Source organism: Mustela erminea, chromosome 1 (assembly GCF_009829155.1).
Source record: "Mustela erminea isolate mMusErm1 chromosome 1, mMusErm1.Pri, whole genome shotgun sequence".
Lineage (NCBI taxonomy): Eukaryota > Metazoa > Chordata > Mammalia > Carnivora > Mustelidae > Mustela > Mustela erminea.
In genome coordinates, this window is record NC_045614.1 from 159794700 (window position 1) to 159866788 (window position 72089).

General features: G+C 42.6%; 1 protein-coding gene across 1 annotated transcript; it reads left to right on the forward strand.

Annotated features, from left to right (window-relative positions):
- The first annotated feature begins 7587 nt into the window (after positions 1-7587).
- On the forward strand, positions 7588-46318 carry DRD3 (dopamine receptor D3). Its single transcript, XM_032348228.1, has 8 exons — positions 7588-7953; positions 14654-14958; positions 24334-24446; positions 33626-33768; positions 40707-40903; positions 41968-42045; positions 44341-44686; positions 45849-46318. The coding sequence occupies exons 2-8, from the start codon at positions 14689-14691 to the stop codon at positions 46043-46045; spliced, it is 1344 nt and encodes a 447-aa protein (XP_032204119.1). The 5' UTR covers positions 7588-7953; positions 14654-14688; the 3' UTR covers positions 46046-46318.
- The last annotated feature ends 25771 nt before the right edge of the window (positions 46319-72089 follow it).

Here is a 72089-nt window from a genome sequence, read left to right on the forward strand (position 1 = left end):
CATAAAAATGAGCTGGCTAAACCCAAGTTTTCTGCAGGCATAATGTGGCCACTAGTGTTCAATCTTGATGCCTCTACTAAGTCAGTATTCTAGCCTGAGGCCCAAGCACTCAGGCTTTTCAGAGAATCTTAGAATTCATAAAATTATGGACAATAGGAGCTGAAAATGATCTTAGATGTTACTTACTCCAAATTCATGTTTTCCAAGAAAGGAAACTGAGGTCACAAAATTAATAAGCCAGTCAAAAGGTACACAGTCAACAAGTAGCAGGGTTAAGACAAAACTCTCATCTCAGACTCCAGGTCTGATGATCTCTCAGCTACTGGCCCTTGCTCTTCCTAATATGCTGATAACAACCTCACGCTTCATGTTCCTTTAATACAAATATCCCCTTTAAAGGTTTCTGAAAGTTGTATTAACGACAGTAAAAGTTTCAAAAGATAGAGACTGGATTAAAATCAACTCAAAAAAAGAATTTGGTCATTAAAGGTGATAACAATAATGTAAAATGTGTACAAATATTATTCACAATAATTTGCCTGATAAACATGGACTATAAAATTAAGGTTTCAACTATGTAAAAGTATACAACATGTGGACAAAGACTAGAATGAAATTTGCATAATGAAATTAGTTGGAGTGGCATGATTGTTGTACTTTTTAAAATCATTTTAATGCGACTATAATAGTCTTTATAGCATTTTAGGTGATTCTCTTTAACAACGGTGCTGGGGGTCCATTTTAATTTCCAAGGTAGCCATTCACCACAACCTATTCTTTTGTTCACTAGCAAACTTCATATTTTGTTCAGGTACCTAGTCTTTTCCCCTGTAACTCAGGAATGTCCTGATAAATCTGTTAATACCAGTGTTCTTATCTCTTTGCTAGTAATTGGTTCAAGAATGGGCATGTGATATAAATCTGACAAATGAAACATAAAGAGAATTTGCTGAGGGACTTCTGGGGCAGGGCCTCTTCAGTCTTTTTTAAATATTTATTTATTTACTTACTTACTTAGATATTTTAGAGAGAGAATGAGTGCAGTGCAGGGGAGGGACAGAGGGAGAGAGAAAATCTTAAGCAGGCACTATGCCCCCCACAGAGCCAGATGTGGATTCCATCTCACAACACTGAGATCATGACCTGTGGCAAAATCAAGAGTCGGATGCTTAACTAACTGAGCCACTCAGGTGTCTCAAGGCTTCTTCAATCTTACAGGCAGGTCTCTTTCTCCACCTCTGGATGTTGTGTGAGAATATGAAGACCTAGAGCAACCATGCGGCAAGCCTGAGGACACCTATATGCTAAGATTGGCAGAACAGAAGGAAAGAAAGGATTCCTGATGAATTAGTGTGAAGTCACCTACCTCTGAGCTTCTTCTGTGAGATAACCAACTTCTTATCATTTAGTTCAGTTGAGAAGGGGGATTTTCTGTTATTTGCCAAAGCTCCAGCCAAAATAATAAACTTGATTCTTCCCTTTGTGTATTGGAAAGCACACTTGGATACCTCTATGAGTAGGGGAATATACTCACATATTTTCCTCTCCTTTTCTATTCCTAAGGCATAGGCAGCATGACTACATTGAAACTGTCTAGTGTCTCATTTCAGAGGTGTGGTCAGGATGGATATAAACACAATCTGCTTCCCTAAGCTACAAGTTATGGTTCTATTAAGTATCCTCATATAATCAGAGCCTGATGACCATCAGCCCTTTTATATGGCATATTTAAAACAAAAAGAGTTGAAACCTGTTTGAGAAAGAAAAATCTTTTCTTAAGAGAAAACAAGAGGAAAGAGCCATTTCCAGAAATAAGGACACCATCCTAATAAATCTGAGTTTTTAACTCCCTTAAGAGCTCTAACGACACCAAATACTTTTGTTTTGATGGTTGTATTTGTCCTTTTTCTAACCAGACAATTTTTAATTGTCTTTTTTTTTCTGGAAGTGACCATATTTCCATCATAGCAGTACAGTAAGTATCTGGACATCAATGACGTGTTTACTAAGGGGCTGTGGAGGGAACAAAAGCTACCACTGAATGCAAGATTATTGTCATTAACATACAAAGTTCTACAAGTCTTGTCTGCTGGTGAGAACTAAACTTTTGAGAATTAGAAAATGTAACCCATAGAGAATGGACTATAGATATACTTTATACATGCAGAGTATCTTGAAAAATCAGATATGAAGATAAATGGGCTCCTTTGTACTCTAGGGCAGGGATCAAACCATTTATAAAGTCACTTACCTAAGAGAGGCATGGTGTGCGAACACTCAAACCCCAACTTATGGCAACAATAATAATAGTGTATTTCTAATCTCAGAGAACATTTCCTCCTGGGAATTCCTAAAGGGCTTAAAACTATTTTTACAAAATAAACATATATATTATTTTCAAGAAAAGCACAGTCTACTCTATAATATAATGTTGTCAATTATGAAAAAAAATAAAATACCTCTACTATCCCTCCATCTTATTCCTTATAATATCCCAAACCCCCAAGAGAGAAACTATTGAAACAGGCCTCACACAATCTAGCATCTCAAGGCCCCTTCTCAGCTCCCAGGTCCTCACCTTCCCACCCATTTCTACTTCTGTTTTAACACTTGTCCTCCATTTCCTTCATTCCCCACCTCCCATACATACAGACTCCTGACTTCTAGGGTGGCAATAAAAGCAAATAATAAACTGTCTAGTGTCTATATCTGCAACCTGCAAGCTTGTTCTTTATACCAGTGTTTCTCAAACTTCAGTGAATATCCTGAGCATCTTGTTAAGAATGTAGATTCTGGATTCAGTAAGTCTGGTGTGGGGTCTAAAATTCTCCATTTCTAGCAGCTTCCAAAGTGAAGCTGATGCTGGTCCATGGCCTACACTTTGAGTAATAGGGTTTTATAAAACTTCTAAGACAAACAGCATCTGAGATTCAAACAAAACACACTAAATAACAAATCAGTAATTGTTTCAAAATATGATGGGATTTGATGGAATTTGAGTTGTGCTTTTCTGACTACTAAATACAACAAATTCAAGAAAAACTGAGTCTTGGTGTACCTATTATCTATTGCTACACAATAAAATTATTAACTTAAAACAGTATCAAACATTTATTTTGTTCATGAATCTGAAATTAAGGCAGAGCTTTGCCATGAAAGCTTCTCTCTGCTCCACAAGCTCTCAACTGGTACACTTCAGTTGGAGATTGGAGGAGGCCCTTTCAAAATGACTCACTCTTATGGGTGGCAGGTTGAAGCTGGCATTCAGCTGGAAACACAGCCAGGTCTGTGGGATGACCATCTTTGTTCCTCTCCATGTAGACTCCTCCATGGCCTGGTTGGGCTTTCTCACAGCATGATGACTGAGTTTCAAAAGCAAGTGTCTCAGGAAAACAAAATGGAAGTGCATGGCATTTTCATGGCCTGGTCTCAGAGATAACATAGTCCCTTTTGCCATTATACATTAGTTAAGGCAGTTACAAAGGCCTGTCAGGCTCAAGAAGAGAGACATGAGACTCTACCTCTTGATGGTAAAGTGACAAAATTCCCAAACAACGTGAGGGATGGGAAATACAATTGTGGTCATTTTTGGGAAATATAACTTACCATACTCATCAACCCAAAATCCTTTCGAACAAATGATAAGTTAATCATGATAGAAATTTTCTAATTCTAGCCCAACCCCATTCCCATTTATATATATTTTGGAGAAGAAGAAAAAAATATAGACTACATTGAAGAAATTGAGGAAATCCAGAATAATAAAAGATTATCTGATAAAGGGGAGAAAAAAACAGGAAGAAAATAGTCGGAAAAGTGAAATAGGGTTTACATTAAAAAAGGAAGTAAGATACAAGCACATAGAACAGTAGATATGAATATAAAGACAACTATCGCTTTCTTCTTTACCTTCACTGTGCTACCTGTAAAAGAGCGATCTGATTGGTTGGGAAGCCTAACATGTTATTTACTGCCATTCTCTAGTAGAAAGGAATCAAGATTGAAGCTTAGTACTGACCAATAATAAATCACTTGAGCTTTTTTTCTCTTTCAAATAATTTTTGACAGTAGCAGAATGAATCCAAATATTAGATCCAAGGCTTTCTCAGACAGTTCTCATCTATGATGAGACCACAGTGTCATTGGAGAAGAATAGAGGCTGGGATCGGGAGGAAACAACCATCCTGTCTGGACCACTTACTGCATTTGCCAACTTACATTTGAACTCTACAACAATGAGGCCTGATTCTAGTGAAAAACACGCCAGGTGGCTAGATCAGTACTCATGCAATTGAAGATCAACATAATCAAATCTTCCTTCTCACAGTGAGAAATGCTACTTGTGGTGAAACATGGAAACAAAATGTTCTTCTGTTCATGCAAGGCCTTCTAAATTGGCTCCCCACACCTCCACGTTGGGTCTCCATACTGTCTTGCTGAGTGTAAGCTCTGTGCAAGTTTAAAGTAGGGCCAAAAAAGCCATGTTGCACTTGATCTTTGGTGCTGAAAGTAAGACACCAATGATGAAACCAGCAATTGCTACCCTGGAACAGCACTGCAAAACTGAGAGGGAAATACTTCTACCACAAGTTTTACACCAATTCTCCTTGAAACAAAACCACTGAGCATGCCTATGTATCATAAACCCACTGCCTCTTAACTCTTACTCTAAACCTCCCATTGCAAGTTCAAGAGATAAAAACTTCCTCATGAAGCACTGTTGGCTGGTACGTGAGAAAGTTCCAGTCATGCTACTGAGATGGGTTCCTGGAAGGAAGATGAGGAAAATGATCTGCATTTTTCTTGATTTTTGCCCAAGGATGTCTGTTCTGTAGGCGTCCTGGAGTTCTTCCCAGAAGGCAGATCTCAAAATCTTCAATGCCAATCATGAATAAGACTTCCATTTACTTAAAATAATTAAACTTGTTCAGTGTTGTATGAATGAAAAGTGCCAGATTAAAAGGAGCAATTGCTGATCTTCACCTACAGGGATGTCCTGAAAGAAAGGACTGCCTCACTCACCACCTCCTTTCATTTCCTACACCAATCCTATTCACCAAGGCAGTCAGGGAGTCTACCAGCGAGCCACCTGATCCAGCTTGAGGACTGCCAAGATCTATGACTTTGGGCAAGGCAGTTAATTCCTCCACCCACTGGTCCTATATAGAATTAGAATAAGAATGTTCATCACTCATTATCTTCCTTTGAACTTTGCCCCAAAAAGGCATAGCAAAAATGGTGAGGAAAGATTTGCAAGCAACATTTATGGTTGCCCTGTGAGGATACACCATGGGATCCTAACACAGAAAGTTTAGCCTTCCCTGCTACATTCCCTACCCTTCTACATTCATGTATTATCAGACAACATTATTATAAGACACAGTATATTCAAATGTTTAAGAAAATAAACATAGGATACTCAAAGGTGGAACCATGGTATTGAAAATGAGCAGTTAAGACCTTTTTTTAAAAAAAAAAAATATTTTATTTATTTATTTAAGAGAGAGAGATTGAGCATGAGCACGAGCATGAGTGGAGGGAGGGGCAGAGGGACAAGCAGATTCCGTACTGAGCAGGGAGCCCAACACAAGATTTATCCCAGGACCCCAAGATCATGACCTGAGTAGGAGTCAGATGCCTAAATAACTGAGCCACCCAGGTGCCCAAGACCTTGAACTTTAACTACCCTGCTGCTTCAATCTACTCACACACTCTCTCCAATTTTACAAATCGGACATACCAACCCTGGACAGTACCTATTCTCTTGATCCCCTGACCCACAGAAGAAGAGACTAAGGGTTCACATTCAAGCTGGGAGTTCTAGCTTTAGGGCACATTCATTATCGTTATGTCACATAACAATGTATGTATGCCCTATGAATCATGAGCAACCTTGATATCGGTTCTACTCTTTCTAAGTCTCTGTATTAGTTTCCCAGGAATGACATAATAAAATACCACGGACTGGGTAGCTTAAACAACATATATTTATTTTTTCACAGTTCTGGAGGCTAGGAATTCTAGTTCAACACATCAGCAGGTTTGGTTTCTTCTGAGGCCTCTTTCCTTGGCTTATAGAGGCTGCCTTCTCATGTGACTTTTTCTCTGTGTGTGACTCCCTGATATCTCTTTGACTTCTTATAAAGACACCAGTCAGATTGGATTAAGGACACCATTTTAACTTCGTTACTTCTTTTAAGATTTTATCTCTAAATATAGTCATATTTGGAAGTTAAGGATTTTAGTATATGAATTTGGGGGGAATAGAGGGTGAGGGATACAATTCAATCCATAGCAGCCTCTGTAAAAGCAGGTTTCATGAGGATTTATGTAAGATGCAGACAAGAACATGAATGAGAAAATGCTTTATAAATTATTAGTCACCATACAAATATTGTATGATTGATATCATCATCTTTGTCATTATAATTATTATTCTCTATGACATATTGTCAGTCTCCTGGGAAATCTAAAATTTTCACCTTTTGAAGAATTATAGCACAGTGGTTAAGAGAACATGCTCCGGAATTAAGATGTCTGGATCCAAATCCAGGCTCCACTATTTGTTAGCTGTGTGACCTTCAGAAATTATTTTAACCTCTCTAAGCCTCAATTTTCCTATCTGTAAATTAGGGACATAAAAATAATACCTACATTTTAGGGTTGTTGAAAAGATTAAAAGAGAGAGTGAATCAAAATGACTGATTAATAGTATATGCTCAATTAATGTGGTTGTTAGGAATAGCCATATTTAAACCTTGTTGCTACTGCTGCTTCTTTCTCAACCAGCAGAGGTCTCCATCATAGTCAGACTCGGACCAGACTCCCCATGACTGTCTGCACTGCAGCTGCCAAGCACATCCACTGTTGGCAGAGAAAGGAGCGAAAGACTTGCCACCCTGTCTGAAGGAAGAAGAGCTCAAAAACAAGAGAACAAGGAATAGTTAAGATTCCATGGTAAGATGTTATATGAATAGGTGACCATGGTAAGATTAAGTTCTAGTGCTGCTTCAGAGACTTACTGGCATTGCCCTTAATTGCATCCCACTTTAGCTAGTTCTAAAGTTGAGTTAAGAAAGCTTACTCACATATATCTCAGAAGAGCAGTGAGAACGAATCGATAAATGTTTTTGTAGAGTTCTCTGAATGCAAGGAGTGCTGTTAAACAAATATTTAACATTTCTCACCATATTAAGCTTATCTCATCTTTTTATCACCAGTTATATTCCACGCCTCAGTTTTGCTTCCACTGTAATATATTTTCTTTAACCTTCTTTTCCCAGACAGGCTTACACCTCCAAGTTCAATTATTCTGTCAATTGTGTTTTAAATTTTACAGATTTTTATTAACCACTTGTGGTATCAATTTGTTGATCTGTTGCTTCTTCTGTAGCGATCATCTTTACACCCACCAAAAGCTGCCCAAGCAATTAAGCTGAGGAAGGTTAGAGTTATTCAAGAGAAATTAAAGCATAGAAGGAAAGACAGTAGAATAACGGATAAAAAGAGCACTGAGGGGGAAACACACATGTACTAAAAAAACATAGCACGCAGCAGATAGAGGCTCAGAGGGAAAAGAGAGACAGATAGAAAACAGATCCTGCTTCTGCCTGCTACACCTCGCTTTCAGCACCAAGGACAGAGCCTCTAAAGGGCTAACCCCAGCACAGATCAGTTCAGGATCCCTCCCAAATCCTCTAGAGGAAACGCATGGATTTGAAAGCAGCTATGAAGCATGCAGTAAGGTCTAATAGGAAAGCTGTAAGAGCAGCCCACAAGTGATTTCACCTTAGAGGCAAAAATGGGTGATTTTCTTTCTGTTCATTTCCACAGTTTCGGTGTCCTTGGAAAGGCAAAGTTTGCTTTGTTTGGGCATGTCTGCTGTCAGTAAGTGAAGGCAGCCACTGAGGTGCTAAACTCCACAGTCTCCAGAAATCAGAAGAAATTTTCAGGGTAAGTAATTTTTCTTTTTGTTTCTAATTTAATGCACAGCATTTTCCTGGAAGGTTATTTAACCAGCTTGGGGTTCTGTGGTTCTCTACAAATATGCATTAAAACTCTGCACCCTCTCTTATTTAAAAACAGAAACCCTAAAGAAGCTGTTTTCATTTTTTCCCTCATTTTTGACAATAGAAACCTGTTCTCTTTCTCTTTTTCCCCCAAAATTAGATCCTCATGGGCTCTAGAAGCCCTATCAAGGCAGAATTAAAAGATGGAAAATAAAAAGGTATTACTATCCCTGGGATTTGTATGGAAGTTGATTGTATTCCCCTTAAGGGTCTTACTTAATTGTAAGGGTCTGTTATTTTAAACTCCCCAATTTAGCATCCTGGTAATCCAGGGCTGAGGGTTTGAAGAGGCACTGTTTTCAATGGTCTATTTAAAGTCAGGCTGTTTCCAAGTCAGAATCCAATTATTCCCAACAGAGATATGCAGTACTTGAGATGATGATTGTGTATATTTTCTTTAATGATAGCATATGATTTTGAGGATATTGTTTTTTAATTGTTGGACTTTCATTATTTATTGTAGCTTATTGGGTCAATGGAAGTTGTTGCAATTAGGTATTTGTTCCAGTTCATGCATTTAGTTTAATCGAATACTATCAAAATGCATACACAAATAATAAAGCAGCAATAGCAGAGTGGGACTTGGATTTTACACTCATTCTTCATGTCTCTTTGTACTTTATAAGGGAAGCCCTTTTCTTACTGATACTAAAAGGTCAGTAAGATGTCTGTCCTTAGGTATGCATGAAGAATTGCTGCTTGACACACCATTGGATCTCTTGGAGCCAAAGAGAAGCAAATATGATATGAAAAAATTTTGCTCAGACACTTGTTTATTTTTAGTTGAACATTTTCAAAGGTCTGCATGGCTAGCAGTGAGCAGTGGTGTCAAGCAAGGAAAATACTGACAGTATCCAAATGAATGCTTGATATTAAAGCATCTATACAGAAGCCTGCTTATTATGGATTATGAATTAAAGCAAATACAAAATAGATCTTACTCATTATTAAATTCAATATCTAATGCACCGAGATTTGCCATTGATTAATGTTTGCTTATTGATTGATCCATTGACTTTCCATTTTCTCTCTGATTAAAATGATAAAATGGTTGGTAATTCGAAGTTGTTAGGGAAGGTGGGAATTCTCTGCCTAATGGAGCAGGTTTAATTAGAGACTAAAATGTATATAACCTTGGCTACCAGCTATGGTTTTTCTCAGCGCATTTGCCAACAATGTAAATATGTCCAAATATATAAGTATGCTATGTATTTTCATGCACTTGTGAATCTTCATTGGAAAGTAAACTAGACAGCAATTTTCAAGAATAAAGTGCCATAGAAATGCTAAAGAATGCCTCTAATAATAATGACAATGTAACTCCCACTGTTTCTATGTGCAGCGTGCACCTGCTTTGACTTCTCACAGGGCTTGGTCAGGTGCTCTGAAAAAGCAAGATTTTAAAATGTGTCTCCATTTCAAGTTTGTCTCCCTCACTCCAATAGTGGAGTAGTTAAAAATGTAAGGTCTAGAAACAGATAGAGTTGAATGAGTTCCATCATTTATTGTTGTATGACCCCAGCAAGATAATTGACCTTTCTATTACCTACTTTCTTCACCTGCAAAATGGGGGTAATAATAGGACCTACTTTCTCTATCAGGTTGCTGCGAGGCTTAACTATGATAATGATTATAAATTTTAGCTATAATTATTAACTTTTTCAGCCAATATAGAAAGTCTGCATTGAAGCCCAGAACCAGAAAAGCTTTGCAGACTAGAGGTCAGGATGAAACTGAGGGCAGAAGACAGGGATCTGATGCAAGTGAAGATCTGGTCACAGAACCCTGTTTTTAAGGTGTTGCGTTCTGAGTTTAGGAAAAACCAGCTCTAATTGGAAATGTCTCCATACATCAATGTCCACAGACACATTAAGCAAGCTGTGAGTTTGATATTTAAGGAGACCCAAGATCAAAGCTAAGCTCAATACAGCTCCCTACATATTATATAATCTTAAGAAAATTTAGACTCAGCTTTTTAGTCTATAAAAAGGAGATATCAATATCCACCTTCAGGGATACTATAAATATTAAAATGAGAGAAAGTCTAGGTACCCACTACACAGTAGTAAACAGAAGAGATGGTGACTACTGTCTTCAGAAGGAAATTGAGAACTCAAGTGTGTTTGTTTTTATTGTTTTTGGGTTTTGCCCAATTCAGTATTCTTAAGGAAAGGGAACATATAATTAAGACCTGGTAAACCTTAATGAGTATCTTCCTAACACGCCTGGTATGCAACCAAGTGCCAAGGAGACACCTCACAAACATTCTAGGCAGAATGTAGCTCAGCACTGAGGGAATATCAGTAAAGTAGGATCTATGTCATAGCTGATGGGGGCCTGACTACTCTCTGTCCCTCTGCTCTTTAAAATAAATTATGCACTCACTTTCAGAGATGCTAGAATAAACTATAAAGACCAAGGTAAATCAATATTTTGTAAGAAGTTGAAAGGTTTATTAAAATTGTGAGTAGTGTTATATATAATGAATCTTAAAAGAGTAAGACCAGCCCTAATCCTCTAGTCCTTGCCTTCTCCATTTTCTCGCTGCTCATCCATTCTTAACTACTAACACTCTTTGCTGAGGTCACCAGTAATCTCTTAATTTCCAAGTCCATTGGCCACTCTGCAACTGGAGCTTACTTGACCCCTTCACTTATTCCCACTTCCCCTTTAATAATAAAAGCCACAGTACTTCAAGTGCTTGTGTTAGACATTATGCTAGAGCCAAAATTCTCAATTGAGAGAATAATTTTGTCCCACAAGGGATATTTGACAGTGTCAGGAGACATTTTTGGTTGTCACAAACCTGGGTTAAGGGGAGTGTTGCTAAACATCCTGCAATGCCCACTTCCAAAAAGGATTATCCAGCCCCAGCTGCCAGCAGTGCCAAGACTTGACATATATAATATTATTTGATCTTCGCAATAACCCCACGGAGTGGGTATGATGTCCACATTTTGCTGGTGAGGAGACCAGGCTATCAGTATGAATTACTTAAAGAGTGGTTAAGTTAAAAAATTCTCCAGGCTTCCTGCTTTTCCCTAACAGAAACCAGTTTGATATATGGTAATATATTTATCAGAGGGAAAGAAAAAGGAAAAATCCCAACCCAGCTCTGTGTTACATAAGCAATACTGGTTTAAAGGGAAAAAAAAAAAGAGAGAGAGAGAGAGAGAGAGATGAAAGAAAGCTCTGAGGAGGGAGAGAGTTGAAACAATTAGCTGAGAGGCAGGGAGTAATCCAGGCTCTCACTCACTTGCTGCTTCCATCTCCCACATCAACTCATTAGGAACTGCCTGGACAACCAAGGCTACACCCACCTGCTACTACACAGGACCTAAGACCAGAGATGGTACATGCAAAAACAATAATAAATCAGAAATCCATGCAATTACTATTCCAACATCAGGCTCCCAATTGATTTTCAGAGTTGAGGGTTTCCTTTCGTTTAATTAGCCATTGACACACAGCTGCACTATTTTTAAGTAGCTGTCAAACATCAACAGGGTAAAAAGTCCAAGGTGGTAACAAATATCCCAAGGTTTTGTGCTTCCATCTAACCTGTCAGGTGAGATCAGGCTAAGACATCAGTAGCTAACTACAGATCCCATGGAAGACTGATTTCTGGCCACTGTTTTCCCAACTGGTCCAGCTGCGGGAGGAAAGGTGTTCTGGGTCTGAGCTTGGCCTTAAAGGTAGAAATATCCGTCAACAATCAGAAAGCATTGTATTTTTCAAAAAGCTCTTGGCAGCAGCTTTCCTATCTCCAGGGTAGCAGCTGCCCTTTCCAAATAATGAGAAAATTATAATTATTATCAGAAACTATTATTATGTTTTAAAATTTATTGAGTACAAACAGTGTGCCAAGATAAAGAACAATTTTCTTTTAAAATAATTCTCTGAATTCATTCCAAGTCGGCCCCTTACAATCATTTGTTCATTTTCACACTTACACATTCCAGGATGAAACATTTCAAAATGAGACACAAAATGACAATCATGATTAGGCCAATTCCCTCATTGACGGGGAGCTGCAGATACCAGGATTGAGAGCAAAGCCTGGCCACCAAGCCAGCCTCTACCTCTGCCTGGAGCAAGTGTTCCCATGGAGGTGCATATACTCCATTCCTAAGTATTTTAGTTATAACCCACAAAGCAGTGAATAAGATGTTTAATACTCCTGCCTTGAAAAATACACCTCTGTAACCATCTGGAAGGCCAGGTTTAAATTTAGGATTCGTGGTCCCTAAGAGTTCAAAACAAAATGTGAGAGGGCAGGAGAAGCTGCTTTCCAACCCAAATCCTGCCCCAGGGACTCCATCCTCTTTTCTCCCCACTTCATGCTGTATCCAAGCTTCTCATCTGAGCTCCCCTAAAGAGCCACCCCTTGAGCTCAGGGGTCCCAAATATCCACGACACAGCCTACACTCAGGTTGACAGATCCAGAATGGGGCTTTGGAAACAGGCTCCATGCAGTTTGGTCAGAGAATTCTGTGATCTTGGTGCCCAGAATGTGGTTTAGAATGAGAGAGTGGACTCTTGTTGGATGTGCTCCTTGGCATTGTGGGAGAGCATGACCTCATCCCATAGGGTGGATATGACAGAGGCGGTCCGAAGTGGGACCGTCTAAAGCACAGATCCCATGGCACGTGTCCCTCTTCCAGCACACAAGGCTTTAATGCACAGGCATTTCCATATTTTTCTACAAGACATGGTGATTTTTGTCACATTTCCCCCTCCCACCCCCACTTCTTCCTGGATACACAAAAACCTGGCTATGAGAGCCCAGAGTCCCTTCTTCAGGACTGGCCCCAAGAGGCTGCTGTCACAGGGGCAGCTGAGGGGCTCCAATGCCTTTCCCACCCTAAGCCCAAAATCTCCACAGTTCGAGGATTCATTCTTCCCAATGGGATGGTGACACGACAGTTCTTACAGCTTGCAGATGCCAAAGGAGAGTTTTGGAAGAATCGGAGGCCTGCATGCTAGTTCTGCCACTAATAAGCTTTATGACTTAAGACATGTTACTAATCTCTTTGGGTCTTATTTCCCTGTTTGAAAAGTGAGGGCTCAGAAGTTGAAAATTTATGCTTATGGGCCATTGGCCCATAGATGTAAGATTTTGTGGGTGAGGGGGTAAGAAGGGACTTCATAGAGTTTAAAAATTTTTTTAATTGGCAACCAGTCTTTCAAAATTAGGAGGTTTCAAACAAAATTCCACACATGAATTTTTCCTTAAGTATAAAAACCACTACACTGTCTCTATACTCCATTACTCTTGAGTTCTTCTCCCACAAGCCGCCATCCCACACCCACCATGCCTTAAGCAAGATGCAAGAGAGAGATGAGAAACTAAAGGAAGAGACAGAGGGAGGCAGGGGGAAAGGCAGATGGGGCAACAGAAGAGGATGGAGAGAAAACAAGGAAAGGGGGATAGGAAGCTAACAGAAACTGTCCAGTATGAGAAAAAGAGCTCACCCTTACATAGCATTCTAGGTATCATCACTTTCAATGCTTTACATATTTAATAGCTCAATTAATCCTCACAAAAACCCTATGGTGGATTCCATTGTTTCCTCCACTTTGCAGAGGAGGAAAATGAAGCTCAGAGAGGAGAGGTGCAGTAACATGCCCAAGGTCCAGCAGTTGGAAGTGGCAGAGCTGGGAATCTGATCCTGCAACAGCTCTACATCTCATTCAGGGTCCAAGCACAGCTCTTTCAGTGCCCTGCACAGCCTCTTGATCTCACACCCTTCCACTCTGTATCTGCCTCACTGGGCTCCAGCCCCTCTGGCCTGCCTGCTGCCTTCCACACAGCACCTTGTCCTGCCTTTGTATCTGCTATCCCTTCTGCTTGGACCACTCTTCCTGCAGATATCTCCGGGGTTGTCTTCCTCGTCTCCTCCAGGTTTGACTCAGGTGCCGCCTTCTTCACAAGGGCTTCCTGATTATCCTGGTTAAAAATTGCCCCAGATGGGGCACCTGGGTGGCTCAGTGGGTTAAAGCCTCTGCCTTCGGCTCAGGTCATGATCCCAGGGTCCTGGGATTGAGCCCCGCATTGGGCTCTCTGCTCAGCAAGGAACCTGCTTCCCTTCCACTCTCTGTGCCTGCCTTTCTGCCTGCCTGTGATCTCTGTCAAATAAATAAATAAATTTTTTAAAAGAAAATGAAAAAAAAAAGCTTGAAACTTAGGAAAAGTTTAAAAAAAAATTGCCCTCAGATAACCGATGCGCACACACGTAATCCTCACCGTCTCCTCACCTCCTCTTCTGATTCATCATTCTCCAAAATGCATCTCATGATCGAACATATTACATCCTTTATTTAACTCATTCCTTACTGTATTCTCCTCCATACTACATCCTTTATCTTATTTCTTACTGTATTCTCCTCCCCCAGTGGGCCCCAACATGAGGGCAGGAATATCTTCCCTTTTGTTCATTGTTGTATTTCCAGTGCTTAGAAGAGTACCAAGCGTAAAGGAAGTGCTCGATAAATATTTGCTGAAGCAATCCATAAACATGTACCCAAGCAGCCAAGCTCCAAGGGGTCCAGTTTTGCCAACATTGTTTTCTGTCTCCTTCCAGGAAACCCACAGGGGTCACTATTCTCCCTCTGGGCTATGGCGCCTCTGAGCCAGTTGAGCAGCCAGATCAACTCCACCTGTGGGGCAGAGAACTCCACAGGGGCCAGCCGGGCCCGCCCGCACACCTACTACGCACTCTCCTACTGCGCACTGATCCTGGCCATCATCTTCGGCAACGGTCTGGTGTGTGTGGCAGTGTTGAAGGAACGGGCTTTGCAGACCACCACCAACTACCTGGTGGTGAGCTTGGCCGTGGCTGACCTGCTGGTGGCCACCTTGGTGATGCCCTGGGTGGTGTACCTGGAGGTGAGTGAGCCCCACCTGCGGGCTGCCTGTGTGACCATCCTTGTCTTTGTCTTCTCTGCGTTCCTGGCCTCTGGACTCAAAATGTTCCCTGCCATGATCCTGAGACTAGGAAGGAAGGAGACGTCCCGTCACTCTCCCTTTATCCCATTATCCGACATGACATGCCCACATCAGAATGAAGGAGCCAGGAATGATTGTGCTCCTGGGTCTCCAGCACCCAGGTGACTGGACTTGAGTGATGCAACACATCCTAAAAATGCATTAGGTTTAATCTCTGTGCCAGTCATGTCTCAAAGATGTCGGGGTGGGGGGGTTGAGGGAGGCAGTCTGTGGGCAGCTTCATCAGTGTTTTAATGTATACAGTGGGGTAGGGGTGTGCTGGAAGGATGCAGGACAACAGTGAGGGGGGACGGAGATGAAGAAGGAATAATAGAAAAAAACAAAAAAAAAATTTAAAGACTAAGTGGAAAAGATAAAAAACAGTCTGCAAATAGATCAGACTTCTTTTGATAGTTTAGTTACCCTTACACTCAGTTCTTTCCTCCTGGGTACCAGCTCTCTACAGACTCTGCTACCAAACAGACCAAACCTTCACATTTATATTTTTGATGCCTCCATTAATAGTACAGAGCCCTCGCCAGTCAGATAATGCAGCAGACCCTGGAGAATTCTTCTGGAGAGAAACATTTCTTAAATTTGAAAGTATTTTCATTTGAGAGTGCAAAACAGAGTCAGGAGGTGATCAAGACAAAACATCCATTTGCTAACAAAGGAATCAGGGTGCCTACACCTGTTCAAGAAACAGATAGTCTTACCAGGAAAACATGCAATTACTAAAGAGCTTTTTAAAAACACTTTAATGTACCATTAATATGTCTCCCCTGCACTGTGTATCATGTATCATTTTAAAGAGGTATCCAATGAAGGATCAAAATGATGCTATGATTAAGAGAAATTAAAATTCATCAAATTAATATCTCAGTTAATATTAATAGTGAAGGTGACAGTTAATTAAGTATGACATATCACAGGAGAGCAAAAACCTCAAACACAGACTGCCTAGGCTGGTATCCCTATTAAAGAATGACTGGGAACTAAAATTAGACTTATGATCTCAAAGGGGAAACATAAAGGAAAGAAACCAAGAAAAAAGAAAAGGAAAGAAAAAGCAGAAAAACATCTAGGCTGATTGGGATAGATGTAAAGGCTAAGGGAAGAGTTGGAGGGGAAAAAAACCAAATGTTAATTTTTCCCAATTAAGATAATCCTGATGGCAAAAAATCTTGTTATTATCTTGACTTTTCCATCAACCCAAACTGACTGAGACAACCTTGAAGTCAGAAGCTATGTCTTTGTTCTTTTTTTTCTCCCCTGTAGTCCAAACACACTACCTGGCACATAATATGTGCTAAATAAATATTTGCTGTATGAATGATTAAATGACTCTTTTCTATAATGTATGCATTAGATGGGCAATTCCTGCTTACACCGTCTGCAGCCATATCTATTGTTTCAATGAGATTTTTTTTTTTTTACATTCAATAATAATGAGACTGAAAAGAAGTTAGACACATGTGAGATTTTTGCTCAAGAGTGGGCAGATTTAAAGTGCTACCAACCAGAATGGATTAGTTAATGATTCATAACATCACCATACCATACCTCAAAGTATTTCTGTCCACCCCTATACATTACAAGGATTCTTAGGTCTTTCAGAAGCCTGCATGTCAGAAAGAAGGACCTTCACTCTAATAAATATATTAAATTAATTGCCTCTGAAATAAAGCCAGTCTTCAGGTATCTATAACAAAGCCCCCCAAGATCCCTATTCAACTATCTCTTTGGGGTTGCTTCCAGGACTCTGGATAGGCCATTTTGGAAAATCTCTGTAGATACTGGTGTAGTATATTGACATTGTGATTTTTCCATGCTAGACACACATGGCATTCCTTGTCAGCCACACCTGCCAAAATTGATGACGTCCCCCTTCTGCTGAGCATAGAAGAGCAACCGACCCCACAGAGAGCCAGCATGAACCTTTCCAAAGGCTTACTGGACTCTCCGCAGGTTGGATCTATGATCTCTCCCCTTGGCTCCCTCTCATAAAAATCAGTACACATTCTGTCCAACAGGTTATTTGGTGCAAGTTTTCAGCAATCAAGAGCATGGTCAAACACGTCTGCAATCATATAAAGAAGATCAATGGAGAGCCACTGGGAAATGGGCTTTGGACCTCTTTTTGGTCTTCCCTACTTGCTTTAAAGCTCTTGTCAATGCAACTTAATATTTCAGTACCACTTTCACCAACAGTCCTCTAAGGGTCTCTCTCAATAAAAGAACATGACTTAAAGCAGCCATAATTAACAGACAACCAGTTAAGATATTAGAAGGTTCTATTCCAAAGGACCAGGTCTCCCTAACCCAACACAGTATATAATTTTCTTCATCTTAAATACCTGCCTGATTTCTGTGGACCTCAGAAGCAGACAGGGTATCTCAATGAGAGAAAAGAGTACCTTGGGCCCTTAAAAGGACTATGAATATATAAGTCCATGCATCTCAGAGAAGAGCAAAACATTAATCATACTAACTTGTCCTAATTGTGGTCCAGTTTGAGTAACTGGTCTAGTAATTACATGATTATACCTAAGGGCTCCCTTGGAAAGAGGAAAGGATGCAGTGTTGACCACAGTACAGAGACTGCTGTAGGCTTGAGGACAAGCACAAAATGTTTGTCCAAGAGGACAGCACAGAAATGAGAGGAACACAATGTAGTGGCCAAATTAGCTGCCAAATTCACAGCTTCCTGTGCTTTGATTTGAATACATCTATCTTCTTTGAAGGAAATATTGGCTCATACTGGCCAGATTCCTTCCTTTGAAGGAAAATGGCCTAATTTTGCCAGGCACCAGTGTGTATGCTGTAAATATTGGAAAACCTTACTCACTGTGGCTTAAACAAAGAGGAGTTACTTTTCTCACACGACAAGAATTCTGGAGGAAGGGGATTTTTGGTGTCAATTCAGCTGCCCCATGGTGTCGTCAAGGACCAATCTCTTCCACCCTTGACAAGCTGGCTTACCTCCTCATGCTGCTCAAAGGATGGCTGCCATGGCCCTCAGCATCATGGCCATGTTCAAGAATAGGATAGGTGGGGACAGCAGGGAAAGAAAGAAAGAGAGGGAAAGAGAAAGCCCTTTCCCTGGAATGCCTCAAAGTTTCTCCTAAGGGACTTCACTTAAGTTTAATTAACCAAAACTGGATAAGGGAAGGATACATGGGAGGAGAGAAAAGAAAGTGAAAATGTGTGTTTTATTTAAAAAGAGGATGTGGTATGGGGAAGAATTACTGTGAGATGGCAAAAAAAATGTCACAGAACACTGCGTTTCTGGAATTCACTGGGATGAATGTCATTCCTGCACAGGGTTATGCTATGAGAAAGACTCAGAACTGGAAGTCAGAAGACCTGGAAGCAAAGGAATAAAATGGAGGTGACAAGTATACTTTTCTTTCTCATGGGCTTGATGTTGGGCTCAACTGTCATCAGTGAGAAAGTACTTTGATAACTAAAAGATGTGAACTATAAATATCTCGGTTAAGACACTTTTAGTAGTAAGTAAAAGAAAACTGAGTTCCAATCGACTTAAGCAACAAACAGAATGCATTTTTCTTTCACACCAAGAACTTTAAAAGTCCCGTGGTAGGGTGGGCTGCAGGCACAGTTGGAACCAGCCTCCAGTTCCATTTCTCCACAATTCTCTCAGCTCTCTTGTAGGAATTGGCCTTACCCATGGCATAGTCTAAACTATAGGCCTCACATGTGTGCACCCCACCATTCACACCAAGATGGAAAATCTGTGTCCCAGAATTTTTACTAGAAATGTTAAGATGTACTTGATTGGACTGGCTTCTAGCACATGATTTTCTCTGAACTAATCACTGGATGAAAGAGTTGGTTTAGCAGAGATAATATGTTCCTTCCATGGTGCACACCAAAGACTTGCTCCGGAATTTCACAGTTTCACAGTGGACTCCAAGGACTATTGGAACAAAGGCAGGGGACGGCAGCACAGACACAACACAGTGGCTTTCATGGTACCATCCCCATCATTAAAGGCACTCAGGAGCCTGGCTTGGGCTGGGTGACCAGCAGGGGCTAGTCATTGACCTTCTTCAGTTTTCTTTGTCCTCGGGCCTAGCTGCAAGTTTAGGATAGAAATCATGCAGGTGATCTCAGAGTAGGTTCTATTTCAGTGGGCTCAGTCCTGGCCGTCTCTTTAATTCAGTTTGCAGCACTTGCTCAAAAACTCTTTTCTGTGCCACAACAAATAGTTCTATCTCTGATTCCCTCTCAAGTTTTTAATTTCCTGCTTTAGAAGCTGCAGTCTGTGTGGAGCTCTCTCTCCAAGCACAAACATCCCATTTTGTTCCACTCGGTTAGGCATCCTTTGTGATATTTAATGCACTTATATCAGGGCAGAAAGGCAACGTAAGCAGCCAGAGGAACCTTTAGAATACTAAACTCAGACTACTTGGGTCCCAGTGTGGACAGGAAAAAAAAAAGACGTGAGAACTGAGTAATATACACCAAGCAAAAAAGAGCAGGGGGTAGTGTTGAGGCAGGAAATCAAGGTCGGATAGTGACTACGGGAAAGAGCAACACTATTTTGGGGGAGAGGAAACTTTGACCCTTGTAATGACATTGTAAAAATAAGGGAGAGTCTGCATTTCCAATGGGTTCTTCCATGACTCTTACGCATCTAAACTTTGAGCAGTTCTGAGCTAAATCTTTATTACGGAGAACTGCTTGTTCAAAATACAAACTACTGGGTCTACCCCAGGTCCACCAAACCAGCTTTCCAGGGATGGCCCTGGAAGTCTATGGTAATCATACCAGCGCCCCCCCCCCCCCCATTTTAGGTAATTCATGCAAGCAGCTGGCCACCTGCTACAAATGAACATTTCACAGCCACTAATCTGTAAACTGTCCCCCATTTCACAGATGAGGAAATTGGGATTCAGATCATTGGATCCCCTATCTCGCCTCACCACAATCCCTCTGCACCCCAGAAAGATTCCAAATGTGGCGAACAAAAATGGAATGAAGAGGTTAGAGAAGTAATTCCGTATTTGCGCCTTGGACATCCCACACAACTAAAAATCCCATCCCTTAGAGCAGGAATTCTTAATCAGGGGAGTCCATCAACTTGGATGTAAATAAAATTACTTCTTTATTTTCACTACACTGAAATTGAGCATTTTCTTCAAATATGAAGGTAGGCATCAACCCACAGCAGAAGAAATCCTTCCTGTCCCCAAGAGAAATCACAGATATTCCTATTTTCAAATCGCGTTACAGTTGTCGTACACACCTTGAAATACCATTGACACTCACAAGTACTTAGAAGTTATAGGAATTTTGGACCTGTCGCTAGGATTTGTTATTTAGTGCATTATTAAAGAAGCACATATATTAAAATACTTGGGTAACTATATTTCCATATAATTGGTATTCCTTGTGACCTAATGTATTTTACTATATACACTTACAAATATTCTTCTGAGAAGGGAACCACGAGAACAAAGGGATCCGTGGGACACAGAATGGGCAAGGACCCCTGCTTTTAGGGATGACGATTTCTGAAGACAATGTCATGCCCCCACTTCCACCCCCAAATCCCCAGACCCGGGTTTCCCCAACCTCCCAGGCAGTAGAAGAATCACTGGAGGGACTTATTATTCTGAGTGGGGCCTGAGAATCATTTTGTTTAAATAGAGCCTCAGGTGATTTGGGAAATGCTGCCTTATAATCAGTAAATTTGGGAAATGCTGCCTTAGGCTGTGTCTGTTGGAAATCAATAGCCAACTTCGGTACCTGAAGACACTTTCTTGCTTACTTCCACCTTCTGCATTGCCAAAGGGAGTTAGTTATATTCATTAGCAAGTGAGAGTAACACCACCTGGCTGTGCAGAATCCTGTAGTGAGTTATTCATTAGAATTTAGGAGAAAGGTAGAATCATGTCTCTAAAGAGGCTTAAATCCATCAGATTTTGTTTTTGCTTTTTTTTTTTTTTTTTTTGCCTTAATTTCAAAACTCGCTTTCCCTTTTATGTTCCCCCCACACTTTGTCCTTACCTCACCATCAGCACTTTTCCCAATGTATCATAGTTATTTTCTTGGTTTGTCTCTCCTGGGCCCTCAGTTCACCCACACCCACTCATATATTTGTCCCCCGTACGTGCTCACACTATATGCTGAAGCCCTGGGGTTCAAAAACAGGTTTCATTTATCTCAGTATACTCCCCCAGGCAAAGAACCAGGCCCTCAATAAATATGGGCTGTGTGGTAGGACGGGCCAGTGCCAGCTCTCATCCCTCCTACGATGGTAGGATTGAGTGGACCTGTGTGCTTCCCAGCAGGGGCACAGCAAGATACTGACGTGGATGGAGTAATTGTTAAGATTAAGGGTTTGAAATTCCAGCTTCTTTTGCCAGCTACGTGTCCTTGGGCAAATCACACAACCATTCTCAGTCTCCAGTTCTGTACGGATAAATTAGAAACACTATTTCCCTCATCGGGTTGCTGTGAGACCATTGTGAGAGTTACTTAGGCGTGGTCATGGCCCTTCGCAGCTGAACTGATTGCTTACTCTTATTTACTTGATGTGGAGGACGCCAGTAAAAAAATAAATAAATAAATAAAGTAAAATGAGTATTTCCACTGCACATCCACCAATTAAAGACTTATTTTAAGGAGTAAGACCCAGGGAAGCCTAAGTGACAGCACCTTAGTGGGAATTACTTCAATCCACTGGTCAGCATGGGGTTTTTTTTTTTTGACACTTAGCTGAGATCAAGGAGAACGGGGATTTTGAAGGCAGAATTAGAGACAGGAGAAGAGGCCAGCCAGAATGGGTGGGGGGTGGGGCGCACAAGAGAAGTCAGAGCACAGCTTGAAGGGCTTTGGCCATGAGGGGCTTAAAAAGCAAGGGAGCAAAAAACCTGCCCAGTGTGTGCTTTCACTAGACCCCAAGGCCTGCAGCCACCCCTGTCTTTTGCACTATTTTTGGAACGCTGTGAGAGAGGCGATCGAAAAGAGGGTGCCCGTTTCCGAGAAGGGAGGTGATGCCGTTTGTTACACAAAAATCCTTGATGAGCATATGGTTTTCTCCCTTCCCCTTGTGTTAGCCCAACTCCCATCCTTTTCCAGCACCTGGTCCCTCCTGACCTGACGCTACCCTAGAACAGGGCAGGTTGTGACCTGCATTCCTGTGCACTGCCTGCGTCTGCTGGCTGTTTCCACCCCAGGTGGGGTTCCGACCCTCTCCCAGTTTTTGTCCCTTTCTCTACCATGAAAACAGTAGCCATCTCTCATAGGATGATAAGCACCAATAGAAGTCATGTGCATCAAGTGCTTCGCAGAACATCAAGACTTAGTAAGCATCCAATAAATGTTAACTATCAGTATTAATACAGATTTTGTCAGAGACCATTCACTCTTCCAGAATATATATGCATGGTAGGTCCTGCTCTAGGAGCCAGAGATGTGGCAGCAAACAAGTCAAAGTCTCCACTCCCACAGAATTAACTAACAGTCATTTACTTTCCTATCAGATAAGTGTATAATTTGTCTCCAAAAAGCTTTATGAGCCCATACAGTAAAAAACAAATTCAGTTTTCAGAATCTAAAGTTTCAAAGCTATAGAAATTCCTGAAATAGGTCACGTGGGCCAGTGACCCACATAAGGTAAGTTCTCAATAAACATTAGATTGTATTCACAATGTTAGGCCCTCATGATGATCTCTGGTTATTTTATTTAAGATTGCCTTGCTCCTCAGTTATCATATACATTCTTCAAGGACAGGGCTGGAAGTATATATTTTTAAAGATTTTATTTATCTATTTGAGATAGAGCAAGAGTGAGAGAGAGCGAGCGTGTGCACAAAGCAGAGGGGAAAGCAGGCTCTCCACTAAGCAGGGAGCCCGAAGTGGGGCTCGATCCCAGGACTCTGGGATCATGACCTGAGCCAAAGGCAGACACTTAACCAACTGAGCCACCCAAAGTACACCCCCAAAACACATTTTTAAAACCTCTTAAAACACATAACAGATGCTTCCTCTATAAACAAGTATTAGGGCCTTCACCACTACTTGCTGAATGAATGAATGAATGAATGAATGAATGAATGAATGAACGAACGAACAAATAAACACCCAGCACGCACTGGAGTTTGCTGTTGTAACTATCCTCTCTCACCTACATTTTCACCCCAGCTCACAGACACAAACAGGCATTTACAACTTTACAGAACAAAAGTGGGCTTTACCTAATTTAAGACATATATTGCATAGGAGACATATGTTAAAATGAGATTTAATATACAAAATTCAAAGCTTCTGCAAGAAGCTTTTGCAGCATACAAGCATCCTCTGGACTGAGAAAAACATCCCTTATTCTCCTGGCTCCCGTAAATCAGCTATTATGACCATACATCCCCCTTTTCATGAGTTTCTCATTCTCAGAATTCCTAAATGCGTGAGGTCAGGACTGTCCTCCCTGGTGCTGTGAGTGGACAAGAGGACCTGCGCCCCTTTCCAATGCCCTGCACCCACCTTTCCGCCCACCTCCTGGGCACTGAAGCCAGGGTGTTCAAGGCGGGCATGCTGGCACAGACTGATTTCACATAGGCTCTTACAGATACCATTCCAGAATGCATCCCAGCTTTAAAACAGAAGCCAGATAGATTTTCATTTTAGAGGTAAGTTTTGTGGAAAATGTGTCCTCAGCGTATTCTCTGGGTATAGGGTAGGCGCTCCACTGTGCAGAAGGCTTCAGAAAGGCGGACTGGGCACAGGGCACACATCTGGCTCTCACCCAGACTCTTTCACTACCTGTTGGACGTCTATGGGCCCATTGTTTAACCGTGGTGAGCTTTAGTTTCCTCCTGAGGTTGAACTTGATCGGTAATTCTCCAACCCTGGTGAATGGGCGTGCAGGTGGGGGCGCAGGGGTGGGGAGGGACTGGAGGGGGGTTATTTAAAAATGAAAATTCATCAACTCCCGATTCAGAGATTCTGACTCAGTTGGCCTAGGGAAGCCTTCGGAAATGTGTATCGTTACTGAGCACCCCACTGTTGGCCACACTTTGAGAAACACTGGACGAATTCCAGCTCTAATGTTCTCACATTCTGTGAATTTGTCCTTTCTTGGGTGACCATCTTGGGCTGCCCGGCACTCCCTCGGCCTCTGCCTGCCCTTGGCAACAACGGTGCCAAGCACAGGGAGGGCAGGTCGCAGGTACAGGGGAGCCTCGGGAAGGCAGCCGAGATGACTGGGTCGCGGGGGACACTGACCGCCTTGTCTCTGCCACTCAGGTGACAGGTGGAGTCTGGAACTTCAGCCGCGTTTGCTGTGATGTATTTGTCACCCTGGACGTCATGATGTGTACGGCCAGCATCCTGAACCTCTGCGCCATCAGTATCGACAGGTAGGGCTGGGATTTCCCTGTGGGCGGGTCTCGGCTGCCAGGTGGCATGGGACACTAGCCTGGGGGAGCCACTCCTGCTGTTTGGGGCATCCGGGCTTTGCATTTGAGGGCACTGGGTTCCCTGCCAAGTGGAACTCAGCCACCAGGACATCTTCTTCTCGCTCTTTTTCTTTTAAACTATGATCTGCAGAAGAGAAGAAACTCCAGTGACAGGAGAAAAACAATCATCCCATAAGCTTTCCTAGGCTCTCCTTCCTCCCAGAGCCCTGGAGAGGATTCTGGCTTTACCTTTTCACCATCCTTTGGGGGCCTTGGTGATTCTTAATTGGGGGTAATGGGGGATGGGGTCAAGGACAGAAGGGAAGCTGACGAGAGTTGGGAGGAAAATTTCCTGTTATTATTTTGTGTGTGGGGGGGGTGTTTTGTTTTGTTTTGTTTTGTTTTTGGTGACGTGGGGGAAGAAGGGAGGAAAAAGAGGAAGAAAAAGAGGAACGAGCAAAGCGTGGGAAGATCTGCAAGGAAGGGAGAGAGGAGATCCGTGGACGGGGGAAGGGCAATTTTAGGAAGTATGGCTGTCATTTATTTGTTTGTTTGTTTGTCCGTTTGTCTCCTTCAGAGAGGTTAAAGCAAACAAGTAAACAATGATGTCTCTTTAGAATAGCTTTTCGGTTGCGGGAGTGAGTGGCTCTCTGTGATTGTGACTCAGATGCGGGGACGTTCCACCCACGTGGCATCGCTTTCCATCCCGAAGAACACGGTGCCCCGGCCCTGGGCACTTCTGTTCCTCACTCTTCCTCCTGCCCCACCTTTGCTCTCTCCTCCGCCATTTTCTCCCAGCAGCTCCATCCACCCCCTCCTTAGCTTGAACAGGGGAGCCCAAACAAGGTCTTCTAGTCATTGAGAAGTGACCCCACTGTGCTCAGGCTCTGACAGGCTCTCACTCGTTCCATCTCCACGACAACTGACCCGCTACTGTTGGCTTCACTTCCAACTTCTGAGGGGAATTAAGGAATTGACCTAAAGACACACCCCTTGTATGGAGCAGTGTCAGCATTGGAATTCATGTCTATCTGACTCCAAGTTCATAATCTTGGGCTTTGTGCTAAGCCCCCTCAAATCTCCAGCTACACCCTTGAGATCTCCCCTGAGTTTCAAACCATATTACCACCTAGATGGCTGATTGGCTCCTCAAAACATCAAAGCACCAAACCGTCCTCTCTTCTCGGCAGCATCATTGCCTTACAATCTCAGGTTTTGTCCCCTTCCTCTTTCTTGGTGATTCCTAATTGGGAGTAATTAGGAATGAATTGACGGCTTCTAGACTTCATTTTTTGCCATCCCCCCCCCCCCCCGCCCGCCCTATTTCCCTTTCTTAGTATGCCTGCTTATTTTATGTTCCCATGACCTGTCACCAGACTTCTGCCACAGTCTCCTAACTGGTCCCACATGCCTCTCTCAGAATCATTTCCCCAGGACGAAAGTCCAAAGGCCCATTGCCCTCCCCATAACTCTTCAGCGTCTCCTTGGCCTGCAGAGTAAATATCAGAATTACCTTCACAGCCTAGGAGTCAAAATTTTCTGCCCTATGGCCTCAGTCTATCTTTTCAATCTCATCTCTTTCTGGGTTGCCCCACATCCCTCTTTTGCTTCACGGTCTGCCGCACCTGCCTCTTGTCCCACGAAGCCCTTGCAAATTTCTACAGCTTGATTCCGTCACGGTGCTTTCTCTGTAACTATCTCAAGACATCTCCGGTCTGCCTTTAACAAGAGGTCCTAGAGCAGGTCCTCCTCGTTTCCCAGTGTTTGACCTTTGCAGGACCAGGGCCTTTGCCCTCTCTACCAACAGCCTAAAGTCACTTTCATGTGCTGATGTGGGAATCTTGAACAATAACCAAAGGATGGACACGAAAACCCCGCCCTCTAGTGATATACTGCAGGCAAGTAAGTCAACCGATAGTCTTTTGACTTTTACCACTCGAGAAGCAGTTGGTTGCCTCCAGCTGAGAAGGAGAATTAGAGAACGCGTCCATAAGGCTGGGACTCGTACCATTAAAGAATGTGTTTAAAAATAAAGGGAGATAGTCGCATGATTCCATAAATACCCCCCAAAACATTGAATTGTACACTTTAAGTGAATGAAGTGTGCAATACGTGAATTGTATCTTGATAAAGCTGTTTTAAAATGAAGGGATAGTTAGGGATTTTATAACATATTTAGCTCTCTGAGAATAGAACTCTGCTTAGAACATGTAAGATTTTTGTGTGATTTTTGGACACTCAGTACCTAAATATATAAGTGATATAAGAAGCAGATGGCCTCTGGTTTGCTTATCCTCACCTCTCCTACCCCAAACCCATACAGTAGTCCTAGCTCCTTATCACCTGTGAGTCTCCCTGCCGTGCCGGTTATAGACGCTGAATGAAGAATTTTAAGAGGCGCTGAGTGGTCCTGGCCTGAAGGTAGCCAGTGTTCAGAGTGCAAATACGCACCTTCAGAAAGAACACGAGTGAGTGGGTGAAGATCAGCCTTGGAGCTCCCAGGAGAGGCTGTGGGGCAGCCCCCTCCTTGCCACCTGGTTCCCCGCCCTCCTCTCTACCCTCTTGAGATGGTGCCTCTGCTCTCCATCCACACACACTCACACGCGTGGGGCTGGCTGGTGGGGCCGGCAGGCGAGGCTGTGCCCAGCACACGCGTTTGGGAACTGAATTCAGCCAGCGTTTCTTTGCAGACCTCGAGGTGGTCAGGAGAGGGTGCGTCTTTCCAACTGCCCTAGAGCACCTTCCCACGGGTGGCAGCCACGCCTGACCTACACTTCCATTTCCCACCACCACCAAAAGAGTAAACTTCATATTGGCTTCCATTCCCTCGAGGAAAAGCCCCAGAATGCATTGCCCTCACTACCTGAAATCTGGGGAACAAGCCCTGCCTTACACCCCAGTGGGGAAGGATGCTTTCTTCTTGGCTTGTATGTCGCATGAACCCAATCCTCATAAAACCTCAAGACGGAGCCTCTCCTCTGTTCTAGGAAGGAAAATCGGCCTTGGAAAAGCGGTCTCCATCATCCTTCAGGGCCGTGTGCAGTACACAGCATTAAATTCTGTTCATGAGATGCCAAATAGCTGGTCAACTCATTAAAAATGCAGTCATTCATGCAGACCTTTGGTCTGCACACAATGCTACTCACCAGTCTGACAAACTTGACCAAATGGATTCAGCATTTTTTTGGCCATGAAGCCTTGATATGTACTAACAGGGTAGTAAGAGCTTGGAAAGGAAACGAAATGATAAAAAGAGGTTTGAAAGCAAGTAATACTATTGTCATTAGATTCTTAGGCATAGCCCTGGATGCTTGGATTAATGCTGCCTTTTCTTTTTTAAAAAAGCACCAGCCCCTCTTCCCCCCACCCCCCTTGGCTCCTTGCCTCCCCAGGGGGCCGGCCCCCTCCCCCAGCATCCAGGGTCAGAACTAGCTTCGGGCAGAAGGCTGAGAAATTGTCAGAGGAGGAGGACACGTTCTGAGCGGTGAGAATTAGAGTCCTCCGCTAGGGGCCCGGGAATAATGCAACCAAATTCATTCACCAGGGAGTTCTTTAAGTGGCTCTCAAATGGCACCCATCACACAGGCAAGCCTCCGCGTCTTTGCAGCAAGCACAATAGGTACCAGATGAGTCACAGGCACCTTGGATTTTTCGTTTGCATCTAAATAAGCACTTTATATTTGCAAAGGGCTTTCCAGTCATTTGCAAAAAGCTTTCTCCTTCAACAATTCCAGGAGGGGAGTCCACAGAACTAAAGATTTATTGAGCCCCCTGTCTGACCAAAGAAAAGGTGGTGAAAAGCAGCCCTCACAGAGCTCTGGGGCTCATTAAACCCAGGCAGGGAGTTAGACTCAGGCCCTCCCACCCAGGCCAGGCTCTCTCCTCCCCCACCGCCAGCATCCTGCAGGAGCACCCACGTAAGTCCCACACACGCGCACGCACACACGCACGCCTCCCAGCCTAGGATAGGGCTTCAGGTGGAGGTCACTGTTCCTCCAGGACCCTGAGACTTTCAGTAGAGTGACAAGCGGAACCCATCACAGGGGTCATTTACGCAGAACTCGTGTGTGCAGAAATGTTACCTGCTGGAGGGGCTCCCACAGCCCATTACACAGGTCTGGGACTGAAACAGGTGTCTCCTGACTCCCCCATGGTGGCAGTAGGAATGGGGCACCAAGAGCGAGCCCCTGGCCACACCAGCATCCGCCACTGTAGATGCTATGTCCTTGGAGTCAAGGAAGTGTATTTCCTATGTCTTCAGTAACCTGGGTCCTCCAGGCTAATCTGAATTTGCATGAGTCTAAAAACAGAAGCCATCCAATAGCTACCATTTCCGTAGCATGTACCATGGGCCAAGCTAAGAGCTTTTCATTCTTTGTAACCCTCACAGCACCCCCAGCAAGACAGGGGAACTATCCTCATTTTACAAGTGAAGGGTCTGAGGCTAGCGGGTGCCCAGATCACACCTCTGGTAGGTGCGGGAGTAAGAATACAGTCACCCTTTCTTCTGTCGCACGCTGCCTGACTCAGGCGCACCTACCACACTCTGGGCCTCGAGTTTGGGAGCCCCCACTGCCTGGCTGCAAAACCTGGCTCTACCCTCTGATAGAGATAATCACAGATACACTGGGCTAGCACAATAATAAGACAATAATAATACTAGGGTTTTTTTTTTTGAATGCTTAATAGGTACCAGGCATCGTACTAAAAGTCTTCACAGAGATAATCTTATTCAATGTCCCTAAGAGCCCTATCCGGCAGCATCATTACCCTCAATGCACAGATAAGGAAATTGAGTCTCAGGGCAGCCAAATTCTGGCCCAAGGCCACGCAGTTAAATCTAGGAACTGGGATTCAGACACTAAATCAGTCTGCTTCCAACCTCCACGGGCTTAACAGCCTTGCAGGCTGCCAGTGCTCTGGCCAGGCCCGAGAGAGCCCGGTGAACCAGGAGCCCCCAGGAGAGGAGGCAAGGGAGCGAGAGGGGGGACGCGTGGAGTGGAACAGCGCGGGGAGCGCAGCGGCGGGACCTAGGAGGCCCAGCCCCGCCCTCGCGGCAGACGGTCACCTGCGGCTCGTTCCGGAGGAGACCAGAGGTGGAGTGGCCTGCCTGGGTGCGGATTCAGAGTCCCCGCAGGCCTCCGGTACCCCGCCGAGCCGAGCCTTCCCTTCCTGCCTCCCCCACAGGGCGGGGGAGCCAGCAGGTGAGCCGTGAACTTCTCACCCGGCGGCGCTGGCAGCTCTCGCTGCATTAGGGTGCCCTCCGCTGGCTAGTTCCGGAACGGCACCTACGGCTCGGACCCCGCGGCTGGCTCCCGGGCGGGGAGAATCCTGCGTGTGGGCGATTTCCGGGTGGGGGGGCTCGTTTATTCCAAAAGTTTAATCGTGTTCAGAAAACAATACGAAAAAACAAATAGAACGTAAGTAAGTGTAGCAGTAAGTGTAGTTTCATCTCTCACTTCTTACCCAAGTTATCAAGAAATTTTTTGACAGAAATTTTTTGACAGAAATTTTCCTTAATTCAGACTTTTCGCAAATTTGCCGGGATTGTAAGATGCCCTGGCTTGTTCAAAATGCAGATGCACATTTCTGGGTTCCACTCTGGAAGTGCTTAATTAGAATAGCCAGAGGTGTGGCCTGGGAATCTGTATTTTAACAGGACCGCCACCCCCCCCCCCCCCGCCCCGCCCCACCCCGTACTTAATAGAATCAAACTAACTGAGCAAGTTTCTGGGAATCCAAAGTACTCTCAAATAGAAACCACCCTTTAAGGCCACCTGCCCTGAGGAAGCCCTTGTCCCCACAAGTCCTCAGAGACTTGACAGTGCCCTTGAGAGAGAGTGGGGCACACAGGAGAGACACAGGCCTCAGTGGAGGGGACACCTGGCTCTTCTACCAGCCTTGGAACCTTGAGTTCATCAAGCAACCTCTCTCTGTCTCCGATTCCTCCTCTATAAAATGGAGCCAGGGGGCACCTGGTGGCTCAGTCCTTATGTATCTGCCTTCGGCTTAGGTCATGATCCAAGGGTCCTGGGATGGAGCTCCCTGGTCAGTGTGAAGCCTGTTTCTCCCTCTTCCATTCCCCCTGTTTGTGTTCCCTCTCTCACTGTATCTCTCTCTGTGTCAATTAAAAAAATAAAATCTTTTAAAAAATAAACAAATGAAATAAAATGGAGCCAGCATTGCCTACCCTGACTGAATTAACGGGAGCTTCCAGGGAGTTGCTGAACATTATTAACGCGTACCTAGGACAGTGTGCTCAGCGGCAGGCTTACGGCAGCTCATGAAGACTAGCAAGGGCTGCAAGGCAAAATTTTAGGAACTGGTTGAGCCAGGTATTAAACCTTTGGTGTAGCTTGAAATGGGCAACGGTGGGAGTATTTGCACCATGAAGATTGACAGATGGTACCAGTTAGGGCTGTTTTCTCCTGAAGACCAGTTGTTAGCTATTGAACAGCACACCACAAATGTATGGGGCAGTCAGCGTCTTTTTCACGAAAGGACATTAAGTAAATAGAAGGCTGGGCACAGCTGCAGGTCCGGAGAGAAGGAAGTGGGTCATACCTTTCCTTCCCATCTCCCAGTGGCTGTTTGGTCACCATAGCCATTTGGGTTCAAGGCTCAGCCTCTCTTCCAAGGCGCCTCAGGGATCACTGCTAGGGGCCAGACAGATCTGACTCCAAGCCCCAGCCCACTGACCCAGCAGAGTTCAAAGTACCGAGAAGAGTGAGAAGCCTAGAGGAACACCAGGTACGACTCGCCCACTCCTTGATCGCCAGGTTAGGGACTCAAGAGAGGATTTACAACGTTTGTGCCTCAGAAGAGGGGAACCGAGATCTCACAGGCTGCCACTGGGATAAATGGTGGGATCTTAATCTGAGTTTATTAAATAAGGACCTCTGTTTCTCCCTCTTGAGAAAGAAGCCACCTCTGCCCCATGTCATGCTACCAAGGCCTAGTCTCGCAGAGTCCGCCTCCATCTCCTCCCTCAGAGCTGCTTTTGTGGGAATACAATTGCTAACACGTCAACTCTAAGGCCAGGTGCACAAGAGGGGAAGATTTCGGCAGGCATGTGTGCCCAGCCCCTCCAGCCCAGGGTATGTTCTTCCCTTCCTCAGCCCCAAGCCTTGAGGGACCCAAGAGGAACTAAGGAGGATCCTGCTCTGAATCTGGCCTCTGGCTTCCCTGGACAAGGAGAAGACAAAGAAAACTTGAGCCTTTGTAGACACAGCTACACACACTAGAGTCCTTGAGCTTGGCTAAGATTCGAATTGTCCTCTTTTGTAGGTCTTCAGGATTCGCAAGGCAAGCAATCAACAGCTTCTTACTACTTGTGGTGTGCAAGGACCTCTGAGGATTACCAAGGCTACAGCATGATTTGAGTCATTAAGTAACAGATCATACTTGGGAACTCTGTCTCTCCACCCATGAGACAGTTGTCTCATTATTGAACTTGCCCAGTGCCTTTTAAGGGCTTCCCTGATTAAGCCAGGCCCACCCAGGATAATCTCCCTTTTGATTCACTCAGTCTATTTATTGATTAGTAATCTAATCACAGCAGTGATAGCACTTGATATTCTCAAGTTCAGCCTCCATTCAATGTGAGGAATAGTACAGGGCAGGCATCTCAAAGACTGTCTTAGAATTCTGCCTTTCTCAGACAATCACCATGTGACCTCCCTGATATGAGGAAGTTGAGAGGCAACATGGGGGGTTTGGGGGGTAGGAAAAGAATAAATGAAACAAGATGGGATCGGGAGGGAGACAAACCATAAGAGACTCTTAATCTCACAAAACAAACTGAGGGTTGTTGGGGGGGCGGCGGGGGGAGGGTGGTTGCATTATGGACAGTGGGGAGGGTATGTGCTATGGTGAGTGCTGTGAAGTGTGAACCTGGCAATTCAAAGACCTGTACCCCTGGGGCTAATCATACATTATATGTTAATTTTAAAAATTAAAAAAAAAAATTCTGCCTTTCTCAAGCAGTTTCCTGCTGGGGGGCCCAGGATGGGGAGGACATGATGAAATCTACTTTTAGAGTCTGGCGGCTGGGACCAGCCGGGAGGCTGTGGCCATCGCAGAGAGCAGCTGGTAGGAAAGAGATGCATGAATAAATGGGGAAGATGTCATGAGTAGATGTACGTGACCAGCTATCTTTTGGCTCCGTAGCTAGAAATGTGTGAGAGGATTATCCCAGAAAAGACAATGTCCTATAACACAATGAACTGTGCATTGACCGTGGAAAACCGTGTGTTGTAGACCCAATGTTGGTGGCTCCCCCAAATTTGTATGTTGAAATCCTACCCCCCAAAGTATTGGTATTAAGAGGTGGGACCTTTGGGCTATGATGAGGGTAGAGCCCTCATGAATGAGATCAGTGCCCATAGAAAAGAGACCCAGGAGCTCCTTCGCCCATCTTGCCATGTGATACCCCCGTGAGAAAATAGCCATCTATGAACAAGGAAGTGGGCCCTCCCCAGACATCAAATCTGCCAGTGCTTTGATCTTGGACCTCACAGCCTTCTGAACCGTGAGAAATAAATGTTTGTTGTTTAAGCCTCCGAGTCGCTGGTATTTTTGATGGAGCCGCCTGAATGGACTAAGAGAGCATGAAAACTGGGTTTTGAAATAAGTCTTCACTAGATATTACTCATCTCTATTTTTAAAATCTCTGCCACTTGGAATAGTTGTCACTAGGAGGGGTAGAATTTATATTAGGATACAAGCAGGGGTAAACATCCTCTTTGGGCCCAGTTCTATCATTATCTGAAATACTGCGGGAGAAAGTAAAGGCAAACAGACCAGCACCCAGGGTCTTGAGGGTTCGGGTATATGAGTACAAGTTTTAGGTATGTTGGGCCTCAACCACCTCTGGCAAAGGGGCCTGCTACTGGCCCAGTCTGTTGTTTTACTAACTTTATCCTTCTTTCCCCCTCTCCCTGTTTAGGGAGTTCTTCATCTCTCTTAGCACAACCTTTCTCCATTTTCACTCAAATACCCTTTCTCTCTTTCTCCAACCAAACTCTTCTTCTCCTGCCCCATGTAGCACCTCTTTGGTTCTCTAGGAACCTCTGTCCACTTTTGGAATGATTCCTCCATCCCTTCTCATCATGGCCATCCCTCCCCGCTTCCTTTCCCAGGTACACCGCGGTGGTCATGCCGGTTCATTATCAACACGGCACGGGACAGAGCTCCTGTCGGCGCGTGGCCCTCATGATCACAGCTGTCTGGGTGCTGGCCTTTGCTGTCTCCTGCCCTCTCCTCTTTGGCCTCAACACCACAGGTAACAGTGATGGCCTCTCTTACCGACACCCATGGGATTCACGGCACACTTGAGTGACCGTGAGTGCTTCTGAGCCTGGAAATTTCTTACCCTGATCAGCATACCTCATAATCAAATAAGGATCCCACAGACTGCAAAGCTTTGGCTTTGATTCAAGTACAAAGCAGAACCTCATCAATTATTAGCACACAAATTTCTTCCCCAGTTAGTGAAAAATCTGGCCTCTCCCTGCTTTGAAAGAAATGTCACTGTACTTGTGGGAAGCAAGGGGCCAGTTAAAAAAATTAAACTATATTAATAATTCAGGTGAGATTTGCTAATGAAAAGATGACAATACATAATAGACTTACAATGCAAAATAACACTATAAAAGCCCTCAAATGGGATATATAGTTCTAATTTTGTACTAAACAAAAATCACTTCTGGCATTTGGGAACTAGTATCCCTAAATTACTGAAGAGTGTATTTCTTCTATCTTAATATCCAAAAATTCTGGCCATGAATTCTGGCACATCGTACATCTTCTACTGGATGGATAGACATATGGATTAACAATGTGAATATCTGAGATGTTTGGTTTTTTAGACATAAGACATCGATCCAAATTTACACCTCATATGGAACAATGCCTTCTTTGGCTGTTCCATGTACATCTTTCAGCCTCAGGAATTTCCCGTGTTGAATGAAAACTACTGTAAGCACATATAATGAAGTTATCACTGAGTATTTGTAGAGAACCAATGGAGTCATGTTCCAGTGTTCATCTGGGTTTGTTTAATGCCTACTATCTTCCAAGGTCATTAGTTTCTGGTGTAGATGTACAAGTCACACAGCTGTGCATTTATATGTATACAGATATTATATGTAACACGTTGCATGTAAATATTGGCAAATCCTAACTTATGAATAGTCATCAAAGAGTCATTTGCTGCCCAACAAGTCAAAAGTCAAAACACATTTGGGAAGACAGAGAGAGGCTCTAGAGTCAGAAAAGTTACATTCAAACTTCAGTTCTGCTACTTACCAGCTGTGTTCCTGGAACAAGCTACTTAACTTTTCTAAGTTTTCTTATTGAAAACTTTGGGATAATAATACACTGAAGAATATACTTGAGCAAGTTAATTTCCAGCATTTTTTATATGCCCACCCCTGCATGTCAGACCAACAACTTCATTTCTAAAACCGCATGTTGTGTTTAAACTCTTTATAATATATGCCGTATTAAGGTATGTATCTTACGGTCTTTACTCACTACCTTCAGGGCTGTAACGAGACCATGTATATCTTTGCATGTGACTCAGGAGATATTTTCAAAGCAAATTTCAGCTCTAAATAATGTTCACTTTAATCACTGACTAAAATCTGATGCTACGTGTGACATAATTCCACTGTACTTGCTTCATAGAGCTTTTTTCTGATTAAGTGAGGATTAAATTGGAATAGCATATGTAAACCAGCCAAACACAGACCATGCGCTCAAGGTCAGGTTTCTTTGTCTGCCACGTTGAAGGGTAGTTGAGTCATCCAGCGAATATTTGCCTAGTTAACTCAGGGAGTTCCTAAAATATAATGTTACCACCATGTTGGCATTTACCCTTTACCATTTGTTACTTTGTTGTTTTCCCTGAATAACACTATATACACACAAACAGGGTTGTGGACACACACATACTCCCCAAAGCAACACTCCCTAACACAACTCTTAAAAGGCTGCCTGGTATTGAAATGCTATTTTTGGTGAGTGTTGAATACGCTTTTTGGGTTTGTCTGCTAACTAAGCCACCTTCTGTATCTTAGTTTCTATACGAAAATACATTAGTCTAAGTTGGACTCTGTAGTATGAGACTCACTACCACCAGTAGACCACAGCACCGCATACTCCTGGCCAGCAGCAAATCCCCACCAGCATTCAGGCTGTGGAGGGCCTGCTCTTATTTATTCTGGGAGGTTGGCAGGGGCTGTTGTACTCACGCACACACACACACACACACACCCTAGTAACAGTTAAAAACAGTCTCAAAATCTGACATTAGACCGAGTTCCCAGTTAATGTCAACATCTAAAGTGAAGATGAATGATGAGCTAATTGCAGTGTTGTTGCCACCAGTGAGATCATTATTATTCCAGAAACAAAACTCAGAAAACTGTCTTTCCAAAAGGATTTTCAAATATAGAATTGAGAAGGCAAAAAATGCCTGTGGCTTAGCATGTACACTCTCACTTCTCTCTCTTCTCTTTCAATCTCTCTCTTACTTGAAAGATGTACATGATTTATTCTAGCACGACTTCTTCTCCGTCGTTTATTTATTTACTTACTTACTTATTGTAGCAATCTCTATCCCCAACGTGGGACTTGAACTTACAACCCCAAGATCTTCTGACTGAGCCAACCAGGGGCCCCCCTCTCTCTTACTTTTAAGTTTATTAATAAGATAAATTAGTAAGCCCTCCATTTATTCATGTATGGCCTCCAAGTGTCGAGTCCTTTGTAAAGTCCAGTGGATATTGGCTACTGCTATTGTCGTGATTATTGTGTGTTAGAAAAGGTTTCTGTGCGTCAAAATTTAACTAGGCACCTGCTCCAAGAAAGTCTGAACAGCAGCAGTTCTGCTGGTGAATATAAAAGCCAGTGACCTCGTCCTAGAACACAGTTCAGGGAACTGGTGAGCAGAACTCAAGGCAAGGAAGCCCAACCGTCCTCCTCTGCCTCAGTCTGACCTTCACAGTATGATTTCATTATCTTGATGGATGTGGGTTCTATCTATAAGGAAGTTCCTAAGTTCACATGAAAGCCCAATATAAATGACTTCTCTCAGCCATTTGTTTCTACTCACCCTGTGAAAAGTAGAGGAGAAAAGGGCAGGAAAATGCCAATGATGCCTGATATTGGAAGTGGCTGGATTTCCACTAAGCTGTGCAACACAAAAGAACTTTCTGGCAGAGCCCTTCTTAATGAAATGAGCTGCCCTATGGGATTGTGAATTATCAGACAACATAAGGCAGAAAAAGTTGAACTTCCGTTTCCTTCATCTCGGCGTTGTTCTTACTGTCCAAGAAAAGGGCAACATGAATTTCTGGAAATGCACATAAGGCAGGACCTTTGGTCACAGAGAGTGCTAAGGTTGGGGTGCCTGGCTGATCAGTGTTGCCCCAGCTCCCAGCAGGGACCCAGCAGTCTAGCTAAACACCCCATCATTGACAGCATGGAGTACTGGTGCTAGAGGAAACTCTAAAAGTCCCTGAATGGGCGGCCCGATCCTTTCGTTTCACAGACACAAGACTTATAGTCTTAATTTTCCTTTGAAACAAGGAAATGGAGGAGTACTATCTAGATTTGAGCAACAGAATCCCTCACCTGGCTTTCAGAACACTTGAGCTGGTGGAAGCCCGGTTGACAAAAGAAAGTTAAGAGAATAACAGGCTCATCCTGAATTCAGATGCATCGGGCTCTCCTGTCTCTGGGAACAGGGTGAAGACAAATCCTTCCATGAGCTTTAAGGTCATGAAACTGTTGAGTCAACCTGCTTTTGGCCTTACCCTTCGCATCACTGTGGGACTCAAGTTCCCAGGCTAGTCCACAAAAGCCTCTCCCACCCCTTTGTGGAGCCAGGGATTTTGTCACCCAGCATGGTGCCTGGAACACAGCAGGTGCTCCATAAACTTTGGTTGAATGAGTAAGTGGTTGAGTTCTTCTTACCATCCTTTGTTCCTTCAGTGTTAAGACTAGTTGGCCTGAACATCCAACATCTCAGAGAATGAGGCGTGACCCTCCGGTTTTCCGCACTGTCTTCCGGCCAGCGACTGCTTATGTGCTCATTTGTCCGTTTGTCTCCTCTATTCGTCATTCTTGTGTTCATCCCATAGCTACTGTACTAGTAGCACAGTACTGTTTGGGTTAAATAATCAAGACAAGGCAGCTCATCTCCTGGGGCAGGGGGCCCCATTGCCTTCACCACCTCATCTGGGACTCAGCGGAGAGAAGCTTTCCAGAATTGCTACCCTGCCGACAGGACACACGGGAAGTGGGAGTCCCAGTGGGAGCCGGGGCAGGCCCTCACTCACTGGTTACCAGCCTCCTGGGTCACTTTACCCACCGCCAGACCTCGCAGGACATTGTGGCCTGGAAAAATTGTGGGAGAGACCACAGAGCTCGATCTAAGGACGGGCAGCGGTTTACTCAGATAAGAGAGGAAGGAAGGGATGACTGTGCAGGCTCAGGGATTGTGAAATAGCTCTGTGTTCTCTCTTCACTCTGTCTCAGTGTTTGCTTTCGATATTTTAATGGAAAAATAATTACTTGCCCATGATAAAACAGAAGGTATGGACATCCATCGACACACATATCGGTAGGTGTCCCTTCTACCCTAGATCGTTAGCTGCCCTGTGACCCTCCCTAGAAGCAAACACTAATAATCGTAAAGATAATGCTTGAAACAAGTATGCATACACACACGTGTGTGTGTGCATGTGCCGGTGTTTCCACTTTCTACACAAATGGAAGCATACTATACCCGCTTTTTAAAAGTAGGCGTGAGTACCCTTGGGTATGAAGGAGCACACTCGTTGTGATGAGCACTGGCGGTCCGTTGTATGTCAGTGACGAATCACTAAATTCTACACCTGAAACTAATATTACACTGGACCTTAACTAACTGGAACTTAAATAAAAACTTGGGGAAAAAAAAGTCAGAGTTAACATATAAAATCTAAAGGTCAGCTTCCCAGAACCCAGAGGAGGGTACAGAAGGGTCGAAGTTACATCTGGAGGGATGAAGGGGACCTACCCCGAAAACCAGCAATGGTAACCAGACAAATAGTGGGAGGGCATCTATCCCTGCTCCCCTTCTCACTAGCAAAAGGTGCTCAGGCCTCTCTTCACAGGAAGTGTTTAAGTCACGGTCAGATGCTGACCCCAGATGAGCTGATTTCAGGAAGAGGGCTGATCACTGCCTACATGAGTCCTGATAGGTTCAGAAAGACCAGCATCTGCCACCCTGTCCCACCTCCAACCCTGTCTCCCCCAGAACACCAGAAAATGTCCATCTGGTGACCACTGCTTGAAGTTTTATAAGCCATTTCCTAAAGGATGCTGACACAGACTTGGTGAGACGATATTAATTTTTCCTGAATTTTACCCTCCTCCCAAGAGGATCAAAACCCTTGGGAGCAGCTCCTCAAGATCCTCGTGTGAGTGCTCTCATTAAAATGCCTCGCTGAGAACGGAGTACACTTTTTTTCTTAAATGATTAGCCGTTGCTCCTCTCCCTCCCCTACAGATAGTTTTCTTTGTAAGTCTCTCTCCAGGTTTTCATTCCAAATGATACCTTGCCTTTTACGTTCAAACATCTCAGAGGAGGTGTATTATACATAGTTCATGGTAAAGAATAAATAGTAATAATAATAGCTACCATTTTTCCTCATTTAATCTCACAACCCCTCCATGAGACCTTATTTTTATCCTCCTTTTCAGATAATGAAGCTGAGGCCTGGCGTAGTTAAGCCATGTGCCCCAGAGTTAGTAAATGGCAGACCTGGGTCTCCCACCCCAGACCTAGCCTCTGCCTATCTCAGAAGACCAAAATGCAGAATGAGGGGCCCATGTGGCTGGCTGCGGCCCTCTCCTTACTAGCTCGCTTCTGCGGCTATGTCCTCCAAGGCCAGATCTGGGGTTGCTGAGAATCCCCTACCCTTTATGAAGAGTGGTTGGGCGTCCCAATAGCTGTTGCTGACAGTGCTGGCCTCCCACTGATAGAGGGGGGCCAGTTATCATGGTAGAGGGAGGTGAATCAAAATCACAGAAAGAACGTTGGTTTTTAAGGTCAGAATGACTAGAGAAACAGATCCAGGCTGGGCCCCTTTCAGACTGTGTGGGGTGCTGGGCCATTTATTGAACCTTTCTGAGACTTAACCTGCTTATCTGAGAATAGAGTCAGTAATAGCTCCTGTGCCACAGTAATTAGGTGAGATGATATGCATCAAGTCCTTGGCACACCATCTGGAAGATACTTGTTTTCTTCCCTTTTCTCTACCAGACGAGGCACATTACAGGCCTTATTCTGGGCATTGAAGGAATTTTAACACCTGGTAGCAAAAAAGGCAAAACCACAGGGACTTTCTAACGTGTAAGGACAGGTGCATTTCAGGACATAAAGCAGGGACGAAGGTGCTCCTCATTTCACATTGTCCACAGTGACAATCTCCCTAACAGCCCTCTCCCCATCCTACTCCTGACCAGTCCTGAGATTCCCTAAAAAGTAGAATTCCCCGTCTTCAGACCCAACCTGCCCTGGACCTCAGGATCAAATCGGAGATCTGGTATTCTCAACAAATGTCTCCACACCAGCAGGCGCTTTTCTGGGGAGCTGCCTCACTCCCGGGAACCTCTGCCCTGTTGCTTTATGACACTCTCCCCAGGCTCCCAGGCCACATTCCTCCGTGACACTGAACACAGCATTCAGGAAGACCGCCTGTCTGTCTAGACTGAGCCCTTCAAGGGCAGACATGTTTGTAGTCCCAGTGTGGAGAGTGTCTGGCATGTAATCGCTGGGTAATTTTCTTTTTAAGGGAACTGTGAGCAGCACAAAGATGAACTGGACCTTCTCCCTTCAGGGAACTGACAACATAATATCCCCGTCCCCACAACTTAACAAGCAGCCGCGTGGGCCAACCACAGCGAAGAGGCAAGGCAAGGGCTGTGGGACACAGAGGAAAGAGGAGCTGCTTCTGACTGAGGAGCTGGTGAAAGCCGCCACAAACGAGGCACATGTGACCTAAGACTCAGTGAGGGGGGAGGTGGGCCCAGCACCCTTGCTTCCCCATGTTCTGTGTGGATTAAATGGTCGAGACACCACACATGGCATGGGGCCATTTTGTGTGCTCCCCACTGATGTCTCATATTGGCAAACTGCTTTGCTTTCTCCTTTTCTCTCACTCACAGGAGACCCCAGTGTCTGCTCCATCTCCAACCCTGATTTTGTCATCTACTCTTCAGTGGTGTCCTTCTACCTACCCTTCGGAGTGACTGTCCTCGTCTACACCAGGATCTACATGGTGCTAAGACAGAGGAGACGGAAACGGATCCTCACTCGACAGAACAGTCAGTGCATCAGTGTCAGACCGGGCTTCCCTCAACAGGTAAGCCCCTCGGAGGGGCAGAGGGAGAACAGGGCCCGACCCCATAGCTTCCTAGCCTTGTGTCCAGAAGTCCTTGCTTCTGTTCATGCTGCCACATCGGAGACACACATATCACACCCACCTTTGAATCTGCTCGTATTGGCTCTGCTTTAGAGTAGGAAATCGAATCCAGAAAGTGCATTGTGAGTCTTCCCTAGAGCTCACATTGCTTGGAAAGGTGATAGGATAGTTTCTGGATGTCTTCTGCTTTCCATCGAAGTTCTTCATTGCCCCCAAATGCCCAATGGTACAAGTGTCACATCAATTGGCAGCTGTAGGGTGGCAGCTGTCCCGTGGATTGCTGGTAGGTCCCAGGATTGGCTTTTGAGCAAACCACTTATTCCAAGAATCACTGGGGCCCATAGAAAGCTCTTTTTCTTACTAGGTGTGTCTCTGTGTCAAGGGGCTGACCAGCTGAGGAAAGGGAGTGCTGATGATATGTTATTGGGCCTTTCAAGGCTCTGAAAAGGAGCTGCTTCAGCACTGACCTTCCATTTGCTTTGATCTGGAAAGTCGGCTCATCCCTGTGTCCAGCACATGCTTGCCGTCTGCTAGGGAAGGGACAGCAGGAATATTATACAGCATCTGCCTTCATGGAGTTTAGAATCTAGACAAGCAGATAGAGCACCCCTCTACCTGAAGTTAACTAACAGCCCCGGGAAGTTTGTGGTTTGAGATGAAGACAATTAAGCACCAAAATAGAAGTGCCATGGAGGTTATGAGAGAAAAGGCCAATATGCTCAGGAATTGGCTTCATAAACAGAGTGAGAACTGAATTTGATGTTGAAGGGAGGTCCAGTGCAGATACTCAAATTAACCTTTAATGACCTGAGTAAGAGTCAGTCTCTCAAAATTGAAGTCCCACAGTTTGGATAGAACAAGAATATTGGTTCCCATGAAATAGGAGGTAAGGACCTGAAGCTGAGGATATGGGCAAACATCGAGGATATTTGAAACATTATCAGCTATATGGTTCAACCATGGCGACCTTAACCTACAACTGTCTCTCCTTCAACCCACCGTAGTCTTCCTGTCTGAGGCTGCACCCCATTCGGCAGTTTTCAATAAGGGACAGAATTCCATCAGATGCCACTGGACAAATGGTAAGTAAGCCATGTATTTGGTTACAGGAGAAATATAATATACCTTTTCTCAACACTCTGACTTGACTTGCTTCCACTTTCACCACAGAATGGAATGGTCCCAGTGTTTTACTTGTATCTCTTATATATAACAAATATGAAATCCTGATTTGAGCTTCAGAATAAGAATCACCAAGTGATCTACAGAAAGCATATCACTCTTGAGCTAGATCTCAATGACTGGAACCAGTGACGCTTGGACATGGTGTGAAAATGCCATCTAGAGTCACCTGGCTAGAAGGAATAGGGTGTCAATGAAACACACATGGGCAGAGCCAAGAAAAACACAGAAGAGAGGCTAATGTGAGACTTTCAAGTGTCCTATTTCCCACTATATAAGGGGGAAAACCAAGACAATTTCATGGTCACCCTTATCCTTATCCTTTCAAGGATTCAAGCCAGCCCTGCCCCACCCCGACACAAGCTGAGTGCAGAATGGAGGTGTTAGAAGATCAATATTCCTCTCCCTGAACTCCAAGCCAATATTAGGAATAAAATTTTAAGAACTCATTCTGAGTTTTTTCCCATCTCTGTACAGTCAATTAACCATTTTTTTACAGTCCTGGTGTAGCAGTTAGAGAGTCTTACTGTAAATAATTCTTTTAATAGTTAAGAATGTTCAAGTTGCCTACAGCAGATCTAAGGTCTGAGGAGACTCCAAGCCCAAAAGGAGAAAAGTGGAGACTACTAAAGAGAGAATAGAGAAGCAAGAGGCTGGCATTGCCAGGAGTTTGGAGAAATTGGTCTGTCCTACCATCTGGGAGTGGAGGGTTCTGCCAGACAGACCCAAAGAATCCAGTGTTTCTTCATGCCCACCATGAAGGTAGTGATGAGGGTTTAGAGAGAGCTGAAAAATACACTCACCAATATATAATCTGGGAAGGATCACTTGGAGCTCTGCGATTTCTTGAACTAAGGAGAGAATAATGAGCATTCTTGGCTGTTGACACTAACATATAGAAAAAATAATTTACTGGAAGGATACTAAGTAGCTCAGACTCAGTGAGAAGGTTGGAGAATAACTTCAGATGATGCTGTTCATGCCTAAGGAAGAACCAGGTTGGAAGACCTCGGACTCATATCACTGCTAGACAAATTCTCAAGTGTCCCTGCTTCACCAGCTCCAGTTCAAGGTCTTTGGTGCAAATTTCTAATTGGCTGGGCTTAGTTTATGTGCCAGAGCTCTAGATGTCTAGTAAGGATGTGTGGAGAGTGAATATATGACTTTTATAGCTTCAGTAATGGTAGCTAAAGGGTCCTGCCTGGTATTCGAGATTGATATAGTGTCTGATTCTTCAAACACGGAAAGAAGTTTAGATGTTGAGCACACACACATCCCCACCAAATAACCAGAAATGTCCACATACTCTCAGGGTCTACCCAACCTAAACCAAAATTTCCCAACTTCTTTTCTGTTTTACAAATGAGATTCAGAGGTATTTAATTAACTTGCCCAAGGGTCCTTCTAATAAGTAGGAAAGCTGAGGTGAAAATCCTGGGTTTTCTTATCTTTTCTTTCTTTCTTTCTTTCTTTTTCACTTTTTATTATGGAAATTTTCAAAAATAAAAAAAGCAGAAATACAACTAAGTCAGGGCCAATTAACTCATGCAATTAACTCATGGCCAATCTTATTTCATTTCATCTGCACCCCCACACACACTCATCCATGCCCACTGGATTTTTATGAAGCAGATCTCAAACATCATAACATTTCAGCAAAAAAATTTCTGTAAGACTCTCTAAGGAAGACTTTATAAAATGTATGACCATAATACCTAACCCTAAGCAAATAAATAACTTCCTATTATCATTAAATATCCAGTCAGTGTTCACATTATTCCAATTGTCCTACAAGTCTTTCATAGTTTATCTGACTCAAAATTCAAATAAGACCCATACTTTGAAACTGGTAAATGCGATTGTTGTTGTTGTTGCCATTTATTTGTTGAAAAAAACTGAGTCATTTGTCTAACAGAGTTTCCCACATTCCAGATTTTGTGATTTACATCTTAGTAGCTTCATTTCACATGTTCCTCCTGTATATCTAGCTCATTCTAACTCAAAAAGACCAAGCTATACTCCTATACTATCCTCCTCAAGGGGCCATTGTGATTTTCAAATGTTCTATATCTGGTAGGTATTTTTTAGTTGTGAAGTCAGAAGCAGATTTCATGTACCTTCATTCTCAGATGTGTTCTCCGGAGGTTTCACAGAATGATTTCCTCTAACTTCTTTGCATGCCCTTTCCTTTTCAGGAACATGCAGAAGATAAACAGTGTCCCCAAAAATGTCAGGATCCTCTCTTGTCCCACCTACAGCCACTCTCCCCTAGTCAGGCACACATGGAGCTGAAACGTTACTACAGCATCTGCCAAGATACTGCCTTGGGGCGACCCGGATTCCAAGAGGCCGGGGGAGAGTTGAAGAGGGAGGGGAGGACTCGGAACTCCCTCAGCCCCACCATGGCACCCAAGCTCAGCTTAGAGGTTCGAAAACTCAGTAATGGCAGGTTGTCAACATCTCTAAAGCTGGGGCCCTTGCAGCCTCGTGGAGTGCCACTTCGGGAGAAGAAGGCAACCCAGATGCTGGCAATCGTGCTTGGTGAGTTTGGATCATGTTGAGTTGGGTTGAGTTGGGTTGAATTTGGTTGGGTTAGGTTGAGTTTGTTGAAGCTGGCAGAGGATACTAAGGAAACACATTTGTCAGAAATGGAAATCCAATAGTAATATTTATAAATGCTTGCAATACAATTGAGAAGGGTTTGTGTATCAATGTTAACTCTGGGGAAAATTCAAAAGACCTGGGCTGAAATTATGAAATATAAAATTGAACATGTGACCTAACTGAATTGCATTTATTCATTGTGTTTGTTGTCTATCCTATGAAATTAAAATGGATAAATCAAATAATAAATAAGATAATAATTCAATAAAAGTGTCTGGCATATATTGGATATTTAATAAAGTCTCACTTATTCTAAAATATTAAGTGAAAAAATAAGGATGCAAAAAACTGCTGTCATATGGTGTGATAACATCTAGATTATTTCAAAGACAGAGAAAGAAAAACATGAAAATTAATTCACCAAGATGTCAAAAGTGATTGTCTTTGAGTGGTGGGTGGTTATTTTTCTTCTTTCTACTTTTCTGTATTTACCAAGTTTTCCATAATGTACAAAATCAGGGTTCATTTTTTAGTAGAAAAATAGAAAATGTATTTAAAGAGAAAAAGTTGATAAATCATAGATACCATGTAGAGTTAGTGAAGGCAATTCATCTTGTCCACTGCCATTGACAAACCTTCCTTTCTCATGTCTCAGGGACTTCATGAGGATACCTGGATGTAATTTCAACAGCAGGAAACGTCAGTCATGTCTTTAAGGTCCTCTTCCCTGTCAGTGCCTAGGGTCATGTCTTGCACGGCTAGACATTAAATAAATATTTGAATTGAACTGAGAAGTAGAAAAGACTAGTAAAGAGCTACCTAAATATCAAACTAGAAAAGTTGATTTAGGAACAAAGGCCTGAGATGAATCAAAGATGTAAACATGTAATTTTCTCATCCAAAAAGAAAAGAAAAGAAAGAAAGAAAAATGAGGTGGCTGATCACACCTCCTTCATAGGGTTGGTGTAAAAATTAAAGGGGCATGTACAATTCCAGCATGGTGGCTGGCACAAAGCAAACAACCGTGAGTCATTTTCATGTTATAACATAAGGAGTAAGCAAACCCCTGACCCAGTTTCTCTCTTCTTTTGCAACCCAGGGGCCTTCATTGTCTGCTGGCTGCCCTTCTTTTTGACCCACGTTCTCAATACTCACTGCCAAGCCTGCCATGTGTCCCCAGAGCTTTACAGCGCCACCACGTGGCTGGGCTACGTGAACAGTGCCCTCAACCCCGTGATCTATACCACCTTCAATGTCGAGTTCCGTAAAGCCTTCCTCAAGATCCTGTCTTGCTGAAGGAGAGGAGAATGGACTCCCTGTGCCCACCCTTAGCTGACAGGCCATGAGGCCATCGGCCAGGGCCCGCTCAGAACGACAGTGCTGTGTTCTGTGGCGTGAGATAGGAAGAAGACTCCCGGAGCCAGGACCTCCCTGAGTGGCAGGTTTAACCAACTGCTTCTTCCTAAACAGAATGTTCTAACTCCCCAGCTAAAATCTGACTCCATCCTGGCAATCTTCAAGTGGTTGGGAGGTCCCTGAATGACAAGCAATAATTCAGAAAGAAGCTCGTAAAACATGACTCTATACACACATACACACACACACACACACACACACACACACACACACACAATTGTCATCAGAGGCATGATTCCTCACAGTGATGGAAAAAATGAACAGATATAATTGTCAACTCGCCAGGGGTCCTTGAAATCTCAGCCAGTAAACCATTGCAGAATAGCCAGTCTCTCTTCCTTCAAGCCTCTACTTAATCCAACAGGCTGACCTTGTGCAATTGTGGGCCTATACCCTTGTGGTCATTCCTTTTGTTTGCTGTATGCTGAATTATAAGGGCACCTTATTCTCTGTAGAATCTGGCTGCAACTGATGAGGGAAATTCCTCACCCCATGGGAGACGTTGTCCCACATTGGGACCTGGGCTTGCTTTCAAACCTTGCTACCCCTGCCCAGTAGCTCTCACTAAGAAGGTCCTCTGACTCCATTCCTGTATTTTCAGAGACTCAACTCCAGAGTAATTCGGGATGAGGATGTTAAGGAAGTGGCCACTCCCACTATAGATTTACTTTAAACTCTATGGTTCGTAACATGCCTTAGATAATGTTTTTCATAACACTATAAGGTTTTCCTACCCAGGCATCTTCATCTCCTACTTAACAGAGACCCAATACTCTCAGACCCTAAACCCATTAAGTCTTAAGTGTCTACAAAGTGCCAGTCACTTCCTAGGCTCTGGATCGATGACAATGAAGAAGACAGCTCCTGCCCACCACCTGCTTCTGTGTTTTTTCATTCACCTGTAAGGTTAGTAGGGACTCCCCCTAGACTGTCAGAGGACCTCAGAACTGAGGGCAGCAGGCAGGGTAGCTGTCCAAAGATGTTACATGGACAGTCTTCATAAAGGCCTAGTGCAGAGTCTGCACAGGGCCACTCCAACAACTGAAATGAAAGGCATAATAGAAATAATGTGTTGATGTTATTCAAAATTGCAGTTAGAAGGAACTCGAATATTCTCACCACTTCCCTTTTCACCTACAGAAGCTATTTCTCATTGCCTAGAGAATTCAGATACAATTTATGGATAATTTATGAAGTGTTATCATCTTGAACTTCAATAAATTTACTGTGAAGAGCTGTTAGTGCACAGATGTGACAGATGTCCACTGTGATGCTGGTAAAATTTTGAAGTACACAAGAACTTTACAAAGAATCCAAGGCTTCTTTGCCCCATCTTTATTCCTCTAACCCTTAAGTGTGTAAGAAGGAAATTTATATCCCCAGTGACTAGTTACCTGTTACTCCTGAATGCTTTTAATGCCAGCATTTTTAAAATGTTATTGCCTAAAATAGTATTTATATTGTAAGTCTGGTGGAAAAATTCTGTGTGCCTGCTAGCTTCCTGTACCTCATGCCGTCTAGCTCAAGGGGTTTATTGGGCAAGCAGAACTGGGGACTAAGACTGTTACATATCTGAAGAAGTAAAAGTACATGATTCCTAGGATTTTCCATGCAAAATAAACAGAAAAAAAGTAGGACAGTGGGTTAAAATTAATAAAATTCCATGTCAAAATGAGAGTTCTAAAAATAAAAACATAGACAGTGTCAGTAGTAATATATTTATGAAGAAGAAGGATGGCAAATATTGTGTATCCTTCCTTTCCACCAAGTCATGAAAACCTTAGGATTACCTTAAGAGAAGATAAACTCAGTTTTGGAGGTGAAGAAACAGGCTAACAGGCCAAGGTCACACACATTCAACTGGGCAGAGCTGGGGTTTAAGTGTACATCTACCTGATTCGCAAGCCCATGCAACTAACCGCTAGGATACACTGCTTTCCACCAAAGAGGAAAATGGGTGGGAGAAAAAGACGGGGAGAAAAAAACGGAGCCATGGTCCCAGGAAGATCCTCAGCCTGCCTGACCCACCTCCACCCCTTAACTTCTCGAGGTGGCCTGCCCAATGCAATGCTCTCACTCTCCTGCTACGTTTGACTTCTAAAACAGTCACACAGCAAAGTCATAATCTGTTTGTATAAAACCAGGTGACAGGAGCACCTGGGTGGCTCAGTGGTTAATGTCTCTGCCTTCGGCTCAGGTCATGGTCTTAGGGTCCTGGGATCGAGCCCTGCATCGGGCTCTCTGCTCAGCACGGAGCCTGCTTCCTCCTCTCTCTCTCTGCCTGCCTCTCTGCCTACTTGTGATCTCTGTCAAATAAATAAATAAAATCTTTAAAAAAAAAAAAAAAAAAAAAAAACAGGTGACAGACCTTGGAGAGCATTTGGTTCTACTCTCTCCTTCATTTATATAAAAGGAAACGGAAGTCCAGAATAATTGTCCCCATTGGCTAACGACAGATAAGAGTGCCAATATACTGAACTCTTCTATAAAAACTATAAACTCCATGTAGATACAAGGAGAGAGTCATCCTGTCACCTTCATCCTTACTGAGGGGCATCTTTTCCCTAGACAGCAGCCTTCTTTTCCCTAATCTGAGACAACATCCCTTTCCCAGAATTTTCTTCTGGTCCAGGAAGAACCTTCTAGAAGAATTCCAAGCACTCTCTTCAGCCCCTTCAGCCTGGGAGTCTTCATTCTACCACCTCTGCCTCTGTAGTTTCCACCATGAGCCAGCACTTAACCTCACAGCTTGCTACTTTCAGAGCCAACGTGGTGAAAAGTTCCAGGAAAGACGCTGGCCTGAATGAAGCAAGGCAGAGTTCTTGGGGCAAACCTGTTCTGGGCCCTAAAAAAAGGCCTCAGGGCCCGCCATACTATTTGGGTGAAATGCAAATAGTATGGAAATCCAGAGAGATTACAACCAACATTCAACTCTAAATCATAAGTAAATATTTTCTTCTATACTCTATCCTCTATACTCCTTTCATCCAACCGCTTATTCAGTAAATACTGATTTACCACCTTCCATGTGCGGGGCATGGTATAGTGCTGGAAACATCATCAAGGGAGACAGGGTCCCTGCCCCCAACGCTTGTAGTACAGTGGGGAGGTCGAATTTGTGTGTACACTGATGACCTGCTCTTTGTCTATAGTAAAGGGATTTCATGGTTTTTGGAAGTCCTCTATTCAACCCTAAAGAGGCTTCCCAGACAAATATTGTCAGGGTTAAGACATAATTCAGAAGTACGGAGGGTGTTCTAGGCAGAGAAAAACTTTTGAAGAGCTGAAGATATGAACAAGCAAGGAGCACGCAAGGAATCTCAAATAATTCCATCTGGCTGTAGAGAAGAGATCATAGGATGGGAAAGGAAAGGGCCTCATCTTTGGAGACCTCCTCCCGTTCTGCACAGGTGACAACCGAGCTAGTGGTGATCCCACTTGCCGAAAACCTCTAGGTCTTCCCTCCACTTCCCTCCATGTGGGCAACACACATCACAGACGACTTACTTAACTGACTTATTTAATTACTTCCCTCTGAGCTACAGTGAATTTCAATAAATGCAGAATTCAATTAGAATTCTTTGCTCTTTTCTCTGCAAGAGGAGGGTAATGGCTGGCTAAATGGATGCAGAGTCAGAGATGGTTAAGATGAACGCAGTTCAGAGAGTTTGGGCCAGAAATCGAGGGGCAGGAGAGGGGGTTAGGAGTCAGGCAAAGAAATTTGTTTTCCTGAATGCTTGGGTCAGAACTAAACAGAGAAGCAGAAGGGTTCAGGGATTTTCTAAGAACTGGCTCTTTCCTGCAGGTCCTGACTCCCAGGCCTGTGCTCTCATCCTTTGGTATCTGCTGACATCAGAAAACTGAAAAAGCTTAATTTGAATCAACACACAAAGAGCAGAGAGGGGATGACAGGCAATTAACTTGATTCCTCCTTTCTACCTAATTCTCTCCTCATCAGCTTAGGAAGGGAGTGAGTTTCCATGACTACCTCCTGACACAGAGACTCAGTGGAGGGTGATGCCAGTGTCAGCTCGGCTCCGTCGCACACGCTGACAGAGGCAGAACCTGGGAGTCAGTGCCAAGCGCAAGTCCTGGGACCTCTTGCCCCACCCACCCCAATGGCCTTCCTCACTAGACAACAATTAGACATCATGAATTAGAAGTGTTTTGCCAACTATAAAGTTGTAACAAGTGTGAGAGATTGTTATCATTGACATCACCACCACCACCACCACCACCACCACCATCACCATCATCATCATCATCCCTCCCCCCCAAGCAGCTATTTTTATTCCCCTCTGGTTCACAGCCCATCTTTCTTTCTCCTTGCTGATTCTCTAATTGTCTCATGTTATCAGGCACAATCTGTTCAGCCACCCACATGAAATCTGATTTTTCTCTTGTCTTTTATTCCCTACATGTACCCAGGATACTTGGCTGAATTTGTAGTGAAGTTGTTAGGCAAATGGCTAGTCCTTAACAGCACACCCTTTCCCTGCTCTGCCAGCCACATGCCCAAGTATAGCATGATCTGATGTTAGGCTGATGGCAGGTGTGTGCTTGCTAAGGGTGACCTTGGCGGGGGGGGGGGGGGGGGGGGGGGGCGGGGGTCTTTGCTCATCTCCTGACCAGGGAATGAGAAGCAGAATACACACACCCCTCAAGACTTTCTGTCTGTGTTCCTCATGATGTCTGAGCCGAATGTGTTTCCTCTTGCTCCACCTCTTCCTTCCTGAGAAAAGTGCCCCGGATATAGTACATTCATTTCCTAGGGCTGCTGTATCAAATGACCACAAACCATGGGGCTTAACATAACAGAGACTTCTCTCATAGTTTTGAAAGCTCCAAGTCCAAAATCAAGGTGTTGGCAGGGCCATGCTCTCTCTGAAGTCTGTAGGGGAAGATCTTTCTTTGCCTCTTTCTAGTTTCTGGTGGTTGCCAGCAATCTTCAGTATCCCTAAGTGGGGTGGCATAACTCCAATCTCTCCTCCGACTTAACATGGTATTTCCCTGCTGTATGTGTGTGTTTGTGTCCAAGTTTCCCTCTTCTTATAAGTTATCAAATTAAAACCCGGCCTGATCCAATGTGACCTCATCTTGACTTGATTATATCTGCAAAGACTCTATTTCAAAAGAGGCTTACATTTACAGATTCTGGGGTTTAAGACTTCAACATATCTTTTGGAGGGGACACAAATCAATCCATAAAATATGGAGAAAGTGATCTGAAGGCAAGAGGAGTTGGAACTTGGATGACTTGGGGTAATGCACAAAAGTTGTGTCATTCAGAATGAAAGAGGTCAGATTCCAGCCTTGGCATATAGCCTTTTTAGTGGCCTGAGTCAAGTGTGCAAACTTCCTGGCACTCAGATTTGTTATCAGTAAAGTGGTAAGTCTGAATTCCTAAGCTATGATAAGACAAGCTAAACATAATTCTAGAAGCTCATAAATTATCTTCTGAGCCCTAAAAACCTACAAGCATGCTTATTAATAAAAGTCCAACTATTCAAAGACCATCCTTAATTGTCTCTGTCTTAAAAAATAAATAAAATGAAATGAAAAGGAATGCAATAGCAAACTCATTAGAGCTGAGGAAAACTGAAGGAATATCATGTAGCTCCCCTACTTCATGTAGCACCATTCCAGATGGGCAATGGTAAAGATGGTGTTTGCCTTTAAGAAAAAACTTACATAATGGAGTCTTGCCTTATGATTTGAGCAGATTCCATAAGACTTCATATTAAAGACCCTTGAAAAGTTTGTGATTTTTCACAACATAAAGTCATGGGATTTGAAACTTGGGAGGGACTTTAGCCTGGTCTCCAAGTCACTGAAGAAATTCTCTCTAATATCCCTGACCCATGATCACCACCCTGCTGTATTAAAAAGCTGAATCACTTCTTCCCAAGACATGTGACTGGTTATCCTTTAGAAAACTCTTTCCACCTTTCAGCCAAAATCTGCCTTCTTATAAAATCTACCTTTGTGCTCCTATTCTTTTCTCCAGCACAGAAACTTCTATTCCATTTTCCCAATGGCAACCTTTGTGGGGTGTCTAAGACAGTTTGCCAAAGTCTCAATTCCTCTTTCTCTACTCCAGGTAATATTTTCTTGCACTCTCCATCTTTGTTGATTTCTTCTGGATGTAGCCATGTTGTTAGTATTCCTGTTAAAATGCAAGGGCCCAGCAAGAATATAATCTTCTAAATATGGTTTGTTTAACCAGTTCAGAGTGCTGCAGACTCATTTCTGCATGATTGGAATGTTGAATTTTGAATGACCCAACAAATTACACGGAATCATATTGCAACCCTAAGAAGGAGATCTGCACTCTGAATGGGTCACTTTAATGGGATATACCTTAGGGATCAACCACCTGTACGTGAAAGAAGTAGGATTCAGCAGAGGGAGGAGTTGAACTGTGATGTAGTCACACAAGGAACTCAGACAATCTCACTGGGATTTCTCAGGGGGCAGGGCCTTTTATGGCCCAAGCCAAAAACTGGAGGTGGACTATCCCCAGGAAGGAGGGATGCCTTAGGCAAGAAAGATCTGTGCAGTTGAAAGATTTCACTATCAACTCTCCTGGCAAGTTGGGGGAACAAATTCCTCAGTTCTGAAGAGGGGGTGTGCATCATGCACTATATGCCATTTGACTCCACTTTCCTTATGTAGTAAATTCTAGAAACAGCTTCATCAGGAATCTAGTTGGTCTCTCTTCCTTTGGAAGTTGAATGGGATGGCCTATAATCTCTGTCAAAGCAACTGGTCTCAATGCCAAAATAATTCTCATCATCGCCTTCTTCTGTCATCTATTCTAGATTCTTCTCACTACCAGTTAGCACTCTTCTGGTCTAGGGACATATCTGATGGGGTGACCCTGTGGGCTATGGTGACCTTCTCAGGCCGTGGCTGCTACACTTACCTATGTAGTGGTAAAATTAAACAAGGGAATCCAGAGAGACACTTCAGTGGACCATCCAGGCACCAAATGTGTTCTTCCCCATCCCTACTGTGTCACAACATCCTTAACTTCTCCTGATTATCAGGATTCAATTATATTTACCAGGATGCTCCATCACTTATCTGTTGGCCTCCTGGCACTAGGAGCTCCAAATGACTAGGTAAAAGCCATAACTTAAAGCTTAATGGGGTTTTCATCCCCTACTATACATATTCCTCCTTTAAGAACAAGGCTCCTGGGATGCCTAGGTGGCTCAGTAGGTTAAACATCTGCCTTTGGCTCAGATCATGAGCTGAGGGGCCTAGGACCGAGTCCCACATCAGGCTCCTTGCTCAGTGGGGAGTCTTCTTCTCCCTCTCCCTGTGCCTGCTGCTCCCCCTACTTGTTCTCTCTCTCTCTCTCTCCCTCCCTCCCTCTCTCCCTCTCTGACAAATAAATAAAATCTTAAAAAAAAAAAAAAAAAAAAAGAAGAACAAGGTTCTTTACCTTAAAAAGTTAAGCCTAGCATTACTTCATGATCCGGCAATTCCGTCCCTAGGTGTATAACCTAAATAATTAGAAACAAGGATTCAAAACAAAAATCAAACCAAAACAAAACAAAACCAAGAAACCCACTTGCATAGAAATGTTCATAGCAGTACTATTGGTAGTAGCCAAAAATTTGGAAAGATTCCAAATGTCCATCAACACACAAATGCGTAAACAAATCATGGTATAGCCATACAATGGAATATTATTTGGCCATAAAAAGGAATGACATATTGATATGTGCTACAATGTAGTTGAACCTCAGAAACATTATAATAAGTGGAAAGAGCCAGGCACAAAAGGTTACTATTGTATGATTTCACCTATATGAAATATCTACAATAGTTAAATCCATAGAAATAAAAGTAAATTGGTGGTTTCCAAAAGTAGGAGAGAAGGGTATAGGGAGTAACTGCTTAATGGATATACAATTTCTTTGGGGATGATATTGGTCTCAAAATAGATAGAGGTACTAAATGCCACTGAATTGTTCACTTCAAAATGGTTACTTTTATGTTTATGAATTTTGCCTTAATGATTTTTTAACTTTAACAAGAAATAGAAAAAGAACAGGACCTAGAGGTTCCGTGTTCTCTGATCAGAAGACTCAATATTGTTAAGATGGTAAATCTCTTGAAATTGATCTGTATATGCAACACAATCCTTCTCAAAAGTCCAACAGGACTTTCCCCCCAGTCCCCAGAAACTTATAAACAGATTGTGAAATTTATATGGAAATGCAAACAATCCAGAATAACCAAAATTAATTCTTTTTAAAAGAAGAACAGAGTTGGAGAGTGTTTACTTCCCAATTTCAAAACTTACTATAAAGATACAGTTATCAAGAGTGCTCTTCAATAAGTGGTGCTGGGAAAACTGGACAGCTATATGTAGAAGAATGAAACTCGACCATTCTCTTACACTGTACACAAAGATAAACTCAAAATGGATAAAAGACCTCAACGTGAGACAGGAATCCATCAGAATCCTAGAGGAGAACATAGGCAGTAATCTCTTCGATATCAGCCACAGCAACTTCTTTCAAGATATGTCTCCAAAGGCAAAGGAAACAAAAGCGAAAATAAACTTTTGGGACTTCATCAAAATCATAAACTTCTGCACAGAGAAGGAAACAGTCAACAAAACAAAGAGGCAACCCACAGAATGGGAGAAGATATTTGCAAATGACAGTACAGACAAAAGGTTGATATCCAGGATCTATAGTGAACTCCTCAAACTCAACACACACAAAACAGACAATCATATAAAAAAATGGGCAGAAGATATGAGCAGACACTTCTCCAATGAAGACATACAAATGGCTATCAGACACATGAAAAAATGTTCATCATCAATAGCCCTCAGGGAGATTCAAATTAAAACCACATTGAGATATCACCTTATACTAGTTAGAATGGCCAAAATTAACAAAACAGGAAACAACATGTGTTGGAGGGGATGTGGAGAAAGGGGAACCCTCTTACACTGTTGGTGGGAATGCAAGTTGGTGCAACCTCTTTGGAGAACAGTGAGGAGATTCCTCAAGAAATTAAAAATAGAACTTCCCTATGACCCTGCAATTGCACTACTGGGTATTTACCCCAAAGATACAGATGTAGGGAAAAGAAGGGCCATCTGTACCCCAATGTTTATAGCAGCAATGGCCACGGTCGCCAAACTGTGGAAAGAACCAAGATGCCCTTCAACGGACGAATGGGTAAGGAAGATGTGGTCCATATACACTATGGAGTATTATGCCTCCATCAGAAAGGATGAATACCCAACTTTTGTAGCAACATGGACGGGACTGGAAGAGATTATGCTGAGTGAAATAAGTCAAGCAGAGAGAGTCAATTATCGTATGGTTTCACTTATTTGTGGAGCATAACAAATAGCATGGAGGACATGGGGAGTTAGAGAGGAGAAGGGAGTTAGGGGAAATTGGAAGGGGAAGTGAACCATGAGAGACTATGGACTCTGAAAAACAATCTGAGGGGTTTGAAGTGCCGGGGGGTGGGGAGGCTGGGGTACCAGGTGGTGGGTATTATAGAAGGCACGGATTGCATGGAGCACTTGGTGTGGTGAAAAAACAATGAATACTGTTATGTTGAAAATAAATAAATTGATTTTTTAAAAAAGAGTGCTGTATTGGCATAAGATAGATATATAGATCAATGAAACACAACTGAAATTCTAGAAGCAAATCCTTGTATCTCTGGTCAATTGATTTTCAACAAAGGTAATCTGCTGAAGAAAGGAGAGCCTTTTAAACAAATGGTGCTAGGACAATTAGACATTCAGATGCAAAAATACAATTTAGGTCCCAGCTCATGCCATAACCCAAAATTAACTCAAAATGGAACACAGAATTAAATATAAGAGCTAAACAATAAAACTTTTAAAAGAAATGCAAGCGAAAAATCTTTGAGACCTTAACATAGGCAAAGATTTCTTATGAGATACTAAAAGCACCATCAAAAGAGAAAGAATAGATAAATTGGATCTTATGAAAACTCAAAACTTTGCATGTCAAAAGGCACCATTTAAAAACAATAAGATTGGCTTCTAAAATGTTTGCAAAACATGTATCTGATAAGAGACTGCATCTGGAATGTACAAGGTATGCCTAGCTGGCTCGGTCAGTAAAGCGTACAACTCTTGATCTCAGGGTCATGAATTCAAGCCCCTTGCTGAAGCATAGAGCTTACTTAAAAAAAAAAAAAAGATATAACAGAATATACAAATAACTTTTACAATTTAATAATAAGAAAACAAATAACCCAGTCACCCAGTCCAAAAAAAGGCAAAATATTTAATCATACATTTTAGTAAAGAAGATAAAGAATCACCCATAAACACATAAAACCATAATCAACATCATTAGTCATCCAAGAGTGGCTTAAGACAGAGAATAACAAATGTTAGAAAGCGGGTAGAGAAATGGGAATCTTTACACATTGCCAATAAGAATGCAAAATAGTACAGTTGCTTTGGAAAATGGTTTGACAGTCTCTTAAAAAGTTAAGCGTAGATTTACCATATCATCTGGTGATTCTGCTCTTGGGCATCTCCCCAAAAGAAATGAAAACAAATATCCACACAAAGACTTGTACATTAATATTCCTTATAGTGTTATTCACAACAGCCAAAAGTTGGAAACAGTCCAGACATCCATCAATTGGTGAAGGGATAAACAAAATATGGTGTATCCAATATAACAAAATACTATTCAACAATGAAAAGTAACAAACTAATGATACATACTAAGACATAGATAAATCTCAGAATCTTTTCCTAAGAGAAAGAAGCAAACCACCAGAGACTATATATGTGGTATTATTCCATTCTGTGAAATGTCCAGAAAAGGTAAAATTATACAGAGAGAAGATTAGTGGCTGCCTGGAGCAGAGGGTAGGAATGGAGATTACTAGTAAATGGGCATGAGGATATTATTGGGACAATACAAATATTTTAAAACTGATTTATTGTGATGGTTGTACAACTTGGTAACCTTACTAAAAATCATTGAGTTATACACTTCAAGTAGGTGAATTATACACTATGTAAAATACACCTTAATAAAGTTGTTTTAAAAATAAGAACAAGCCCCTTTAAATCCACAGAGTCCAAAAGAGCAGAGACAAGAAGTACAAAATTCTTCAAGTGGGTCAGGGAAAATAATGTTTAGTGGGGACACTTCTATTTCTATTTCTTGTTTCCTAGATCCATGTATTCTACTGATGGGTTAAGCACCATCAATGGTCTTTGATTTAGAGCATATCCAATGTCTGAAAGCTGGCGCCCCATCATCAGAATATCATGTCCAAGTTGATGCCTCCATTGTGCATCCGAAAAACCACTGCACGTTCCTTCAGACTAGCAGCTTTTGGGAGGTGTAACATGTAATAGAAGCAGTGGAGCTCACGGTCATGTGCGCATGGCCGGTCATACCTCCACTGATATAAGCAATTACCTTGGTCTGATGCTATTTTTGCCAGTGTTCTATTCCAGTGGATCAAATGCGGCAAAAGCACTGTCTGGCTGAGGTTGTGTGAGTAGGAAGGGCAAGTCCAAATTGGAGTATTAGTCAGTTCTGGTCAATTCTAATCAAGATGAATCACAATATGGGAGCAGCTGTTGTAATTAACTTGCTACTAAGAAGCTGGTTGATCTTTCAAGAGCTGGGGCCATATTGGGAGCTCAGTGCAAGTGTCTGTTGCTAGGAAGCTGGATATTCCAACAGTAGCAGTAATTAGAGCAGCCTTAGCAAGAAAGAGCCCACATTTTGGGGCCACACATAGCCTCCAACCTCACCATTCTCAGGCTATGTCTGTTGTATTTGTCCCTTATCATCAAAATTGGGCAAAGAAGTATTCTTTTCTATCTCTGTTATGTAAGAGAAGGACTACCTTCTCCTGATGATCAAGGTCAATTAACCTTGCTAGGATGGTGACTCCATCTCTCCCTAACTGTGCCTACTGCACCAGCACTGATACAAGTTGGCTAGCATCAACTAGCTGAGACATTATATTTCCTAGGTTGTGGAGAGTTCACTAGTCAAGCCATTCACTACTGCCCATGAGTGATATATATTCTTATCTCAAAGTATCTCTCTTGACAGGCTTTGTCCATTAGGAAGAATTCCACTTATCTCTATTTTTCAGAGACATCCCTGAGTGGACGGCACCCATGAAGTACAGCCATAGGCTACTTTTAGTTTCAATCACATGCTGATTTTACCTACTCATAGACCAAATTCAGCTTTTCTTCTCACCCCATGGTAGCCATAATTATGAGCTAAGCATGAGGTATTAGTGCAAGAGTGGTGAATGCCACAGAGGTCTGGGCCACCTACCATGCAGCTTATTATTTTTGCTCTCTGGCTCTGCTTATACCTGACCCTGGATGTACAACTTTCTTTCCTTCAGATTGTTGTTGGGGGTCTGACAGAATTTGTGATGGGCAGTTCTGGCTGCACGGAACCTTGGTATCACATGGTCAGTTCCCCTGATTCTGCCAAGAACCAGTAGCGTACCAGGAGCTGTTTTTCTTTCTTTCTTTTTTTTTTTTTAAAGATTTTATTTATTTACTTGACAGACAGAGATCACAAGTAGGCAGAGAGGCAGGCAGAGAGAGAGGAGGAAGCAGGCTCCCTGCTGAGCAGAGAGCCCGATTTGGGGCTCGATCCCAGGACCCTGGGATCATGACCTGAGCCGAAAGCAGAGGCTTTAACCCACTGAGCCACCCAGGCGCCCGAGGAGCTGTTTTTCTAAAGGTATATACTTCCCTGCTACAGATAGCTTGCCTGACTTCTGAATCTTAGGGGTCGATTTGGGTTTTCCTGCTGAGGCTTACCATTAAATCTACAGGGCATTTTTCTTATCAATGATATTTCCTATGCCATTGAGTTCCCCAGATCTTATGAGCCAAATTACTACAATTCAATTATAACAAGGGCTTTAGCAGATCACATAGGGTTCCCTGGATCTGAGACAGCCCTTCAGACTTCTGCCACCCTTAGGTACATGGACCAGGCCTTTATACCCACATATCAATCAAGTATGAAAAGCAGCTATCTCCAAGGAAAAGGCCCAACTTGGGAGGAGCATGGCTCTTTTCAGCTGAGGACCATGTCTGGAGAGGGACTCAGCTGAGAGCCATTTGCCATTAGCTACCAAAACCCCCACAGCTGGGAGAATTGTTGTTTTCATTTTGAAAGAGGAATCCAGGCAGCAGACAATAACATCCATAATCCATACTCACCTAAAGTTCCCAGATGTCTTCCATTAAAATTCTACTAAACCAAGTCTCCCTCATTTGAACTTCAGTCCTAAGATGTGTCCTAGATTTTTGGAGCCAGTGCTGGATCTTGTATTTGTCACCTGTTCAACTTGTTGGTTGTATCCTAGCATTCCAGCTTGCAAAGTCCGTTTGAACTGTAACTCTATCTTCTGCCTTAGACTGGATTTGAGATTCGAATTACCTTCAAATGGAAGAAGATATCAAAGGGAATGTGGTCAGGATATTGGTAAAACATCAAGGCTGGCTCGAATCCTCAGAGCCAAACAATGTTTGCAGGATATGCACAGGTTCCTACCACTCTTTTGGCCATCCACAGAGACACTTGCCACTGTTGTCTAGCCCCGGGTTAGTTTTATATCAAGGCTGGTGTGAAAATATCTGTAAAATGTTTTTTGAATCCAATACATACTATTGTTATCAGTTAGGATTTCTTTGCCCCAAATGGCAGAAAACCCTGTCTCAAATTGCCTTAAGGAGCAAGTTTACTGCTACCACTTATGAAGAACTCTAAGTAGTATGAGCTTCAGGCTGGCAGACTCAGTGACTTATCAATGTCATCATGGATTTAGGCTCTTTCTCTTTGCTATCTGATTGCTGTTGCTAGGACTTCCAATACTATGTTGAACAAGAGTGGTGAGAGTGGGCATCCTTGTTGTGTTCCTGATCTCAACGGGAAGCCTGTGAGCTTTTTCCCATTGAGGATGATATTTGCTGTGGGTCTTTCATAAATAGATTTTACGAAGTTCAGGAATGTTCCCTCTATCCCTATACTTTGAAGCGTTTTAATCAGGAACGGATGCTGGATTTTGTCAAATGCTTTTTCTGCATCAATGGAGAGGACCATGTGGTTCTTCTCTCTTCTCTTATTCAATGTGATTCTCATTCAATGTGATTCTATCACATCGATTGATTTGTGAATGTTGAACCATCCTTGTAACCCAGGGATGAATCCCACCTGGTCATGGTGGATAATCTTTTTAATGTGCTGTTGGATCCTGTTTGCTAGGATCTTGTTGAGAATCTTAACATCCATATTCATCAGTGATATTGGTCTGAAATTCTCCTTTTTGGTGTGGTCTTTGCCTGGTTTGGGGACCAGGGTAATGGATTTAGGCTCTTTCTAGCTCACCTCACTGCTTGCCCCTGGGTATAGGTATCTCCTGCCTTCTGAAATTTCTAGTCACACCACTTTCTTTCACAAAGACCTATAGTAGCACCTGTTTTTGCAAACCAAAGAAATCCAAAGAGCATTTTTTCTTATACAAAAGAAGGTGAAAAGCAAAAGTAGTGCTCTGAGCTTATGTCGCAGCTAGCCCTTAGAGAGGCTTCAGGCCCTCCGGGTAGCCAAAATGGCTGCGCCCATCTCCTTCCCCGGGAGCTCCACAGGGCATCTCAGCATCCAGCTATCAGAGCTTTGAATGGTGTCTGGGAGCATCTGTACTTCATCTTGATTTCTTTCGTGCGTCTGTTGGCAAGGTGTGTTCTAAGGTATCAGAAAGGTCCCAAAAGGTTATTGGGGGCGGTGTTTAGGGAATGCTCAAATGTTTCTACATAAATTAATGGCAATTGCTTCTTCACTTTACTCCACGTCAGCTAATAAAAGACTTCCCAGGAATACTCCACTTTCAGATCCCGGCGGGAATTTTGTATTGGCTTTGCACAGAAGCTGGCTCCTCACTCCCTACCTCCATTAGTACAAGGTAATGATGGGGTAGTTCAGGAGTCCTGTCCTACACAACGATGTCCACCAGCAGCAGACCCACTCTCCACTTCTTCATGTCATTTCTTTGCCTGTTAGCCTCGCAGACCTCGGCTTGTGTTTTTTTTTTTTTTTTTTAGATTTTATTTATGTTTTTGACAGAGAAAGAGCACAAGTAGGCAGAGCAGCAGGCAGAGGGAGAAGGAAAAGCAGGCTCTCCACCCATCAGGGGTACCCCATGTGGAGCTCCATCCCAGGACCCCGGGATCATAACCTGAGCCAAAGGCAGCCACTTGCCCCCTGCTTGTGTCCTATGAACCAGGAGTAAGTCACTGTTGCACTCTAAAATCCATCCTGGCAAAGGGAATGGAATATCACGATTGGCTTAAGCTTACAGGAATCATCTGCCGTAGAATGGATGTCAGGGATTACTGATTCACAGTTGGTAGAATCTACCATGTTTCCATTTGTGAAAAGCCTTCAGTCTCCAGGCACTTCCTCCATTAGCTGTAATCACCAATAGATTATAATAAAGGCTCTGAGAACCCCTTTGCACTGCACAGGACTTCAATTTCCTGGCATTGAATGCTTCTAGCACTAGAAACTTAAATCTATTTAGGAAGGTTCCCCGTTTTCTAGCTTTCTCACCCATGTGGGACTTCAATTCTCACTGCATCTTCCTTTCAGAATGGAAGGTGGTATATCCTGCTGTCCCTTTCTGTCCTCTGTCCCCAGCATCTGAAAGTGGGTTTTCATCTTCCCCAGGTCCCCTGGGGAACCAAGCTGAGTTTCATCTTCTATTTCTGTAAGAAATCCACTTATAGTAAACAATTAATAAGTTTTAGTGGAATTTACTCAAGATCTGAATAGGTTGTGGAAGAGGGAAGGGACAGATCACCGTCCTCCTGACTTCATCCTTCCCTAGGTCTTTTCCCCACCTATTTCCCAAATCTGGCCTGGGGAACCCCAGGTCTCCTCCTGTCTTTGACGCCCAGACCCTGGGAATCTCCATTCCTTGCCCAGGTGGACTAATATCAATACACTCCTTCCACACCACCTAAGAAAATCCAGTTTCCTCTGTCTTTTTGCACCTTGGAAAAGACAGAAGCAAATAAATAATAGAAAAATGTAAGAACTACCTAACTCCCGTTAACACTGCACCACCTCACTTACTCAAAGAGCAAGTTGCCCCACGTTTGTTCTCTCAACTCTAAGCAAAGCTTTCACATCCTTATAACAGTCTTTAGCACTTTTTGTAAAGCTAGGTTTATTCCTGACTTTAGCCTCCTTTATTTTGTTCTTGAAGGTGCATGATAGTCTTTTGTGTTCAAGCTTATCTATAATCCCCTCTCTCTGTCTTTTGTTGGTGTACCTTTTTAAAACCTGAGCTCTGCAGAGAGCTCCCTGTACAACCACCTCTTTCTTTAGATGTCTCCCCCTTTATCTGTGGATTATTTCCTATTATATTATATAATCAGGATTTTATTGTTTAAATCTCCTCCCTCCCCCAAGTCATATTCCTTTCTAAATTCTCACATCACAGAATCACACCTGTGGTAAATACTCTTTTGAAGTGAAGAGTTAATTTGTAATGCAAATAATTACCTCTTTATTTATCACATTTTCAAGTAGGAATTTTCATATATCAAATTTTCATAAGGACCAATTAGGGGCAAATTATTTCACACCTTTTTCCTCCTCTGTCACTTAATCTCCTTCCCCCTCCCACTGTCCTCCTGTCCTTTTCCCCTCTGGTTGTTTTCCTGCTTCCTTCCAGGATGCACGTAAGGCCCCTGGGCTTTAATACTTGCTATTCATGTATGGGGCAAGCGTTTGTTGGTACCAGGCAAACTCACCTACCATTGTCTCCAGAGAAGTCCATGAGTGGAGCCAAGGGAAGAAAACACTTCTAGAGGGAACTGGCTGTCTCTGTAACCCCTGACAGTTGAGGGTTTCCATTTCCTCACTGACCTGCTTCTATAAACTTCAAAGTTCACCTTCTGCTGAAAAATTCTAAGGAATAAATCTTTTCCATGCCTCAGCTTCTTGGGGAGTAAAATGAAGGCATGTTCTCTGTCCTCTCTACTGTCTTCTCTACTACAGAGTTATTGAGGGGAAAATCATGTGTAAGAAAATTTAGATTGGAAAGTGTGATCTATCTATAAAGGAATATCTACTACTTGTGTTTAATTATAGGTATGTTGCCTGAAAATAGCAAGGATGAGATTTTGAGTGTGAAACTGAGTAGAAATGAATTGTCTTGAGGGAAGATTTTGAGCAAAGAACATTGAGTACTGAGGGCTTTTTTTTTTTCTCTCTCTCTCTTTTCAAATTTCTGGTTAAATTCTAGTTAGTGAGCATACAGGGCAATATTGGTTTTAGGAGTTGAATTCGTTGTTTCATCACTTACATGCAACTTCCAGTACTCATCACAACAAGGAGCACTGAGTTTTTTTAATCAGGAATTGCCCTGTCCTCACATATATAGGGACTAGGAAAAGGCTGAAGAAGTAGGCGATAACAAAGCTTCATTAGATAACGAAGTGATGATCTTCTTAGATGATTTATTTCACTTTTGAAAATATTATAAAGACAAAGCTGTCTAGAAGACTGAAATAGAGAGATGGGGATGGAGAGAAGGGTAAGACTTGCTCAGGATTTGCAAAGACAGGTGAAGTGAAGAAGCCAAGTTCTTGTGAGTTAAGGGAAGGTATTCTAGTAGGGTAGAAATGGAGAGGAAGGAGAAAAATAGCTTTATCAAGTGAAAATACATTAAATATTGGTACAGAAACAAGAAAGAGCACCTGTGAGACATGTTAGTAAGAAAGAATTCTGTGACAATTCTAGAAAAGCTGGAAAACTGAGTAAATTCTTTCAACAAGGAAAAAAGCAAAGCATACCTGCTAACTCTGCCCCACCTACCCTTCCACTCACCTACCGCTGTTGCCTTCAGACCTTTGCCAGGTTTCAACTTAGGGCAATGTAGGAGAAATTCTAAAGTTCTTAAATTATTTATTCAATTTTGTCTAACCATAAGCAATATCATGGCGGTTGAAATAGGAATGTGTGTTTGAATTCCTGTCAAAGAAAACAAAAACATAAAGAAAACAAATAACTACTTGGTTCTTGTTGTGTTGTCCTGGTAGCTGCACAAACAATCCCACTTACTTTGTTGCCTTTGATTGCTTAAGTTCTAATATGTGCCAGGGGTTATGCGTTATGAAACATAATGATGAGCGATACAAATGGGATGTCTATCTTCATGGAGCTGATAACTTGGCAGGAGAAATAGACATTAAAGATGCATACACATGAGTATATCATTATCAGGTGGGGTAATATTATAAGAGAGGGAAGGAGGCTTTCATGAGCAAGAATAATAGGGAAAACTAGCCTTCTATAGACTGAGAGGCCAGGGAAGGCCAATCTGAGGAAGTAATACATAGAGAAACCTCTAGGATAGAAATAAGTTTTCCATGAAATGAGTCTGGGGAAGCTTGTTCCATAGAAGGCAAAGAACATCCATGAAGGTCCCAGAAGGGGAAAAAAACATTTGTAAGTTCAAGCTTTAAAAGAAGCTCTGAAGGAAAGGTAGTGTGTCAAGAGTTGTGTTATCCAATCCAGTAGCCACTGGCCACACATGACTATTTCAATTTAAATTAATTAAAGTTAAGTAAAATTTTAGAAATCCAGTTCCTCAGCTGCATAGACACATTTTCAGTACTCGGTAACCACCTGTGGCTAGTGGTCACTCGAGAAACAGAACATATTAGAACATTCCCATCATCACAGCAAGTTCTATTGGACAGCATTGGTCCAAAGCAGAAGTAGGAATTTAGAAAATACTTTAAATAATATTTATATGGGATTTTCATAACATGGGAACATTCTTATGATAAATGAAAGTTCAAGGTTTTTTTTTAATATCAGTATACAAATCAGATGATCCCAAACATATTAAAATAAATGTGTAAAGACTTTTAATTTTAGTTCCAACATGTAAAAAGCTGGTAGACATTACTCCCATATCTACAACAAGAAAAAATCTGAACAAACTGAAAATCAACAATTTTTCTTGGACCCATTAGCGAATTGAGGTCTCTGGGCAATGTACCACCTAGAAACTTGGCAATACGAGCAAATCCACAGCTTTTCTGATACCAGCTCACCTGGGGCAGAAGCTTCTGGAACCATAAACTGAGAGGAACTCTTCAGTGGTAATTGTAACAGATTGCTGGAGGCTGAGTATGAACTAGTGTGAGAATGAGAGACTTTAAGGGGCCACAGTATTGGGAGGTCCCACACCAGCTTCTCATGATGAAGAACAAAGAAAAATTTTTTCATGTCTCTTGCAGCAGAGGGTAACTAGAACCATTTTGAAATGTGCCCAGAGTTTTCTTCATAGCAAAGACCTATATTACAGATGAAAGACTTTTTACCAGAGTCTTATACCACTTCATGGGAAGGGTCATTACCCAAATCCTTCTCTAGCCTTCCTGTCTCACTTACTAGGCAGGAAGCAGGGAGGCAGGGAGCAAGAAAAAAACAAAAACAAAAAAACAGGAAAAAAAAAAAACTAAGAAACATTCTGAAAGTCGCCTTAGGGACACAGCCCCACTAAAAGACTGAGATTTAACAATAATATTATAGAACATTTCCCCTCCCACACACCTTACTGCCATATCAACAGGGCCCCAGTGTAAGAACTAGAAAATAGCTGAAAGAGCTCCAAGGCACAGGCTCTATTTAAGAAGGAGTTCTTAAGGAAACCCAAAACAACAGTGGGAAAAAACAAGGACATAAGAATTTGAAGCTTTCAACACCTATAGCTAAAAGAAGATGTGGTCCATATGCACAATAAAATATTATGCAGCCATCAGAAAGGGTGAAGAAACAAACTAAGCCCCAGCTATGACAGATTTTCAAATTGTCAGGGCATTTAAAATAACTATGATTGATGTATTATAGATTCTAATGGGGAAAGTACATAAAATGCAAAAGCAGATGGGAGAAATGAAACAGAGAGATAAAAACTCAAAGAAAAATCAAAAAAGAAATGCTAGAAATAAAAAACACAATAAGAAACAAGAAGAGTACAATTGACGGAGTCATCAGTAGACTGGATATGACCAAGGAAAGAATCAGCTAGTTTGAAGATCTGTCCATAGAAACTTCCACAACTGAAATGCAAAAAGAAAGAAGAATAAAAACAAAAACGGGGATGCCTGGGTGGCTCAGTCGCTTAAATGTCCAACTTTTGATTTTGGCTCAGGCTAGGATCTATCAAGCCCCTCACTGGGCTCCACAGTGAGCATGCAACCTGTTAAGATTCTTTCTCTCCCTTTCCCTCTGTACACACCCCTCCTTTTCTAAAAAAGAAAGAAAGAAAGAGAGAGAGGGAGAAAGAATGAACCTAGAGTAGTTATCAACTGTGGGACAATTTCAAAAGGTATAACATATTGTAGTGAGATACCAGAAGGAAAAGGAAGATAAATTGAGCTAAAGAAATATTTGAAATAATAATGGACAAGAATTGCCCCAAATTCATGACAGACATCAAAACACAGATCCAGAAAGCTCAGAGAACATCAAACAGGATAAATATTTTTAAATAATAAATAAAAATAAAAGCTACACCTAGGAATGTCATATCCAAACTACAGAAAACCAAAAACAAAGAGGGAAGAAAAAAGCCTTGAAAGAAGCTAGAGGAAAAAAACCAACTTAACCTGTAGAGAACAAGGATAAGAATTACAACAAACTTCTCTTAAAAAACCAAGTATGCAATAAAAGAATAGAATGGAAAAATTGAAGTGCTGAAAGAAAAAATGTACCTTTATCCGGATCAAATATTCATGACAAGAAGCAACCTGTAAAAATTAAAAGCAAAATGAAATAAATGAATCTGTGAAGAAAGTTAATTTAATCAGAGAGAGGAGTCATTTCAAGTGACTTAAAAATCACAGTAATTTGTACCTCTCTCTCTCTCTCTTTTTTTAAGATTTTATTTATTTGTTTGACAGAGAGATGGAGAGGGCACAAGCAGGTAGAGAGGCAGGCAGAGGGAGAGGGAGAAGCAGGCTCTCCACCAAGCAGGGAGCCCAATGCGGGGCTCAATCCTAGGACCCAGGGATCATGACCTGAGCCAAAGGCAGACGCTTAAAGACTGAGCCACCCAGGCACCCCTGACTGTTCTTCTCTAAGACACGTATGTCTCCAAGAGCATGAAAAATTTATAAAGAATCTTAAGATTATTATGAGCTATTACTTGTCAGTAATAAGCTAAAGTTGTCATTCTGACATTATTACATATGTCTGTGTATAGATGAAGCAAAATAAGTATTTAGACTGCTGTCATTAGGACCTAAGCTTTTAGTATTAAGAGGTACAAATAGCAAATATGAAATTTCTATAAAAAGTTTGGACCTGAATTCACTGTGTATTTTCTCTTTTAAAAAATATGTATTTCCTTTCTCTTCCCACTAAAGAACTTAGAAGCAATGACCATAAATTTAGCAATAAGTACTCCTAGAATCCAGACCATAGCCTCTGAAAAAGTACTTTCCAATAAAAGGAATCAGAACTTGTTTGGAATGCACCCCAATGTGCATAGCAGCAGTGTCCACAATAGGCAAAATGTAGAAAGGGCCAAGATACCCTTCAACAGATGAATGGGTAAAGAAGATGTGGTCGATATGCACAATGAAATATTATGCAGCCATCAGAAAGGGTGAATACCCAACTTTTGTATCAACTTAGATGGGATTGGAGGAGATTATGCTGAGTGAAATAAATCAAACAGGGAAAGTCAATTATCATATGGTTTCACTTATGTGTGGAACATAAGAAATAACATGGAGGACATTAGGAGAAGGGAATTAGGAGAAAGGAGAAATCAGGGTGGGAGAGGAACCATGAGAGACTATGGACTCCAGGAAACAAATGGAGAATTTTAGAAGGGAAGGGGATGTTGGGATGGGTAAGCCTGTTGATGGGTATTAAAGGAGGGCACAGATTGCATGGAGCACTGGGTGTTATACACAAACAATGAATCATGGAACCCTACATCAAAAATTAATGATGTACTGTGTGATGACTAACATAACACATTTTTTTTTAAAAAAGGAAAATAATTAATTCCCACTTGGGGGCAGGAAATTTAAAATGTGATCCTGGAACATCTTATTATACCAAAAAGAAAAATATTTAAAAAGACTGAGGTTGGGTCAGAATCAGAAACCTACAGAAATAGTCCCTTCTCTGACCAAAGTGGAAACAATCTGAGTATCAAAAAAGATAACTAGAATGGCTTTTAAAACACTAAACGGTTTAAATCCAGAAGTTCATTATAATACTTAAAATGTTAAGTTTTTTTCAAATCCTCAATGGTCACTTTTAGAGGATGCCAAAGAACCAACCCATTGTTTTGACAACTGGTAAACACAGGAAAGAATCATTCATTCCATATAATTTGAACTTCACTATAACCGAATCCTTGATGAAGGCAAGTTTTTGTTTTTTGGTTTTTTTTAATAGAAATAGTCTTACTAATAAAGGCAGAAAGAATGACAGACTGTCTTAATCAACTCAGGCTGTTATGTCAGAATATTATATTCTGGGTGGCTTGAACAACAAACACTGATTTCTGACAGTTCTGGAGGCCGGTGATGCCCGCAGTTTTGGGTCCTGGTGAGAGCCTTCTTTCCAGTTTGTAGATGGCCACTTTCTTGCTGTATCCTCACAGGGTGGAGAGAGAGAGCTAATTTTCTGGTTTCTTCTTCTAAGAACACTAATTCCATCATTAGGACTCTATTGTGATTTCATCCAAACCTAATTATCTTCCAAAGACCCCACCTCCAAATACCATCACATTGAGGTTAGGATTTAACAAGAATTTGGAGGGGACGCCTGGGTGGCTCCATCAGTTAAGCATCTGCCTTCAGCTCAGGTCATGATCCCAGGGTCCTGGGATGGAACCCCACATTGGGCTCCTTGCTCAGCAAGGAGCCTGCTTCTCCCTCTGGCTGCTGCTCCCCCTGTTTGTTTTTCCCAAAATAAGAATTTGGGGAAGAACATAAGCATTCAGTCCATAGCACCCTCTAATGCAAGAATGGATCTGGGCAATGATCATTAGTGGCTGCTCAAAGCACCAGGTGAAAAGCTAATAGAATACTAGACAGAGAGAGATCATGTAATGCTGGGATTACTGATCAATCTTTAACAGCACAAAAACTAAACAACCATTATGTGCCTCTACATGGAAGAACATACCACCACCTATGAAAGCATCTAGCCAACAACAACAACAAAAATCAAACCTGAAACTGATCAAGCCTCTTGATCAGCACTATCCAATAGAAATAGAATGTAAGCCACGTAGATAATTAAAAAATTTCTTTTTTTAATATTTTATTTATTTATTTGACAGACAGAGATCACAAGTAGGCAGAGAAGCAGGCAGAGAGAGAGGAGGAAGCAGGCTCCCCACTGAGCAGAAAGCCCGATGCGGGGCTCGATCCCAGGACCCTAGGACCATGACCTGACCTGAAGGCAGAGGTTCAACCCACCAAGCTACCCAGGTGCCCCAGATAATTAAAAATTTTCTACTAGCCACATCTAAAATGTAAAAACAAATAGGTGAAATTAATTTTAATACTATATTTTAGTTATCACAATATATAAAAGTACTATTATTGAGACACATTATCAATGTAAAACCATTAATGTTTAGCATCTTTTTATGGAGAAAGGGGAACCCTCTTACACTGTTGGTGGGAATGCAAGTTGGTGCAACCTCTTTGGAGAACAGTGAGGAGATTCCTCAAGAAATTAAAAATAGAGCTTCCCTATGACCCTGCAATTGCACTACTGGGTATTTACCCCAAAGATACAGATGTAGTGAAAAGAAGGGCCATCTGTACCCCAATGTTTATAGCAGCAATGGTATTCAACGGACGAATGGGTAAGGAAGATGTGGTCCATATACACTATGGAGTATTATGCCTCCATCAGAAAGGATGAATACCCAACTTTTGTAGCAACATGGACGGGACTGGAAGAGATTATGCTGAGTGAAATAAGTCAAGCAGAGAGAGTCAATAATCATATGGTTTCACTTATTTGTGGAGCATAACAAATAGCATGGAGGACATGGGGAGAAAGAGAGGAGAAGGGAGTTGGGGGAAATTGGAAGGGGAAGTGAACCATGAGAGACTATGGACTCTGAAAAACAATCTGAGGGGTTTGAAGCAGCAGGGGGTGGGAGGGTGGGGGAACCAGGTGGTGGGTATTAGAGAGGGCACGGATTGCATGGAGCACTGGGTGTGGTGCAAAAACAATGAATACTGTTATGCTGAAAATAAATAAATAAATAAAATTATGAGGTGATGGAGGAAATTTTAATATTGTGTGGGTATTTGGTTGTAGTAAGGTATTATGAATTTTTAAATGAAATAATAGTACTGTGTTTACATTTTTTAAAAAGAGTCCTTATCTTTTAAAGATACATATTGAAATATTTACAACTGAATTTATAAAATGTCTGAGATTTGTTTCAAAATAATCCAGGTGAGAGTAAGAGGAAGGGATGAGAGTGGACACGAGCTGATTGACCACTATTAAGAAAATGGCACCCGTTCGCTGTTTAATGTTACCGTCAAAGAATTGAGAAGGTTTTGTTTATGGAACCCACTACAAAGGAGATAATGAAGGTAGATTCACCTGTTGATACATTAATCACTTCTGACTCCAGGAGTGGCATGACAATGGCTGGAAAGCCTCCCCTGGCTTGGAAGGAGACACCCAGTTGTGGCACTATCTCCCCTGTGTTCCCTCTGCCACCAGTGCTGAAGTGGGAGAAAAAAGACTGTGGGTCTAAATCTGCTCGATTATGTGAAGAAAATGGAATTTCAACTGCTTTCTGGGAAGGAAACAAATGTATCAAATCCAGCGTGAAGCAGTGTTTCTTTGGGAGAAGCTCACAGGAAGGAGACAGTCCACGGCCGCCAGAGGAAGTTCAATCTCAGAGGGAGCCCACTGGAACTACTACCTAGCCATCCCCTCATGGAGCACCATCTTCCTCCAGGGCTTAACTTTGGAGGTTGTGGGTGGTTGGTTTTGTTGTTGTTGTTGTTGTTTTAATCAAAAAAAGGCAATGCTCCTTTCTTTTGTATCACTGACACTGCCTGCCTCGTCTGTCAGCCAATTTTGGTTGAATGGGTCTGTGATGAGTAACAGAATGATAATCAGAGGCGACGGCATTGTGGGGAGAACACAAGGCAGATCTGGGAGGAATTCTCAGACCACTTTATTAGTGGCCTGGAATCTTCTTCCCTTGGTAAAACCCTACACATCCTTTCCTGAGTTGCCAAGTCAACTATGCTCCCTATGACACCCGTAAGTAGATTCAGCAACTACACGTTCTTATTTTGGTTCAGGAACCATAGCAAAAGAAACCTGTCCACTTTCATACCATGGTGCTTTGTCTACCCCACCAGCAATGTGGGTACTGTGCCGTTCTACAACGAAGCGTTTATTTTCTCTAGTAAGCTGTGACTCCAAGTGCAAAAAACCCTGACGTTTTCGCCTTTGGATCTCCACCATCTAGCAAATGTGGGATTATAAGCAGGCAACACATGTTTGAGGAATGAACAGATCATTCATCAATGGGTATCACCGAGCACATAACAGGTTAATAGCATGAAATGGCAGCTTTTTTGTTTTCTGAATTTCCAAAAGAACACTCCAAAGGTGGCTACGTGGCTAGGATCTCGTTAGGGACTTCAAAATCACACAAGAAAAGCAGCGGTACGGTACTTCGCAGTCACTTCAACCCATAAGCCCATGCCCTTTAAAAACTCATAACCAGGGGTGCCTGGGTGGCAGTTGGTTAAGCATCTGATTTCGGCTCGGATCATGATCCCAGAGTCCTG

Excerpts from the sequence above, each read along its gene's own strand:
- DRD3 (XM_032348228.1), top strand. The coding sequence starts at position 14,689 with ATGGCGCCTCTGAGCCAGTTGAGCAGCCAGATCAACTCCACCTGTGGG. Across the intron at positions 40,904-41,967 it reads GACCGGGCTTCCCTCAACAG|TCTTCCTGTCTGAGGCTGCA; the intron begins GTAAGCCCCTCG and ends AACCCACCGTAG. Across the intron at positions 42,046-44,340 it reads CAGATGCCACTGGACAAATG|GAACATGCAGAAGATAAACA; the intron begins GTAAGTAAGCCA and ends TTTCCTTTTCAG.